This window comes from Podarcis erhardii (genome assembly GCF_964252035.2).
Source record: "Podarcis erhardii genome assembly, chromosome: 17".
Lineage (NCBI taxonomy): Eukaryota > Metazoa > Chordata > Lepidosauria > Squamata > Lacertidae > Podarcis > Podarcis erhardii.
Window position 1 is genome coordinate 9,352,458 of NC_138515.1, and position 60,948 is coordinate 9,413,405.

Sequence of the window (60,948 nt, forward strand, 5' to 3'; positions counted from 1 at the left end):
GTTGCTTTGCGGGCTGCTAAGTGGGAGAAAAGTTGTGTCTAAAATAATGCTGTGGTTACGATGATACAATCTGAGAACTGTTTTATTAGCTCGTAATATATAAGAAAGCCACTTGCCAGGTTTCTCGTATACCCTGAGGCCACCCCAGAATAGACTCCGGGTGGGAATATGTTCCAGGTCACAGATATAATGAAATCGTGAGTCTCCAACAACATTTTCACTTACTGAAACTTCTTTCGGCTTCTGCCAGTTATTGGCGTTGCCCAAAAAACCCATAACACACGTTGCTGATTTTTGTTAATAAGAACACAAATGAACCTTTTGGGAGGAAAATTCCGAGAAAGCTCATCAGAAACAGCTGTGAACTGCATTTACAGCACGCCATGGCAGCGTGGGTGTGAAGTAGACCTCTAACATATATTTTGGGCCTGTAAAGCGGCAGTCCTGTCTTCTACTGTGCCCCTGGGATCAGTTTCACCAGCCTTTCACTGACGGTTCCTCCATGCAGCCTATTATGCACAAGGAACTCGGGGGTTGGTTGTTCTTGAGAAAGCATGTCTCATAGGCAAGCACAAATCTCTCTGTATCTCAAGCTTCAGGTCCTCATTTAACTGCACAATCTCTCTCTGTTCTGCAGAACAGCACATCTCACGAGAGCTGGACAGGAGGCACCTACATACATCTATATGAGCTACAATTTAGCATCACTTTCCTTCCTCATGGTAATGGGTTTGCAGTCTGGGCTGGGAATCCTTGCATCTTGAGGCTCCAGAAAAGTGCACTCTTTCTCTTCTGACAGATGCTTGTGTTATAAGCAATTCCCCATCCTTGGAAGATGCCACACTGCCCAAATTGACCTGGGAAAGGTTGCCCCAACCTGTGCAGCACTGAGAGAAGCCAACAAAAGCTTACAGATAAAAATAAGAACAGCTGAAAACATTGGGGGGGGGGGGGGAGAACCACAATGATTAAAAGACAATCCAACACTGATTATTGTTGATCCTCTTAATTGAAGAATCATGTTTTAGGCCCTAGCAAGGGCCATCCATGCCAGCAAAATTCTAAAAGAAGGAATTATAAAATAATAATAACATAATATAATAATAATTTATTATTTATACCCCACCGATCTGACTGGGTTTCCCCAGCCACTCTGGGCAACTCTCAACAGAATATTAAAAACACAATAAAACATCAGACATTAAAAACTTCCCTAAACAGGGAAATACACAGTAAAAATGTCAGAATCCTCAGTTCAGCAAAACCTTTATATGGGACAAACCCAAATACTACCCAAGTGGCAAGTGTTTAAGTTCTCCAGGCAAGATTTCAAATAAGGTATTTGGGGTGGGGGGTGGAGAAGAAGGAAAATAATAAATACAAAAATTACAGCAACCAGCTACAAGAATTTCTAAATAGGCCAATGTAATTTTGCTACTACAGAACAAACAGAGCCACCTTTTTGAATATCCTTTTCCTGTTGGCAAGTGAAAATGCAAGGTTTTTGGTGTTGTTGATTGGATCGGTAACCTGGTGCAAGCAAAATGTAAGCCAGGTATTTGGGACTCCTCCAGTCCCATTTTTACTGTGGAGGGAGAGATGGACCAGCATCTTGGCCCCCATAGCTAGGAGGATGTGGATCAGGGGTCAGCAAACTTTTTCAGCAGGGGGCCAGTCCACGTCCCTCAGACCGTGTGGAGGGCCGGACTATATTTTGAAAAAAAGAGAAAAAGAACAACTTCTATTGCCCCACAAATAACCCAGAGATGCATTTGAAATAAAAGGACACATTCTACTCAAGTAAAAACACGCTGATTCCCGGACCGTCCGCGGGCCAGATTTAGAAGGCAGTTGGGCCGGATCCGGCCCCTGAGCCTTAGTTTGCCTACCCATGATGTGGATGATGACAAGGGGAAGGCATTCTGAGTTAAGCAAATCCTTGCTATTAGAAAAAGAAGCTTAGAGATACTTTTATGATAATATCTGAATGCCTGCACCAGTAGCATACTGGATACAAAATAAAGCAGTCTGATTGGTCCTAGAACAATGCAGCAGTATGATTGGTCTGCAGGAGCCACCCAATCCAGCTCCAGATGGAAGTGAATCCACAACCTGATTGGCCTACAGGAGAATTCCGGAATTAGCCAATCACGTGCAGCCCATTGTGTAAATAATGTAGATAAAGCAGATACGTTGAGGAAACTTTCATTCCTCCTCACCACTATGAGCTGAATAAAGAGCATGAAATCCACTCTCGACTCGGAATATATTTCAGTGTTTGATCAGTACTTTTGAGAATTAAGATGAGCTGACAGACATTTTATTCAGCCGTGTAAAAATGTGGGCCAACCTGGTTTTTCTGGACCTGGGCATCCTGGGGAGATAAGCCCTTAAGCCCAGTCATCAACTCATCAGGGAAGTCATCAATTGACATAGAGAAGTGGTTTCTCCAGTTTATGCGTGTTAGTGGGCAGGGAAAGAAAAGGTTGAAGGTTCCGGCTTGGATGATGTAGGCTGATGCAGAATTGTTTTCTTCAAGCTGTTTTCGAAGAGACACAGAGAGGACTGTTTGGCTGCCGCTGAATCCAGTTCTGCGCTTCTGTAGCAAGCAAGCAAGCCTCTACTGAGATGTGAATGCTGGGAATCCCTCCAATGTAGACTCAAGTTGCATATATACGTAAATAAATAATTGTCCAAAAGGGAGCACAGACCCTGTGTGAAGCATGCCAAGATCCCTGGACTCAGAGATTGGGGTGGCCTGTTATTTTTCTCTGAACAATAGAATCTTACAGTTTGCAGGAAGGGATTTTTGTGTTTTTTAAAAAATAAAGACAAACTGGAATACTTAGTACAACTGTGAAACAGGAGAATTCCATGTTGTGGATCATTATTAGGAAAGGGGATGAAAACTAAAATGCGAATATCATAATATTGTTATACGAATTTCTGTTGCAACAACCACTTGGAATACTGCATACAGTACTGGTTGCCTCACCTTACAGAATCATAGAGTTGGAAGGGACCCCAAAGGTCATCTAGTCCAACCCCCTGCAATGCAGGACTCTCAGTATAAAGCATACTGCAGAGCTGGGGGGTGGGGAGGGAGTCAGAAATGGACAACCCAAATGAGCAAGGAATTGGAGCGACTTCTCTATGAGAAAAGGTTACAACACTGGGGGCTTTTTACTTCAGTGCAGATGGGAGGTTGCAGAACCCCTTGGTGGCATCTTTCCTGGAACAAATTTTTGTCCAGATCCCTTCCAGCGCTTCATTCTGCAATCACATCCACCCCAAGCGTGATAATCAGACGCCAAAAATTTGTGGAGGATACTAGGCATGGGGCTATGTATTGCCCACAACAAGCCTTTAAACCAGCAAGCCTCTACAACACCCATCAACCCTAGCTAGCAGGACCAGCGGCCAGGGATTCATGGGAGTTGTAGTCCAAAAACAGCTGGATACCCAAGTTTGGGAAACACTGATCTAAAACATTACAATTTTGGTGAGGAGCACTCATGTCAAGCATGTGGGGTGATCTAACCTTAGTTAAATCAGATTGTCCTAATGCTTCCTTGGTTGCTAAGTAACTTATCCTCTATTATTCCAGCTTGATGCCATAGAGTTTTCCACAGGACAAACAAAAGTTCTCTCACCTTGGCAATGCTGGGCTACGACAAACAGGAGCAGTCTAATATGTGAGGGCAGGAAGGAGAATGGAGGCGACATTTGGATCTCATATTAGGGTGACCAAGGGGGTGGGGATGCCAACTTGAATAAAATATTGGGGGTGGGGAGCGAGGTAAGCCTATCCCTTTGATACACAATAGATAATGGAGCTCATGAGACAGAACAGACAATCATTGGGCTGGTCCAATTTATTTGTTGCAGAGTCTCCATGTCTAAATCTGTGTGCGACAATACCATCTCCGCTCAATATTATATTGAGAGATAGCAACACAGTCAAGATAAATAAATAAAACCTATAAATATATATAGGTTTGTTTGATGGTGTTGTTTGTTTAGTCGTTTAGTCGTGTCTGACTCTTTGTGACCCCATGGACCAGAGCACGCCAGCCACTCCTGTCTTCCACTGCCTCCCACAGTTTGGTCAGACTCATGTTAGTAGCTTTGAGAACACTGTCCAACCATCTCATCCTCTGTCGTCCCCTTCTCCTTGTGCCCTCCATCTTTCCCAGCATCAGGGTCTTTTCCAGGGAGTCTTCTCTTCTCATGAGGTGGCCAAAGTATTGGAGCCTCAGCTTCAGGATCTGTCCTTCCAGTGAGCACTCAGGGCTGATTTCCTTCAGAATGGATAGCTTATGAAGTAAAGTTCCACATTATTCTAGCCGGAAGTTGGTAGGCTTGAATTTGTGATATCTGGGTTTGTGGACCAAATAAAATATTGTTTTATAAGTGGAATAGTTGGGGGTTACCTTGGAGCGCATGTTTTGAATATTTTATATATATATATATACCTTTGAATTGTGCTCGGAAACGTACTGGGAGTGGAGAACCTGTGGCCCTCCAGGTGTTGAATAATTGCATGTGTGACTGTTGACTCTGCAACCTCCTCCCCCAAATCTAAAGCAATGGCTTACATCAGAGAAACCTCTTCTTAGGATCAACAAAATTCACAAATAGGGTGGCCTGTGGCGGTAACGGCTAGGGTGGAAAATAGGTGGGAGCACGTTTACTTCTCTTCCATGACTGCCAATGTTTCTTTTCCTCAAGGAGCTTTCAAGTCTGTCACAATGTGTGAGAAGCTTCGTGCAACATCTTCAGCTGCAAATAATGATGCTAAACAGGGAATCCAGAAAATGTTTCCATCTTCCTCTGTTTAGGTTGCTGAGTTGCAGCACTTCAAACAAAAGTGGAGTGACAGATATGCTTGTGGATGTCCACATGGGTATTTCAGGGAGAAGCTATGCCACAGCCATCTTTGGGACGTTGCAGGAACAAGTGAGGCAGGCACCTTCTCTGGGATAGAGACAACAGAAGGCATTTTCCTGGCTGATGGTTCCTATCAAGTCTAGAAAAGGAACGTGCGTTGCGCTGTGGTCTAAACCACTGAGCCTCTTGGGCTTGCCAGTCAGAAGGTTGGCAGTTTGAATGCACATGAAGGGGTGAGCTCCTGTTGCTTTGTTCTACTGAAGAGGCTCCTCATGAGGCCGGAGGAACATCGCCCGGCTGTGAGGCATGAAGCCCGTTCCCTACAAGGTCCTTTCCACCTGACCTAGGGGGCAGGGCCCATACTCACCAGCCATACTAAAGAGGCTAATAATAATAATAGTTGTTATTATTATTATTATTATTATTATTATTATTATTATTATTATTTCTACACCGCCCATCTGGCTGGGTTTCTCTAGCCACTCTAAGCGGCTTCCAACAGAAGGTTAAAAATACAGTGGTACCTCGGGTTACATACGCTTCAGGTTACAGACTCCGCTAACCCAGAAATATTACCTCGGGTTAAGAACTTTGCTTCAGGATGAGAACAGAAATTGTGCTCCAGCGGCGCGGCAGCAGCAGGAGGCCCCATTGGCTAAAGTGGTGCTTCAGGTTAAGAACAGTTTCAGGTTAAGTACAAACCTCCAGAACGAATTAAGTACTTAACCTGAGGTCCCACTGTATATTAAAACATCCGTCATTAAAGAGTTCCCTAAAGAGGGCTGCCTTCATGTAGCCGGAGGAAAATTGCCCAGCTGTGAGGCGTGAAGGCCGCTCCCTGCAAGGCCCTCTCCACCTGGCCTAGGGGGTGAGGCCCACACTCACCAGCCCCACTGAAGAGGCTCTTCATGAGGCCGGAGGAACATCGCCCAGCTGTTGTTTTATTGATTTAATATGCTGTAAACCACTTTGAGATTTTTATTAAATCAATAAGGTTATCCACTATTATTTATTCTTTCCATTGAACCCTTAACAGCACCAATAAAACACAATGTAAACTTTTGGAGTGTTGATATAAAAGGTTAAAGTCCAGATGATCACTTTGTTCTCACATGAAATTGTGCTTTTATTGTCTAACCCAGAGGAAATGATGCCTGAAGTTTGGGGAGAATTAGACTAATGAAGCAAAATCTGATTTGCAACTTAGCTAGCTTCAACCTTTCCCTTTGATAACTAAAGTATTTGGGAACATGCAGAGCAAACAGAAAATGAAAAGTAGGGGGAACCTACTTTTCAATTCTTGCAAGGTTTCTTCCTTTTTATTCCAAGTTTTACCAATTGTGATTGCTCCTCAGTGACAGGGTCCAATTCAGAAGTACCCTCAAGCTGTAGACCTGCTCCTTCCAGCAGTTTATAAAAAGTATGCATAGCATAGAGAAAGCGTGGGTCTCCAGCTGTTTTTGGACTCCCATGAATCCCTGGCCACTGGTCCTGCTAGCTAGGGATGATGGGTGTTGTAGAGGCATGCTGGTTTAGAGGCTTGTTTTGGGTCCTAGTAAATTAATCTTCCTGGACCTCATCTGTTTTGCTTTGGCCTCCCCTCTGGCTGTGGGTCAGAAGCTCTAAACTCGCACCCCAGTCCTGAAACAATCTCTGCAGCCACATCAAGAAACAATACCAGGATCAAATCTGCTTTCTCACTAGCACACCCTCCAAGATTTCTCCATTGAAAATAGAGACGTGACATCCTATTCCATAATACAGTGGTACCTCTAGATACGAACGGGATCCGTTCCGGAGCCCCGTTCGTATCTAGAGGTAAATGTAACTAGCGACAGCATGTCTGTGCACGTGCGCGTTGCTTTTCGCCGCTTCTACGCATGCATGTGACGTCATTTTGAGCGTCTGCGCATGCGCAAGCGGCGAAGCCCGGAAGTAACACGCTCCGTTACTTCCGGGTTGCCGAGGAGCGCAACTCAAATGCGCTCAACTTGAAGCATATTTAACCTGAGGTATGACTGTAATCATTTTATTATTTATACCCTGCCCATCTGACTGGGTTGTCCCAGCCACTCTGGGCAGCTTCCAGCATATATAAAAACATAATAAAACAAACATTTAAAAACTTCCCCATACTGGGCTGCCTTCAAATGCCTTCTAAAGGTTGTACTGTATACAGCGGTACCTCAGGTTAAGTACTAAATTCATTCCCGAGGTCCGTACTTAACCTGAAACTGTTCTTAACCTGAAGCACCACTTTAGCTAATGGGGCCTTGCGCCGCTGCTGCGTGATTTCTGTTCTCATCCTGAAGCAAAGTTCTTAACCCGAGGTACTATTTCTGGGTAAGCAGAGTCTGTAACCTGAAGCGCATGTAACCTGAAGCGTATGTAACCCGAGGTACTACTGTAGTTATTTATCTCCTTGGCTCGGGGGTCGCATAACTCCATACCCTCCAATATTTCTTCGATGAAGATAGGGATGTCCTAAGGAAAAGCACGACATTCCAGGATCAAATAAAAAACCGGGACGGCTTCTGTAAATCTGGGACTGTCCCTGGAAAATAAGGACACTTGGAGGGGCTGCTGGGGGTCCTCTCCATCTTTCTACATCCTGGCCCAGTCCATTCACAGCCCCAAACCACAGATCAGAGTCCTGCCCCCAGTCCCTGTCAGGGGCATCTTCTTCCAAGTCCATTGGCCCAGACCCCCCCTTCTCTCTCTTTCTCTCTCTGCTTAATCCCAATTTATCTGAAGCACTTCATGGGACCCAACCAAGGCAGGTAACCCTCCCACGGACCAATTCAAGGACATTTGAAGTTCATTTTTTATAAATACCATATTAGATTAATGTCTGGTTAACTACAACATCAATTTCTCCCTTTTTTCTAATATACACAATATCTTCTTGTTGTTGATCTCTTTTGCTTTCGACATGGGTATTATTTCTTGTTTCTTCTCTTTTGTGTGTCTCCTCTTACTCTGTGCACTTGTAATTAAAAACAAAAACAGTTTTCCTTCAGTCTATGTCACCCAAGCCGAAACCCTAAACCTTTTCTTTCCCTGCCAACTAACACACATACCCCTCCATGTTTCACACAGGCTTAGTCCTATTGATGACTTCTCTGATGAGTTGATCACTGGATTTAACAGCTTACCTCCCAGGAAATTTTGTAAACAAAATCTGCTTTGTAGGTTCTCCATCGGTAGGAGAAAAGAACAGAGGCCACCAGAGAAGCAAATTAGCTAATAAGCCTGATCTTTATTGAACTAGTTACAGATAGGTAGCCGTGTTGGTCTGCCATAGTCAAAACAAAAAATTCCTTCCAGTAGCACCTTAAAGACCAACTAAGTTAGTTCCAGGTATGAGCTTTCGTGTGCATGCATTCAGGATGTCTACCTGTGTATCTGAAGAAGTGTGCATGCACACGAAAGCTCATACCTAGAACTAACTTAGTTGGTCTTTAAGGTGCTACTGGAAGGAATTTTTTGTCTTTATTGAACTGTTGCAACAGGTGCTCCCCTCACATGCAGGAAAAGAGGAGGACCCAAAATCAAGGTGTGCCCGCCCTTATATAGACATTTTAAATTCCCTGCCCTGGAGCTCAAGACCACCCCTCCATACATCATACATGCATCACAGAAGGGGTGCAACCCAAGACCACCCCCACAAACATCATACCTACATCACAGAAAAGGTGGTCTACAACAGAAATTTGAATGCTGTTGTTTTTCCTGTCTGTCAGGTTATCTGATAATGCCTTATCTGATTGCCTCTCCCAGTAGTCTGGCCATTCCTTTGAGATGGTGATTACCCAATTCCTGAGACAATGGGAAGGTTCCCTCACCCCCTCCCTCCTTGCAGAGAAAACATTTGGTCAGTTTGGGAGTCAAAATGGTTTCAGGATGTCTTCCTGTGCTGCTCCAGACATGAGGTCCACATATCTGTGTACATGCTTGGTTGTTACATTTATGAACATTTATTATATATATAAGACCTTAATATTTTTATTTCAGAATGCTAAAATGGTGCTTCAGGTTAAGAACAGTTTTAGGTAAAGCATTATCAGGTACCCCGGCAGGCAGGAGAGAAGCAACACTTTCAAATTTCTTTGGAGACCGCCTCCTTCTGTGATGTATATATAATGTTTTGGGGGGTGGTCTTGGGCTACAGGGTGGGCAATTTCAAAGTTTTTAGAGGGACTTGCACACCATATTTCAGAGTTCTCCTCCCTCCTGCGTGTGGTGAGTGGGGACCCTGTTACAACAGTTTATTTTCTTTAATAAAGACTAGGCTTACTAGCCGCTTTGCTTCTCAATATACTCTGGTTGGCCTGTGTTATTTTCTCCTACCAATAGGGAACCCGCTCAAGGACTCTATACAGGCTCTGGAATACCCCATAAGGGAAAGGGAGCAGTTTTTTTTGCCTATAACACAAGCATCTGTCAGAAGAGAAAGAGTGCACTTTTCTGGAGCCTCAAGGTGCAAGGATTCCCAGCCCAGACTGCAAACCCATTACCATGAGGAGGGAAAGTGATGCTAAATTGTAGCTCATAGATGTATGTTGGTGCCTACTGTCCAGCTCTCGTGAGATGTGCTGTTCTGCAGAACAGAGAGAGATTGTGCAGTTAAATGAGGACCTGAAGCTTGAGATACAGAGAGATTTGTGTTTGCCTATGAGACTTGCTTTCTCAAGAACAACCAGCCCCCGAGTTCCTTGTGCATAATAGGCTGCATGGAGGAACCGTCGGTGAAAGGCTGGTGAAACTGATCCCAGGGGCACAGTAGAAGACAGGACCGCCGCTTTTCGGGCCCAAAATATATGTTAGAGGTCTACTTCACACCCACGCGGCCATGGCGTGCTGTAAATGCAGTTCACAGCTGTTTCTGATGAGCTTTCTCAGAATTTTCCTCCCAAAAGGTTCATTTGGGTTCTTATTAACAAAAATCAGCAACGTGTGTTACTGTTTTTTTGGGCAACACCACAGTCCTTAAGCGGGTTCCCTATTGGTAGGAGAAAATAACACAGGGCAACCAGAGTATATTTGGGCAGAAGCCGAAAGCAGTTTCAGTAAGTGAAAGTTTCAGGAAGAAGTTTCAGTAAGTTGTTGGAGACTGACAATTTCATTATATCCATGACCTGGAACATATTCCCACCCGGAGTCTATTCTGGGGTGGCCTCAGGGTACACGAGAAACCTGGCAAGTTCTTATATATTAAGAGCTAATAAAACACTTCTCAGATTGTATCATTGTAACCACAGCATTATTTTAGACACTACTTTTCTCCCACTTAGCGGCCTGCAAAGCAACTTACACTAAAGAAACACAAACAATACTAAAAAAAAAAATACAGATATATAAATAAATCAGTTTAATAAAATCATAATAAAACAAAAGACATAGTTTATATGAATTAAATAGGGAACAAAGGGTTTTTTCTTACATAGGCATTTAAGTCTCCGGCCAAAATTATAAGACAAGTGAAAAAGAGTGAAAAATACGGTGCTTTTTCTGAATGCTCTTCCCTGGTTAGGATTCACCTTTTCAACCTTATCTCATCCTTCAAAGAGAACAGGGAATGGCTGCATTAACATCTTTATGGTGATTCATGTATAAATAATGCTGCGTTGTGTGTTGGGAGAAGCTCTTTGAAAACAGAGTGTGCATATATATTTATATATATGAAAAAGCAACAGAAGATGACAAATACATCTTTTGCACAACTGGCAACAACCCAAAGAGGAAGGTCCTTGCAAGTCTGGTTCTGGTCCCGAAAGCCAGGCCAAATCTGCAGCAGCTCCTCTGGCCCGTAGTGATGCACCACCACCACCTTGGAGAACTGGCACTTCTCATACTTGACTTTGTACACATTGAAGAGACCCCAGGGGCTTTCTGTCACACTGATGCCCAGCTCATGCAGGCAGATTCCCATGAAGGCATCTTCCATGTTAATGACCCTGATGGTCTTTGCTACCTGGTAGATCTTCTTGGCCAGATCCCCAGAGAACACATACCCTGGGCCTGCGCAGTAGGGCGGGTAGGTCTCATTGGGGAACACCGCCCGTGGCACATACCACTTGTAGGCCTTGTCACGCACAGGCTTTGCATTCCTATAGATGCGACCTGTCATGTAGTTCTTTTTGGGTGGCAGGTGAGGCTGCAGCAGCTGGGACACCATGTAGTTCACATTGAGAAAGATGTCACTGTCTGCCTTCACCACGTAGGTGGCATTGGGGCAGAACTTGCTTATCCATTCCATGCCCATCAGAGTCTTCAGGGTAAGGTTGTTGTAGGTATCCAGGAAGTCCTGCTGAATAATATCTTTGTGGATGGAACTCTCTTCTTCCAAAAGGTCCTGGAGCGGGTATCCAAATTTTGGGTGGACACCCGTCAGAAAAAGACGAAGAATGGAAACCCCAGGCACTGAGCTCGTGGCAAAATCCTGGGGCTCAGTTATCACCAGCAGGATCAAGAAAGGGCTCCTCTCGCAGCATTTCTTTGGCTCGTTGAGAAGGAACTTATAATCAGTGGAATAGACAACCTCCAAGGGATGCCGCTTGGCCACTGGTGGTGGTGGGGTCTCCTTTGTCCTGTCCAGTGCAGATTCCCATTTATTCTTTGCAACAAGTAGGAAAAGGAAAATAGAGCAGAAGAGGACCACAGTGGGCAAATGCTGCAGCTTGGTCATGAGAATCTTCCTGGCACCTTCCATACTTTTGGTGGGCAGGAGGAGGGCACTTGCAGACTGTATGTGAGCTGGGAGAGATCCTGGCCAGCTCTGTCCTGTTTCCAATGACAACCTGCAAAAGAGAAGGCCAGTGGGAGGGAGGTGAATTCTGTTCTCTCTCTCTCTCTCTCTCTCTCTCTCTCTCTCTCTGTGTGTGTGTGTGTGTGTACGCACACAAGGGGAGCTTTGGGGATCAGGCTGGGCGCACATAGAATCAGTCTGCCGACACGCTCAGGACCTGCTCATAACACCTTCCTTCTTGCCCTTGCTATCTGTTTCTGGAAGGAAAATATAGACTGTCATGGATTGGCATTATTCACTCAACCCATCTATTTACAGATCCATTGGAATCCGAATAAAGTGTTATATGAATTTGTGGGTGCCAGACTCCTGAACTCCTGGATCCAGTAAGTGTTAAAATATAAGCCAGACCAGCTTCCTGATGAGGTAATCACCTGGGTGATGAGCCATTAAAGGAAAAGAAAGGGAAGGGGCTTTGTCTGAGACAGCAAATGGGTGGGGCCCCTCCCCCAGCCTCCCCCAGCTAGAAAGACAAAGTTAAAGTGTGGGGGACTGTGGTGTGAACTAGAGGAAAAGCTGCAGGCTGGAAAGGCACAGAGGCAGAGCATGATGTTTGATTTCTGCTCGGATCCACAGCTGGGACTACGGGAGAAACAATAACTTATTGAGGTGATTATGCTGGGACCCTCTCCATCATAGGCTCAGGTTGTATATATGTATGTGTCAATTAACCAAATAAAGACCACACAGTCTCCACTGTGCCTCACTTCCAAAAGGAAACACAAACTCTGGGTAAAGTGCCCAGCTGGGTGTGTGCCAGGTGTCTGGTAAGCTGAAAAGCTTGCACTGATGGAACAATTGCCATAATGCTATATGGAATTCCTCCAAATTAGGTCATAAAATTTGGACTGCACTGAAAAAACAGCAGCATACACAAAAATTCAGCAGGTGCAGGAGGCAAATTGAGCAATAAAGGTAAAGGTACCCCTGCCCGTGCGGGCCAGTCGTGTCCGACTCTAGGGTTGTGCGCCCATCTCACTTAAGAGGCCGGGGGCCAGCGCTGTCCAGAGACACTTCCGGGTCACGTGGCCAGTGTGACGAAGCTGCTCTGGCGAGCCAGCACCAGCGCAGCACACGGAAATGCCGTTTACCTTCCAGCTATAAAGCGGTACCTATTTATCTACTTGCACTTAAGAGTGCTTTCGAACTGCTAGGTGGGCAGGAGCTGGGACCGAACAACGGGAGCTCACCCCACCGCGGGGATTCGAACCGCCGACCATACGATCGGCAAGTCCTAGGCGCTGAGGTTTTACCCACAGCAATACAGGTAGTCTAAATCTCAACATGTTTAGAGCGCTACGTTATTCATCTGAAACAGGAATAGCTTACACGTTGTACATGTGATGCTAAAATGGCAGACTTTATACATGTTGGGTGGAATTATTTAATTACTGATAAATTATCTGTCTCCTGAGAAATCTCTGTGTGGGAGAAGAAGCTACAGCTAGAACTGGATATGGAACAACTGATGGGTTCCAAATTGGGAAAGGAGTACAACAAGGCTGTATATTGTCTCCCTGCTTATTTAATTTATACGCAGATTTCATCATGTGAAAGGCTAGACTGGATGAATCCCAAATAGGAATTAAGATTGCTGGAAGAAATGTCAACAACCTCCTGTACTTGTTCTCATTGGCAGGCTACATAGGCTATATTTGGCCTCAGAATACCCTTAATGAAAAACGAAGCAATTACGAACTTCCGGGTTGGCGCCATCGCCGAATGGCGGACTCCCTCCGAGCTCCGGAGGGAGCCTGCTCGGCAGGGGCTGGGTTCTACCGCGTCGGCGTCGCGGGGACCCTCAAAAACCATGGGCGCTGAAACCCATGGGCATGGTGACTCGGCGGGCACCGTTTGCGCCCCCGACCCACGAAGGAGCCTTTTTAAAGGCTACAGAGCGGGTGCCGGGGGGGTGTGGTGCTATGAGTCCTCCGCTTCCCCTGCCGAGCGAAGCCGCATGCCATTTGGCGGAGAGCGCTGACTTCTTCCATTGAAAATTCAGATTAAAAAGAACAACCCGTGAGTAATTGGAAACTGGACTTAAAAAGAGAAAAAATTTTAAATTCGGAGCGAGCGGGGGAGGTGCAAAAAGGAAGTCCATCTCCCCCCTGTCGTAGAGGAGTTAAAGCAAAGGATTTAACAACTAAGATCGAGTGCTACCTTATTTTGATAAAGTCACTAATTTCACGATGGAAAATTATAAGACTGGGCTGGAGGAGAAAAGTAGAACGTGAGCTAAAATGTAACCCCCCCCCCCCGGGAACCGGGAGCGATCCGCGAGAGCGCCGGGAGAGGAGAAACAGAGGCTTTGACAGCTGTCAAAGGAGCTGTCAAAGCTGAAGAATAAAAAGAGAACTTTGTTATGAGGACTTTGCCGGTTACATTTGTTACAAATTAGATATAAATTGTTTAAAACAAAGAATAACAAGTTACTTTGACTGTTGGATGCGATCTGGAAGGAAACTGAGTTATTATAATCCCTCTAGAGGGGCAATGGGACACTACAAGTATTGCTGGCATGGAATTTGAATTGGACTTTTTATCTCCTGGGAAACTGCAGAAATGGAACACTATTTTGTCTACAGAGGTCTCTACACTAAAGGAGACAATAGATTTATCTATTGAAGAATGGAAGGGACTTGACGTAAAGTTTTGTTCCTGAATAACAAAGCCTCTGTAGGGGATTTAGAAGCTTTTGGAATTGGAACATTTTTGCAGGAGAGCAGGAAAAGAAACTAGAGGAAAGTGAGGAGAGAGAATAATAAGAACAACATGAACAACAAGAATTGGACAAAGCTGGAAGTGGGAACATTTGGGACATCCAGATTTGAAAGGTCTAAAGAAACAAAATTGGAGTTTTTACTCTTAAATACAGAGATCTGGATGGAAAAAATGGACCTTTTTGAGATAGAGCTTTTCCAAGATTGGACGCTTGAAACTAAAGATGATTAAAAAGACGGCAAAGACTATTAAAAAGATGGCAAAGTGGACTTGTGAAGGATTTCGGCCTAGATGTGGGATCTCCAGGATGACAGCAGGCATTGATGGACATTGGGGAACGCAACCGGGAAAGGGGGGAGGGAAATTTGGAATCCAAAGGGTGTTAAATTATACTTTATTCTTTGTTCTATTTTTTTTTATTTTAATCTGTTCTGCATACTAAAGAGGGGAACTTGTGGAAGGGAGCGGGGTCGATTTTAGGGGATGGAAAAACATTCTTAACATTGGGTTAACTATAATAAGTTTAAAATTTGGGGTAAGAACTTGCTGAATTTATTTGAAGGAATTGGAATACAAGAGGGGGTGGGGAAGTCCTGGCAAGATGCTAATGAAAATAAGGTTATAAAATGGATGTTTTATTTCTTTTCTTTTTTCTGTTATATCTGAAAATGTTCAATAAATATTATTTTTAAAAAAAGAAAAAAAAGAAAAACGAAGCAATTACGAGTCCTGCCTCATAATGGGGTGAGAGTTCCATAGTTTGAAGTGAAGAAGTACTTTCCTTTATCTATCCTAAATCTTCCAACATTCAGCTTCATTGAACGTCCACAAGTTCAAATGTTATTAGAGAGGCATAAAAGGCTTTGTCAATCTGCTTTCTCTATGCTATGCATAAGTTTTATAAACTGCTGGAAGAAGCAGGTCTACAGCTTGAGGGTACTTCTGAATTGGACCCTGTCACTGAGGAGCAATCACAATTGGTAAAACTTGGAATAAAAAGGAAGAAACCTTGCAAGAATTGACATCTTCACTGTGGTTGATGCATCCAAGGCATGAGAGATTTAGATTCCCCCTAGTTGCCAATCAGTTTTTGCTTCATTAGTCTAATTCTCCCCAAACTTCAGGCATCATTTCCTCTGGGTTAGACAATAGAAGCGCAATTTCATGTGGGAACAAAGTGATCGTGTGGACTTTAACCTTTTACATCAACACTCCAAAACTTTACATTGTGTTTTATTGATGCTGTGCGGTGATAAGAGCAAATAATAGTGGATAAACAATAAAACAATAGCCTCATGAGGATCCCCTTCAGTAGGGCTGGTGAGTCTCAGCCTCACCCCCTAGGCCAGATGGACAGGGCCTTGCAGGGAGCAACCTTCACACCTCACAGCCGGGCGATGTTATTCTGGCCTCATGAAGGCAGCCCTGTTTAGGAAAGTTTTTAATGACAGATATTTTAATATATTTTTAACCTTCTGTTGGAAGCCGCTCAGAGTGGCTGGGGAAACCCAGCCAGAAGGGCGGGGTAGAAATAAATTATTATTATTGCCCTTCTCCAGACTTCAGTCTTGGCTCCAGTACAGATTGAGCTGACTTGCCTTTTCTGCTTCTGCACCAGAAGAAGCAACAGCTTTCTGCTGAATACGGAGAAATGGACCAGGCACACCTGCGCTTGTTTCTGGTGGTTCCACGTCTTTTTTCTTTCTTTTTTGCAATTTTGCCAAAAAGCTCAACAAACAACTTCCCCTCAACAAAAACTCAGCAACTGCCCCCGCCCCCCAAAATTCAACAACTGCCGCCCCCCAAAGCCACTTCAGCAACTTTTGTGTCCTGATTTTCACTGTTTGAAATATGGCAACCTTAGACTAGGTCTCCTCCAGAGACAGTATAAAAACACAAGGGGCTGCCATATGAGAGACAGAGTGATCAGCCCCCAGCTCACTCACCCGCATACATCTCCTTGTCACCTTTGGTGACCAAGCAAATGGTTAAATAAATACAAGCCTGCTCTGCTTTGCCATCATCAATTTCAAAGGAAATCTCATTCAGTGCTCCAGGTATTTGTTCTCTCCCTCGTTGAGGGCCTTTCTACCCCTCCCCCATTCTCTTCTGAGGTGCTTTTTGCTGCATCTCAGGTGAGCACTTACCTGCCCGAGGTGCTGTTCACTCAAGGTTGCCACCTGCCTTTGTCAGCTGCAATTTACCTTTCCCTGGGAGGGTGTGGCACAAGGGGAAGAGACAACGCCTACGTCATCCAGCTAATGCCTACGTCATCCAGAGGGGAGGGAGCAGGGACTCTGCTTCCAGGAGAGTCTTTTTTCCAGGACCATTGAAGCACCTAACTCTAGCAGTTCGAAAGCACGTCAAAGTACAAGTAGATAAATAGGTACCGCTCTGGAGGGAAGGTAAACGGCGTTCCCATGCTCTGCTCTGGTTTGCCAGAAGCAGCTTCGTCATGCTGGCCACATGACCTGGAAGCTGTACACTCCCTTGGCCAATAAAGCGAGATGAGCGTCGCAACCCCAGAGTCGGCCATGACTGGACCTAATGGTCAGGGGTCCCTTTACCTTTAAACATTAAAAAGCTTCCCACTTCCAGGTCTCTGCAACTTGTCAGGCAGACCACAAATCTGACAGCTATGTCAGATTCGGCTTTGTGGAGTGAAGGAGAAGAGTGCGAGGGTGATACGCCTACCCCAAAACCCCAAGAGGAGCATTGGGGTGTCCCGGGATCCTGCGGCTCACTGATGGCGCTGCAGCAAAAGGAACGGAGTGGGGGGGTGGGGGGAGCCAAAGGTTCCTGAAGCTACCAACATTGACCAAGTTGCGGGAGGCAGTGGAAGACAGGAGTGGCTGGCGTGCTCTGGTCCAGGGGGTCACGAAGAGTCGGACACGACTAAACAACAAATTACTTCATAAGAGGTTTGTTGTGAACCAAATCCCTCCCCCCTCATTTAGTTTTTTTTTTTTTTTAAATAATATTTATTGAACTTTCCAATAAAAACATACAAATACAAAACAACTACAATAAAGACAAACACAAACAAAAAACAACAAGTATAATTCCAAAACTTATTTTCTCAACCTAATTTAGGACTTATTCCCCTCATTTAGGGCTTATTCTGGCTTGAAATGCAGTGGGGCTCATCCGTCACACACCCCAGGCCTATTCTGCATACCTTTCTCAATTATTTTTTGAATCCGTACTTGTCTGCAAAACACTGCAGCATTCTTAGAGTCCTTTAGAGGGTATTCCTCTAAGTGCTCTGGCACTGCAGAGGTCACTTGGTAAAAATGGGTTGGATGAGGATTCAGCTGGAACCAACCCTACCTTGAAGCACACTGAAAATAAATTAACCACCACTTTCCGGAACAAAGAGCTGAAGGTTTTTTGTGGGGTATAAATAGTAAAATTATGTTGGAGGGTATTGTTTCTGCCAGTTTTCAACCTCTAGTCACCCCCACAAGAGTTAGGGTACACTTTCTCTGTGGCTTGGCTGAAAGAATAGACACTATTGTGAGATGAAGTAAGATGTGATTAATTTAAACATATAATTCTTCCAGACCAGAACACATTGGTTTACCAATGTGAGGTTTATTATGCAGACACCACATCCAAGGCAATAAAAATATAAAACATTTGTTCTTGCTTCCTGAATATATAATGGTAGATAAACAATAGCCGGGTGATGTTCCTCCGGCCTCATGAGGAGCCTCTTCAGTGGGGCTGGGTGAGTCTGGGCCCTGCCCCCTAGGTCAAGTGTAGTATCCAAACAAACCCCTGTCATGCATGACTGGATGAATCCCAAACTGGAATTAAGATTGCTGGAAGAAATGTCAACAACCTCCTGTACTTGTTCTCATTGTCAGGCTACATAGGCTATATTTGGCCTCGGAATACCCTTAATGAAAAACAAAGCTATTACGAGTCCTGCCTCATAATGGGGTGAGAGTTCCATAGTTTGAAGTGAAGAAGTACTTTCTTTTATCTGTCCTAAATCTTCCAACATTCAGCTTCATTGAATGTCCACAAGTTCAAGAGTTATTAGAGGGAGAAAAGGCTTTCTGAATCTGCTTTCTCTATGCTATGCATAATTTTTATAAACTGCTGGAAGGAGCAGGTCTACAGCTTGAGGGTTCTTCTGAATTCGACCCTGTCACTCAGGAGCAATCACAATTGGTAAAACTTGGAATAAAAAGGAAGAAACCTTGCAAGAATTGACATCTTCACTGTGGTGATGCATCCAAGGCATGAGAGATTTAGATTCCCCCTAGTTTTCATTTTCTGTTTGCCCTGCCAGAGCAAGAGAACAAAATTTATTTTCCTTACAGTTGCATGTTCCCAAATACTTTAGTTATCAAAGGGAAATGTTGAAGCTAGCTAAGTTGCAAATCAGATTTTGCTTCATTAGTCTAATTCTCCCCAAACTTCTGGCATCATTTCCTCTGGGTTAGACAATAAAAGCGCAATTTCATGTGGGAAGAAAGTGATCGTGTGGACTTTAACCTTGTATATCAACACTCTAAAACTTTACATTGTGTTTTATTGATTAATTTATGAGCAGAGGGCGATGTTTAGGTTACAAATTTACTGTAATGTATGATGGTGGTCTTTGTTTTTGGTTTTGCTTTGGCTCCTGTTTGTCTTTTGTAAGTTTTAGCGATTTTAAATTTGGAGGTTTAAGTATATTATGTTGGTATGAAACTGTCGTGTGACGGGCCAATGGCCGTAATAAAGATCAATCCAATTGATGCTGTTAAGGGTTCGATGGAAAGAGCAAACAATAAAACAATAGCCGGGCGATGTTCCTCCGGCCTCATGAGGAGCCTCTTCAGTCGGGCTGGATGAGTCTGAGCCCTGCCCCCTAGGCCAAGTGTAGTATCCAAACAAACCCCTGTCATGCAAAAGAGAACGTCAACAATGTTTAGGCAACACGATGACCACATGCATACTTCATAGACAATCTTTATAGAATTCCTTCAGACAATAACAACTTTAAAATGCAATCTCAGTCTCCAAGTCTCTGAAAATCTTTAAATGAAGCGAGGTACCAAACTTTGTATTATGAAAGATAAGCTGTGAAGTTTTGTGTATTCAGCAAATATAATGTCCAACACTGAACAGAGATTCCGGATACTGACTGCTGTTTCGTAAATCTTTGTCAGCGCGGTGGGAGATTATAGAATTGTTTCATAAACTGAAAATAAAATTTTGCAGACTATGACCTGCATGACATATCACTTTACAAAAATTATAAAATGTAATACAAACAGTAATGAAAAAGAGTACATACCCCATCTTAATTCTAATGAATATACGTGAGTGAAAATATCAAACGCTGCGGAGCAGTGCTCATGTAATAATGTAGTCACTGTAACTAACAATATTTTTTGAGAAACATCTAAAGCCAACTACAGGTGATGCTAACAACAATGAGTTTGAGTTTAAAGGTACAGTGCAAAGTAACAATACAAATACAAGGAGATTGAGATTAAAGAACAGTACAAAGAAAATACAAATAATCAAATGAAACAATTAAGAAACAACTCAAGAGTTAAGAGACATTATATTATGTGTGTATCTTATGGAGCGGATGCAGGCTGTGCAGCTATCCCAGAAGCTGTGCTGGTCCCGTGGGCTAACTGAGAGGCGAGGTCCAAGTCCAGTCCGAGGTTGAAGGTGCAGTATGGAGGCAGTCTGTCAAAGCTGATGCTGGGTCCAAGGCAGGGAGTCAGGTGAGGTCAGGAGCTCCGGTAGAGAGGCAGGACAGGGTGCAGTCAGGAACAGGCTACTAACAACGTTGCTCCCGCAACTTGGGACTGGGGCTAGCTGGCTTTTATCTGTCCCGATGCGCAGGGTGGCCCCGATCCTCTGGTGACTCGCCTCTCCTGGCCTGGAGGCGAGCACTCCTCCTGCGGAAACTTAGTTCCCTCCGCCACTCTGCCCTGAGCCTCAGCAGCTCAGGAGAGGCTGGAGGGTTACCGGACCCAGAGGCAACCTCAGCTTCCCCTGACGGGGCTGAGAGTGGAGCACCTGCAGGCAATGGGTCCTCCATCACCTCAGGAGCCAGAGCAGACTCAGCTGGTACCTGCACCTGAGGATCCAGCACAGGTGAGGACCCTTCGGGCTCAAGCCCCAGCCCCGGCTCAGCTGGTTCTGGAGGCGGGGAATCCTGTGCAGGCTGGGATTCCTCAGGTTCAGCATCCGAATCCCAGGCCATCACAGAAACCAGAACAGCAAGGACTTTGTAGGACTTTGATTTTAGAACAGTGCCTTGTTTTATTTGGCCATACTTGGCCACGTTTGTTGGTGCAGAGGGGGCAAAGGCTAAAAAATGTAGGCATCCAAGACAAACTGAAGTGAGTTGATGGAGGGAATTTTCCTAAAGGGGGAAAGAGGTGAGAAGAGCAGTCCAGCTTCTGACGCCATAGCAACACCTAGTGCCAAAATCAGGCATTTTGAGTACCTTGACACTTTTGCCTTTTCTTTTACTGGAAAAAGGGAAGGGGTAATACTAACTAGAGCTGGTGCAAATGCAAGCTAAGAGATTTAGTTAAAGTTAAACAAAACAAAAAAAGCTGCTTTTTGGCAGTATGCTCTTCAAAATGGCTGAAAATATAATAAATATAGTTTTGATTTTAAAAAATACATTGAACACAGCTCAACAGCAATATTCCATCGTGTGAGAAGCTTCGTGCAACATCTTCAGCGGCAAATAATGATGCTAAACAGGGAATCCAGAAAATGTTTCCATCTTCCTCTGTTTAGGTTGCTGAGTTGCAGCACTTCAAACAAAAGTGGAGTGACAGATATGCTTGTGGATGTCCACATGGGTATTTCAGGGAGAAGCTATGCCACAGCCATCTTTGGGACGTTGCAGGAACAAGTGAGGCAGGCACCTTCTCTGGGATAGAGACAACAGAAGGCATTTTCCTGGCTGATGGTTCCTATCAAGTCTAGAAAAGGAACGTGCGTTGCACTGTGGTCTAAACCACTGAGCCTCTTGGGCTTGCCAGTCAGAAGGTTGGCAGTTTGAATGCACATGAAGGGGTGAGCTCCTGTTGCTCTGTTCTACTGAACAGGCTCCTCATGAGGCCGGAGGAACATCGCCCGGCTGTGAGGCATGAAGCCCGCTCCCTACAAGGTCCTTTCCACCTGGCCTAGGGGGTGAGGCTCATACTCACCAGCCCTACTGAAGAGGTGAATTATTATTATTAATTTATTATTATTGTTATATCTACCCTGCCTATCTGGTTGGGTTACCCCAGCCACTCTGAGTGGCTTCCAACAGAAGGTTAAAAATACATTAAAACATCAGTCATTAATAACTTTTCTAAACAGGGCTGCCTTCATGATGCCGGAGGAATATTGCCCGGCCATAAGTATGAAGGCCGCTCCCTGCAAGGCCCTGTCCACCTGGTCCAGGGGGTGAGGCCCAGACTCACCCAGCCCCACTGAAGAGGCTCCTCATGAAGCCGGAGGAACATTGCCCGGCTGTGAGGCGTGAGGGCCTCTCCCTGCAAGGCCCTCACCAGCCCTCCTGAAGAGGTGAATTATTATTATTATTATTATTATTATTATTATTATTATTATTATTTTAAACCCCGCCCATCTGGCTGGGTTTCCCCAGCCACTCTAAGCGGCTTCCAACAGAAGGTTAAAAATACATTAAAACATCCGTCATTAAAGAGTTCCCTAAAGAGGGCTGCCTTCATGAGGCTGGAGGAACATTGCCCAGCTGTGAGGCATGAAGGTCGCTCCCTGCAAGGTCCTCTCCACCTGGCCTAGGGGGTGAGGCCCAGCAGCCATACTGAAGAGGTGAAGAATTATTATTATTATTATTATTATTATTATTATTATTATTATTATTATTAATTTTAAGATATTTATTAAAGTTTTTTAAAAAATACAAAAAGAAGAATCAAGAAAAACATCCTTTTAAACAAGAAAAGATAAAATACCAAAAAAAGAAAAATCAAAAGGAAAAAAACAAAGAATTGAAATCCATTAGGCGAAAAGAAGAATAAAAAAAAAGATACAGCAAATCTTTCCATTACTTTCCTTTCATTGGCTTCTTTCTCTGACCTCTTCACACCTCCCTTTTTTGTATTCTAAGTCAATTATCCATTTCAGCAAATCCTTTCCCTCTTTTCCAGAATTATTATTATTATTATTATTATTATTATATGGACACAGTGATCCATGCGACGGTCACCTCCAGGCTTGACTACTGTAATTCGCCCTACGTGGGGCTGCCCTTGAAGCTGTCCCAGAAACTCCAGCGGGTGCAGAATGCTGCAGCGAGGCTCCTCCCGGGGTCTCTGCCATGGGAGCATATTCACCCAGTGCTTTTCCCGCTGCGCTGGCTCCCGGTGGAGTACAGGGTCAGATTTAAGGTGCTGCTTTTGACCTTTAAAGCCCTTCACGGCCTAGGACCCCCGTTCCTACGGGACCGCCTCTCCCGGTATGCCCCACGGAGAGCCTCAAGGTCCATAAATAGCAACACCCTAGTGGTCCCGGGCCCTACGGAAGTTAGATTGGCTTCAACCAGAGCCAGGGCCTTTTCAACTCTGGCCCCGGCCTGGTGGAACGCTCTGCCTCCTGAGACCAGGGCCCTGCAGGATCTGATTTTTTCCGCAGGGCCTGCAAGACAGAGTTGTTCCGCCTGGCCTTTGGCTTGGAGCCAGTTTGATTCCCTCCCCCTCTTTCTTTTTTCTTTCTCCTCCCATGAAAAGATTGCTCCCTAATTGTTTTAATGTTGTATCTTAATCTTTTAAATTGTATTTTAATCAACTTGTTTTTACTATTGGTTGTTAGCAGCCCTGAGCCCAGTCTTGGCTGGGGAGGGCGGGGTATAAATAAATTATTGTTGTTGTTTTTGTTGTTGTTATTTATTATATCTACCCCACCCATCTGGTTGGGTTTTTCCAGCCACTCTGAGTGGCTTCCAACAGAAGGTTAAAAATACATTGAAATATCAGTCATTAAAAACTTTCCTAAACAGGGCTGCCTTCATGAGGCCAGAATAACATTGCCCAGCTGTGAGGCATGAAGGCCGCTCCCTACAAGGCCCTGTCCATCTGGCCTAGGGGGTGAGGCCCAGACTCACCAGCCCTACAAAAGAGGCTCCTCATGAGGCCGGAGGAACATCGTCCGGCTGTGGTTTTATTGATTTATTGATTTAATATGCTGTAAACCACTTTGAGATTTTTATTAAAAATATAAAGCGGTATAGAAAATAAATAAATAAATAAATAAATAAATAAATAAATAAATAAATAAGGGTATCCACTATTATTTGCTCTTTCCATTGAACCCTTAACAGCACCAAAAAAACAACAAAAGGTAAAGTATTGGAGTGCTGATATAAAAGGTTAAAGTCCAGATGATCACTTTGTTCTCACATGAAACTGTGCTTTTATTGTCTAACCCAGAGGAAATGATGCCTGAAGTTTGGGGAGAATTAGACTAATGAAGCAAAATCTGATTTGCAACTTTGCTAGCTTCAACGTTTCCCTTTGATAACTAAAGTATTTGGCAACATGTAAGGCAGTGAGAGATTTTACTTTCTTGGGCTCCATGATCACTGCAGATATGTAATCACCTGAAAGAATCAATTAGGCCTAGGATTAAATTGGGATTAAATATATAAATAAGAAAATGTAGGAAAAGTTAGGAAATATGATTATGCCTGTGATATGGTTTATGAAATAATGATATTGGAAACTGCTATATATAATTACTAAGAAATTCAGATGGAAGAGATTTGAAGAAGTCAAATAATATGTTTATGAAGATGGATCTTAATTAATTAATTAATTAAGTTTTAGTCAAGTGATGATTTGTTGTATTGTATGTTTTATATTCTTTTTTCCTTGTTTTTTTTCCCTTTTTTTGGTTTCACTCATTTTTTTCTTTTTTGTTATGTTCATATATGGAAAATAATAAATATTATTGTGAAAAAAAGAAAAGAAGTTATTTTTTCTCCCGTGGCCACAGCAGTGGATCCCAGCAGAAATCAAACATCATGCTCTGCCTCTGTGCCTTTCTAGCCTGCAACTTTCCCTCTAGTTCAAACCACAGTCCCCCAAACTTTAACTTTGTCTTTCTAGCTGGGGGAGGCTGGGGGAGGAGCCCCACCCATTTGCTGTCCCAGACAGAGCCCCTTCTCTTTGTTTTCCTTTAATGGCTCATCACCCAGGTGATCACCTCATCAGGAAGCTGGTCTGGCTTATAGTTTAACACTTAATGGATCTAGGAATTCAGGAGTCTGACACCACAAACTCATATAACACTTTATTTGGATTCCAATGGATCTGTAAATAGATGGGTTGAGTGAATAATACCAATCCCCGAGAGTGCATATCTTCCTTCCAGAAACAGATTGCGCGCACAGACACAGAGAGAGAGAGAGAGAGAGAGAGTGAGAGAGAGAACAGAATTCACCTCCCTTTCACTGGGCTTCTCTTTTGCAGGTTGTCATTGGAAACAGGACAGAGCTGGCCAGGATCTACCCCAACTCACATACAGTCTGCAAGTGAAGGTGCCAGGAAGATGCTCATGACCAAGCTGCAGAATTTGCCCACTGTGGTCCTCTTCTGCTCTATTTTACTTTTCCTAATTGTTGCAAAGAACAAATGGGAATCTGCACTGGAGAGGACAAAGGAGACCAAGCCCTCTGGTCTGATTTCCCCACCACCACCAGTGGCCAAGCGGCATCCCTTGGAGGTTGTCTATTCCACTGATTATAAGTTCCTTCTCAACGAGCCAAAGAAATGCCTGGAGAGGAGCCCTTTCTTGATCCTGCTGGTGATAACTGAGCCCCAGGATTTTGCCACAAGGCAGGCCATCCGGCAGACATGGGGCAACGAGAGATCAGTGCCTGGGGTTTCCATTCTTCGTCTTTTTCTGACGGGTGTCCACCCAAAATTTGGGTACCTGCTCCAGGACCTTTTGGAAGAAGAGAGTTCCATCCACAGAGACATTATTCAGCAGGACTTCCTGGATACCTACAACAACCTTACCCTGAAGACTCTGACGGGCATGGAGTGGATAAGCAAGTTCTGCCCCAATGCCACCTACGTGGTGAAGGCAGACAGTGACATCTTTCTCAATGTGAACTACATGGTGTCCCACCTGCTGCAGCCTCACCTGCCACCCAAAAAGAACTACATGACAGGTCGCATCTATAGGAATGCAAAGCCTGTGCGTGACAAGGCCTACAAGTGGTATGTGCCACGGGCGGTGTACCCCAATGAGACCTACCCGCCCTACTGCGCAGGCCCAGGGTATGTGTTCTCTGGGGATCTGGCCAAGAAGATCTACCAGTTAGCAAAGACCATCAGGGTCATTAACATAGAAGATGCCTTCATGGGAATCTGCCTGCATGAGCTGGGCATCAGTGTGACAGAAAGCCCCTGGGGTCTCTTCAACGTGTACAAAGTCAAGTATGAGAAGTGCCAGTTCTCCAAGGTGGTGGTGGTGCATCACTACGGGCCAGAGGAGCTGCTGCAGATTTGGCCTGGCTTTCGGGACCAGAACCAGACTTGCAAGAGTTAAAAGGGAGGGAGGTGAACAGACACACAGCCTCCTGTGGAGAAGTTGGCATAGAGGACTGGCAACATACGGGCATGTTCCTGTACAATGGACCAAAGGACAAATCCATGCCAACAAATTGAGATGAGGAAGGAGAGGATGGCTCAGAGAAGAAGGGAGATTCTGTGCTTGTCAAAATCGGTATTTATGCCCTCAAAAGCGAGCTGGCCCCACATAACATGCTCATCGTGCCGTGTGGTTCGTTGCCATTCACACTGCTCTCCTCCCCGTAGAATCTCTGCAGCTGCCCATAGCAGCTCGTTTGGTTTGCTCTGAACTGACCACTGTGCTACTAATGTGCCAAATTGACAACCTCAGGGTTTTGAGATCATCACAGCCACCACCTCACCTACTGGAAGAGAGCAACCCTCAGGCCATGCAGGTGTGGCATTACATAGCCATGCGTAGGATTGGCACTACATAGGATAGCCATATGTCCAGGAATTCCTCTTTTGGCGGTCCTAAATGCCCATCTGGGGGAATTTTACATTTTAAAGCAATTGTTCGGGATTTTGGGTTTTTTAATATATGTACATTTTTTGTGTGCAAGCAGTTCTGTATGTTTACCTCTTGAAATATGGCAACTAAAACAATTTTTGTGTCTGCAAACCCTACACTAGGGCAATGCAGAATTTACCTGTTCCAACATGTTGAAATGCAGCCTGGTCATCTTTAGAGTAATTTAAAGCAGATCAGTAGAAGTTTCTTTCACAGTAGGAAGCCATACTCCACATAGGACCTGCCTCTTTGGGTTGTTGCCAGTTGTGCAAAAGACTTATTTGTCATCTTCTGTTGTTTTTTCATATATATAAATATATATATATGCACACACACATACACTGTCTGTTTTCAAAGAGCTTCTCCCAAGACACAACGCAGCATTATTTATACATGAATCACCATAAAGATGTTAACCCAGCCATTCCCTGTTCTCTTTGAAGGATGAGATAAGGTTGAAAAGGAGGGAAAAGGTGAATCCTCAACCAGGGAAGAGCATCTAGAAAAAGTACCGTATTTTTCGCTCTATAAGACGCACCAGACCATAAGACGCACACATATTTCCCCTTACTTTTCAGGAGGGAAAAAGTGCATCTTATAGAGCGAAAAATGCGGTATTTTCTAGTGCAGTACAGTGGTGCCTTGGGTTAAGTATTTAATTCGTTCTGGAGGTCCATTCTTAACCTGAAACTGCTCTTAACCTGAAGCACCACTTTAGCTAATGGGGCCTCCTGCTGCTGCCGCGTCGCCGGAGCACGATTTCTGTTCTCATCCTGAAGCAAAGTTCTTAACCCGAGGTACTATTTCTGGGTTAGCGGAGTCTTTAATCTGAAGCGTATGTAACCTGAAGCGTCTGTAACCTGAGGTACCACTGTACATTGTTTATTGCTTTCATTTTATGGATTCATGGTCTTGTTAGATGGCAAAATTCATGGTAAATTACTGTTTTAGGGGTTGTTTTTAAAAGTCTGGAATGGATCAATCCATTTTGCATTACTTTCTATGGAAAAGCTTGCCTTTGTTTTGGAACACTTTGGTTTTTGAACAGACTTCCCGAACGGATTAAGTTTGAGAACCAAGGTACCACTGTAATTGGGAAGCTTGAATTATTCATAAACAAAAGCAGAAGCTTTCAGTAGCCTCCCCTCACTCTCAGGAGGAAGAAGAGGCAAAAGGCACATGCAAGTCCAAGCTTTGTGCTCATAACTTAAACTGAGGATCCAATCCATGCCAGTGCATACCAGGTCAATCACTGGCCAATACGGTAAAACTAACTGCAGTGCCGGATTTAGGGCAGCATGAGCAGTATCCCTGCACTGAGCTGAGGCGGTGCAAAATCCCCACCACCACCACCATCAAACAAACCTATATTTATAGGTTTTATTTATTTATCTTGACAGTGTTGCTATCTCTCAATACAGTATTGAATGGAAATGGTATTGTTGCACACAGATTTAGACTCCTCTGCAACAAATATATTGGAACAGTCCAATGTCTGTTCTGTCTCATGAGCTCCATTATCCATTGTATATCAAAGGGATAGGCTTACCTCGCTCCACACCCCCAATATTTTATTCAAGTTGGCATCCCCGTCCCCTTGGTCACAATAATATGAGATCCAAGTGTCGCCTCCCCTCTCCTTCCTGCCATTATACATTAGACTGGTCCTGTTTGTCGGTAGCCCAGCGTTGCCAAGGTGAGAGAACTTTTGTTTGTCCCGTGGAAGACTCTATGGCATCAAGCTGGAATAATAGAGGATAAATTACTTAGCAACTAAGGAAGCATTAGGACAATCTGATTTAACTAAGGTTAGATCACCCCACATGCTTGACATGAGTGCTCCTCACCAAAATTGTAATGTTTTAGACCAGTGTTTCCCAAACTTGGGTATCCAGCTGTTTTTGGACTACAACTCCCATCAATCCCTGGCCACTGGTCCTGCTAGCTAGGGATGATGGGTGTTGTAGAGGCTTGCTGGTTTAGAGGCTTGTTGTGGGCAATACATAGCCCCATGCCTAGTATCCTCCACAAATTTGTGGCGTCTGATTATCACGCTTGGGGTGGATGTGATTGCAGAATGAAGCGCTGGAGGTGATCTGGACAAACATTTGTTCCAGGAAAGATGCCACCAAGGGGTTCTGCAACCTCCCATCTGCACTGAAGTAAAAAGCCCCCAGTGTTGTAACCTTTTCTCATAGAGAAGTTACTCCAATTCCTTGCTCATTTGGGTTGTCCATTTCTGTTTCCCTCCCCACCCCCCAGCTCTGCAGTACAGTGGTACCTCGGGTTAAGTACTTAATTCGTTCCGGAGGTCTGTTCTTAACCTGAAACTGTTCTTAACCTGAAGCACCACTTTAGCTAATGGGGTCTCCTGCTGCTGCCGCACCGCCTGATCCCAATTTCTGTTCTTATCCTGAAACAAAATTCTTAACCTGAAGCACTATTTCTGGGTTAGTGGAGTGTGTAACCTGAAGCGTATGTAACCTGAAGCATATGTAACCCAAGGTACCACTGTATGCTTTATACTGAGAGTCCTGCATTGCAGGGGGTTGGACTAGATGACTCTTGGGGTCCCTTCCAACTCTATGATTCTATAAGGTGAGGCAACCAGTACTGTATGCAGTATTCCAAGTGGTTGTTGCAACAGAAATTCGTATAACAATATTATGATATTCGCATTTTAGTTTTCATCTCCTTTCCTAATAATGATCCACAACATTGAATTCTCCTGTTTCACAGTTGCATCTAAGTATTCCAAAATGTCTTAATTTTTTTAAAAAGCACAAAAATCCCTTACTGTAAATCGTAAGATTTTATTGTTCAGAGAAAAATAACAGGGATCTTGGCATGCTGTACACAGGGTCTGTGCTCCCTTTTGGACAATTAAGATGAGCTGACAGATATTTTATTCAGCCGTGTAAAAATGTGGGCCAACCTGGTTTTTCTGGACCTGGGCATCCTGGGGAGATAAGCCCTTAAGCCCAGTCATCAACTCATCAGGGAAGTCATCAATTGACAGAGAGGAGTGGTTTCTCCACCTTATGCGTGTTAGTGGGCAGGGAAAGAAAAGGTTGAGGGTTCCAGCTTGGATGATGTAGGCTGAGGCAGAATTGTTTTCTTCAAGCTGTTTTCGAAGAGACACAGAGAGGATTGTTTGGCTGCCGCTGAATCCAGTGCTGCGCTTCTGTAGCAAGCAAGCAAGCCCCTCCTGAGATGTGAATGCTGGGAATCCCTCCAATGTAGACTCAAGTTGCATATATACGTAAATAAATAATTCTCAAAAGTACTGATCAAACAGGGTACCCACAAGCCCATACCATCAACCTCTTCCCAAGGCACACATTTGACCCAGATGTGCCGACAAAAAGGAAAAGTACACAACTTTCCTGTAAAATGAAATAACAGAAAATGTAAGGAGAGGCTTTTAGAACAAATCAAAGCAGATCATAATACAATACTTTTAGACCAACCCGGCAATTTCCAGTTCCGCAGGAATTCTCCAGGCTTCCTCCTCCCTCCTTCTTTGTGCATAGTTCAGTCAGAGCTGCACCTCTAAGGTAGCTTTCAAACACACCCACAGTTACCAGAGATATTCTTTTTTAAAAAATCACATTAAATAGTAAAAAATCATAAACACACAAAAAAGCACTGTGCTACAAAATCCATTGCTAAGGCCAGCAGGAAAAGTAGAGTCTCAGATAACAGACTCAAACCTCTGCCCTGCTCCCCCGGTGGGCAGCTGCTTGCATGGTCTTTTGTCCTGGGGCCCCCACAGAGTTCCTTGTCTTGGTATCGTCACAAATTTCTCGGTCCAAGTAAATTAATCTTCCTGGATCTCATCTGTTTTGCTTTGGCCTCCCCTCTGGTTGTGGGTCAGAAGCTCTAAACCCGCACGACAGGACCGAAACAATCTCTGCAGCCACATCAAGACACAATTCCAGGATCAAATCTGCTTTCTCACTAGCAAACCCTCCAGCATTACTCTATTGAAAATAGAGACGTGACGTCGTATTCCATAATAATCATTTAATTATTTATACCCTGCCCATCTGACTGGGTTGACCCAGCCACTCTGGGCAGCTTCCAGCATATATAAAAACATAATAAAACAAACATTCATAAACTTCCACATACTGGGCTGCCTTCAAATGTCTCCTAAAGGTTGTATGGTATAGTTACTTATTTCCTTGGCTCGGGTGTCGCATAACTCCATACCCTCCAATATTTCTTCGATGAAGATAGGGACGTCCTAAGGAAAAGCATGACATTCCAGGATCAAATAAAAAACCGGGACGGCTTCTGTAAATCTGGGACTGTCCCTGGAAAATAAGGACACTTGGAGGGGCTGCTAGGGATCCTCTCCATCTTTCTACATCCTGGCCCAGTTCATCCACAGCCCCAAACCACAGATCAGAGTCCTGTCCCCAGTCCCTGTCAGGGGGCATCTTCTTCCGAGTCAATTGGCCCAGACCCCCCTTCTCTCTCTCCCTCCCTCTCTCTCTCTCCTTAATCCCAATTTATCTGAAGCACTTCATGGGACCCAACCAAGGCAGATAACACTCCCACAGACCAATTCAAGGACATTTGAAGTTCATTTTTTATAAATACTGTTATGTACTGAAGTTCTCACCCTGGGCCAGTAGGATCTTGGATGTGGTCGAGTGAAGGCTGGAGGTGTTGATAAGATAGCCCAGGATCTCCACCCGACCACATCCAAGATCTGCGCTATCTACAGTATCCCCCTGCTGGCCCAGGGTGAAAACTTCAGTACATAACAAATACCATATTAGATTAATGTATGGATAACTACTACAACAATCCTCCCCTTTTTTAATATACACAATATCTTCTTGTTGTTGGTCTCTTTTGCTTTCGACATGGGTATTATTTCTTGTTTCTTCTTTTTTGTGTGTCTCCTCTTACTCTGTGCACTTGTAATTAAAAACAAAAACAGTTTTCCTCCAGTCTATGTCACCCAAGCTGAAACCCTAAACCTTTTCTTTCCCTGCCAACTAACACACATACCGGTATATTAAGGAGGAGCCTCACCCCTCCCTGTTTCACACAGGCTTAGTCCTATTGATGACTTCCCTGATGAGTTGATCACTGGATTTAACAGCTTACCTCCCAGGAATTGTTGTAAACAAAATCTCCCCTTATGCCCTTATGGGAAGCACAAGAGCCCTTATAGAGTTCTTTATAGGTTCTCCATCAGTAGGAGAAAATAACGGAGGCCAACCAGAGAATATTGAGAAGCAAAGCAGCTAGTAAGCCTGATCTTTATTGAACTGTTGCAACAGGGTGCTCTCCTCACATGCAGGAAAAGAGGAGGACCCAGAATCAAGGTGTGCCCGCCCTTATATAGACATTTTAAATTCCCTGCCCTGGAGCTCAAGACCACCCCTCCATACATCATACCTACATCACAGAAGGGGTGTAACCTAAGACCACCCCCCACAAACATTATACCTGCATCACAGAAAAGGTGGTCTACAACAGAAATTTGAATGTTGTTGTTTTTCGTGTCTGTCAGGTTATCTGATTGCCTCTCCCAGTAGTCTGGCCATTCCTTTGAGATGTTGATTACCCAATTCCTGAGACAATGGGAAGGTTCCCTCACCCCCTCCCTCCTTGCAGAGAAAACATTTGGTCAGTTTGGGAGTCAAAATAGTTTCAGGATGTCTTCCTGTGCTGCGCCAGACATGTGGTCCATATATCTATGTACGTGCTTCGTTGTTACATTTATGAACATTTAATATATATATAAGACCTTAATTTTTTTATTTCAGAATGCTCTGACACTACGTGAGGAATGAGGAAGAACAAGAAGCCAAAATGTTTAAGAAAGGAAATCTTACCGTAAGATTAGCTCCAAATACTTTCCAAATCTACTCCGGTATGCTACTGGTGCTGGCATTCAGATATTATCATAAAAGTATCTCTAAGCTTCTTTTTCTAATAGCAAGGATTTACTTAACTCAAAATCCCTTCCCCTTGATATCATCCACATCATGGGTAGGCAAACTAAGGCCCGGGGGCCGGATCCGGCCCAATTGCCTTCTAAATCTGGCCCACGTACGGTCCGGGAATCAGCATGTTTTTACATGAGTAGAACGTGTCCTTTTATTTAAAATGCATCTCTGGGTTATTTGTGGGGCATAGGAAGTTGTTCTTTTTCTTTTTTAAAAAAATATAGTCCAGCCCCCCACAAGGTCTGAGGGACAGTGGACCGGCCCCCTGCTAAAAAAGTTTGCTGACCCCTGATCCACATCCGCCCTAGCTATGGGGGCCAAGATGCTGGTCCATTTCTCCCTCCACATTTTGCTTGCACCAGGCTACCGATCCAATCAACAACACCAAAAACCTTGCATCTTCACTTGCCAACAGAAAAAGGATATTCAAAAAGGTGGCTCTGATTGTTCTGTAGCAGCAGATTTACATTGGCCTATTTAGAAATTCTTGTAGCTGGTTGCTGTAATTTTTGTATTTATTATTTTCCTTGTTCTCCACCCCCCGCCCCAAATACCTTATTTGAAATCTTGCCTGGAGAACTTAAACACTTGCCACTTGGGTAGTATTTGGGTTTGTCCCAAACAAAAGTTTTGCTGAACTGAGAATTCTGACATTTTTACTGTGTATTTCCCTGTTTAGGGAAGTTCTTAATGTCTGATGTTTTATTGTGTTTTTAATATTCCTTTGAGAGCCGCCCAGAGTGGCTGGGGAAACCCAGTCAGATGGGCGGGGTATAAATAATAAATTATTATTATATAATGTTATTATTATTTTATAATCGTTTCTTTTATGATTTTGTTGGCATGGATGGCCCTTGCTAAGGCCTAAAACATGATGCTTCAATTAAGAGGATCAACAACAATGTTTTAATTCTATCAGTGTTGGAATGTCTTTTAATCATTGTGGTTCTCTCCCCATGTTTTCAGCTGTCCTTATGTTTATCTGTAAGCTTTTGTTGGCGTCTCTCAGTGCTGCACAGGCTGGGGCAACCTTTCCCAGGCCAATTTGGGCAGTGTGGCATCTTCAAAGGATGGGGAGACCTTCCAGAAGGCAACTCCAGGCAGTGCAGCAGAACAGAGAGAGATTGTGCAGTTAAATGAGGACCTGAAGCTTGAGATACAGAGAGATTTGTGCTTGCCTATGAGACATGCTTTCTCAAGAACCCCCGAGTTCCTTGTGCATAATAGACTGCATGGAGGAACCGTCGGTGAAAGGCTGGTGAAACTGATCCCAGGGGCACAGTAGAAGACAGGGCTTCCACTTTACAGGCCCAAAATATAGAGGTCTACTTGACACCCACGCTGCCATGGCGTGCTGTAAATGCAGTTCACAGCTGTTTCTGATGAGCTTTCTCATCATTTTCCTCCCAAAAGGTTCATTTGTGTTCTTACTAACAAAAATCAGCAACGTGTGTTATGGGTTTTTTGGGCAACGCCAATAACTGGCAGAAGCCGAAAGAAGTTTCAGTACGTGAAGATGTTGTTGGAGACTCACGATTTCATTATATCCGTGACCTGGAACATATTCCCACCCGGAGTCTATTCTGGGGTGGCCTCAGGGTATACGAGAAACCTGGCAAGTGGCTTTCTTATATATTACGAGCTAATAAAACACTTCTCAGATTGTATCATCGTAACCACAGCATTATTTTAGACACAACTTTTCTCCCACTTAGCAGCCCGCAAAGCAACTTACAATTAAGAAACACAATTAAGAAAAAAACAAGATACAGATATATAAATAAATCAGTTTAATAAAATCATAATAAAACAAAAGACATAGATTATATGAATTAAATAGGGAACAATGAGGTTTTTCTTACACAGGCATTTAAATCTCCAGCCAAAATTATAAGACAAGTGAAAAAGGCGTTCAGTAAAGAATAATCAAGTCTGTTCTTGGGATCCCCACCGTAGCTCCAAGGGCACTACAAGGCCCATCAAGACCCCCCAGCCCCTACCAATTTTTAATGATGAACTAGGCTCTTTTGGCTTAGGGGAGGGTTGGCTGATATGTGCTGCTTGCTTTCTAATGCTTTTTATTAGTTCTGCGGGGTGTAGGTGTTTTAGGGGTGGGGGGGTTCTGGGCATTCCCAGTTCTTCTGAGAAGTGGGTTCAGTGAATCCCACTTTGCTGGAGCATGACAAAATTGAGGACTTCTATGATGATACTTTCGTTACTTTTTCTGAATGCTCTTCCCTAGTTGAGGATTCACCTTTTCCCTCCTTTTCAACAGTATCTCATCCTTCAAAGAGAACAGGGAATGGCTGGGTTAACGTCTTTATGGTGATTCATGTATAAATAATGCTGCGTTGTGTGTTGGGAGAAGCTCTTTGAAAACAGACAGTGTCTGTGTGTGTGCATATATATTTATATATATGAAAAAGCAGCAGAAGATGATAAATAAGTCTTTTGTACAACTGGCAACAACCCAAAGAGGCAGGTCCTATGTGGAGTATGGCTTCCTACTGTGAAGGAAACTTCTACTGATCTACTTTAAATTACTCTAAAGATGACCAGGTTGCATTTCAACATGTTGGAACAGGTGAACTCTGCATTGCCCTAGTTTGCATTGCATTGCCCTAGTTTGCAGACACAAAAATTGTTTTAGTTGCCATATTTCAAGAGGTAACATACAGAACTGCTTGCACACAATTTTTTAAAATATATTTTAAAACCCAAAATCCCGAACAATTACTTTAAAATGTAAAATTCCCCCTGGATGGGCATGTAGGACCCCAAAAAGAGGATATTTCCGGGAATTCCTGGATGTATGGCAAACCTATGCCTAGTGCCACACCTGCATGGCCGGAGGGCTGCTCTCTTCCAGTAGGTGAGGTGGTGGCTGTGATGATCTCAAAACCCTGAGGTTGTCAATTTGGCACATTAGTAGCACAATGGTCAGTTCAGAGCAGACCAAACGAGCTGCTATGGGCAGCTGCAGAGATTCTATGGGGAGGAGAGCAGTGTGAATGGCAACGAACCACACGGCACGATGAGCATGTTATGTGGGGCCAGCTCGCTTCTGAGGGCATAAATACCGATTTTGACAAGCACAGAATCTCCCTTCTTCTCTGAGCCATCCTTCCCTTTCCTCATCTCAATTTGTTGGCATGGATTTGTCCATTGTACAGGAACATGCCCGCATGTTGCCAGTCCTCTATGCCAACTTCTCCACAAGAGGCTGTGTGTCTGTTCACCTCCCTCCCTTTTAACTCTTGCAAGTCTGGTTCTGGTCCCGAAAGCCAGGCCAAATCTGCAGCAGCTCCTCTGGCCCGTAGTGATGCACCACCACCACCTTGGAGAACTGGCACTTCTCATACTTGACTTTGTACACGTTGAAGAGACCCCAGGGGCTTTCTGTCACACTGATGCCCAGCTCATGCAGGCAGATTCCCATGAAGGCATCTTCCATGTTAATGACCCTGATGGTCTTTGCTAACTGGTAGATCTTCTTGGCCAGATCCCCAGAGAACACATACCCTGGGCCTGCGCAGTAGGGCGGGTAGGTCTCATTGGGGTACACCGCCCGTGGCACATACCACTTGTAGGCCTTGTCACGCAGTGGCTTCGTTTTCCAGTAGATGTACCCTGTCATGTAGTTCTTCTTGGGTGGCAGGTGAGGCTGCAGCAGGTGGGACACCATGTAGTTCACATTGAGAAAGATGTCACTGTCTGCCTTCACCACGTAGGTGGCATTGGGGCAGAACTTGCTTATCCACTCCATGCCCATCAGAGTCTTCAGGGTAAGGTTGTTGTAGGTATCCAGGAAGTCCTGCTGAATAATGTCTTTGTGGATGGAACTCTCCTCTTCCAAAAGAGCCTGGAGCGGGTATCCAAATTTTGGGTGGACACCCGTCAGAAAAAGACGAAGAATGGAAATGCCAGGCACTGAGCTCTCATTGCCCCACGTCTGCCGGATGGCCTGCCTCGTGGCAAAATCCTGGGGCTCAGTTATCACCAGCAGGATCAAGAAAGGGCTCCTCTCCAGGCATTTCTTTGGCTCGTTGAGAAGGAACTTATAATCAGTGGAATAGACAACCTCCAAGGGATGCCGCTTGGCCACTGGTGGTGGTGGGGAAATCAGACCAGAGGGCTTGGTCTCCTTTGTCCTCTCCAGTGCAGATTTCCATTCAAATACCATGGCACTTTTACGATTGTCTGCTGAATCTGGGCTGCCCTTGAGCTTGATGTCGTGTGGCGAGGAAAGCGTCTCAAGGGACTCCCATTCATTCTTCGCAACAAGTAGGAAAAGGAAAGCAGAGCAGGAAATGAAGAGGACCACAGTGGGCAAATTCTGCAGCTGGGTCATGAACATCTTCCTGGCACCTTCCATACTTTTGGTGGGCTGGAGGAGGGCACTTGCAGACTGTATGTGGGTGGGGGAGAGATCCTGGCCACCTCTATGCTGTTTCCAAAGACAACCTGCAAAAGAGAAGCCCAGTGAAAGGGAGATGAATTCTGTTCTCTCTCTCTGTCTCTCTGTCTCTCTGTCTCTCTGTCTCTCTGTCTCTCTCTCTCTCTGTGTGTGTGTGCACACGCACATGCACACACAAGGGGAGCTTTTGACATAAGCCTGGTCACACGGAGAATCAGTCTGCCAACTGCCAACACACTCAAACCCTGCTCATAACACCTGCCTTCTTGCCCTTGCAATCTGTTTCTGGAAGGAAAATATACACTCTCAGGGATTGGCATTATTCACTCAACCCATCTATTTACAGATCCATTGGAATCCGAATAAAGTGTTATATGAGTTTGTGGGTGCCAGACTCCTGAACTCCTGGATCCTGGATCCAGTAAGTGTTAGAATATACGCCAGACCAGCTTCCTGATGAGGTAATCACCTGGGTGATGAGCCATTAAAGGAAAAGAAAGGGAAGGGGCTCTGTCTGAGCCTCCCCCAGCTAGAAAGACAAAGTTAAAGTTTGGGGGACTGTGGTGTGAACTAGAGGAAAAGCTGCAGGCTTGAAAGGCACAGAGGCAGAGCATGATGTTTGATTTCTGCTGGGATCCACAGCTGTGGCTACGGGAGAAACAATAACTTATTGAGGTGATTATGCTGGGACCCTCTCCATCATAGGCTCAGGTTGTATATATGTATGTGTCAATTAACCAAATAAAGACCACACAGTCTCCACTGTGCCTCACTTCCAAAAGGAAACACAAACTCTGGGTAAAGTGCCCAGCTGGGTGTGTGCCAGGTGTCTGGTAAGGTGAAAAGCTTGCACTGACGGAACAATTGCCATTGTGCTACATGGAATTCCTCCCTGTATTTCCAAATTAGCCCATTAAAAAGTTAGAATGCACTGAAAGAGCAGCAGCATACAGAAAAATTCAGCAGGTTCAGGAGGCAAATTGAGCGATACAGGTAGTCTCAACACGTTTAGAGCGCTAAGTTATTCTTCTGAAACAGGAATAGCTTACATGGTGTACATGTGATGCTAAAATGGCAGACTTTATACAATGGTGGAATTGTTTAATGATTGCTAAATTCTATCTCAGAATCTTATGACAGCTTTTGTGCCTCTCTGAGGATGGGTTGGATCCAACCTTAGTAATACTCAGTGTCGACTCATTTTAATTAATGGACGTGACTATCTTAGGCCCATTCATTTCAGTGGGTATACTCTATGTTGAACTTTGTTGAACACAACCCTAATGTTGTTGAAATTTATAGGGAGAAGGAGCTCTGTTTTGGGTATGTTGTTGTTGGTTAAGCTATAAACCGCAGTTGTACAAGAGAGTATGGCATATTGCCCTTATGGAAAATTTGACTCAGGCTGGAAAGAACAAAGAACAAAGATACCTTTGTGGGAGACTGGTGGTGCTTCATTTCATTTAAGAGTTTTCCAGACAATCAAAGATCAATTCCAAAGGTTTATATTAACTTAATAATATCACTTAATAATAATAATAATGTGTTTTACAGATGTGTATAAGTCAAATGTATGGGTTGTTTGGGCAGGGGTAGTGCCACGTCATGCTCCTTCTAGAATAGTTTGTCCACCATTGGTCCCCACCCTGCATTCAGGGTGGGTTCCTAGAAGCTATCAGCATGCGACAGCAGCCACAACCCAGGAAAATACCGTATTTTTCGCCCTATAGGACGCACTTTTTCCCCTCCAAAAATGAAGGGGAAATCTGGGTGCGTCCTATGGGGCGAATGCAGGCTTTCGCTGAAGCTTGGAGAGCGAGAGGGGTTGGTGCGTACCGACCCCTCTCGCTCTCCAGGCTTCAGGAAGACATCCGCAGCCTAGGCAGCAATGAGGGAGTTCCCGCAGGGCTGTCTAGGCTGCGGATAGCAGCCTGCTTCCCGGAGCGTCGGGCGCCCTGAAAGCAGAGCTCCCGGCGCTTCGGGAACACATCCGCAGCCTAGGCAGCCCTGAGGGAGGTCGCGCAGGGATGTCTAGGCTGCGGATAGCAGCCTGCTTCCCGGAGCGTCGGGCGCCCTGAAAGAGGAGCGCCCGGCGCTTTGGGAACACATCTGCAGCCTAGGCAGCCCTGCGGGAGGCCCTGCAGGGCTGTCTAGGCTGCGGATAGCAGCCTGCTTCCTGGAGCGTCGGGCGCCCTGAAAGCAGAACACCCGGCGCTTCGGGAACACCTCCGCAGCCTAGACAGCCCTGAAGCAGAGCGCCCCGCCCGCCGGACAGACATCCACAGTGTGGGGAGCCCTGCAGGAGTTCCCCACAGGGCTCCCCACGCTGTGGATAGCAGCCTGCGGCCCGGCGCGCGGGGCGCCCTGAAGCAGAGCACCCCGCCCGCCGGACAGACATCCACAGTGTGGGGAGCCCTGCAGGAGTTCCCCGCAGGGCTCCCCACGCTGCGGATAGCAGCCTGCTGCCCGGCGCGCAAAGCACCCTGAAGCAGAGCACCCCACGCGCCGGACAGACATCCGCAGCATGGGGAGCCCTGCAGGAGTTCCCCGCAGGGCTCCCCACGCTGTGGATAGCAGTCTGCCGCCCGGCGGGCGGGGTGCCCTGAAGCAGAGCGCCCCTCGCACTGGGCAGACATCGGCCAGCCCCACAAGCTTGGGGGACAGCAGGGAGGCACAGCACCGCCATCCCGCTGTTCCTCGATCTGGTTCGGTTTCCCCGACCTGCTTTTGGGGGGGAAATAAAGGGAATTTTTTTCCCCTTTATTTCCCCCCCAAAAAACTAGGTGCGTCCTATGGGACGAAAAATACGGTACTTTGATTGCTGGCTAAACCAGGTGAGAGTTGTTGATGGGTCTCAAACCCTCGGTGACTTAAGTACTTTCCTTGCATGTGAAGACAGGCAGCCAATCTAGGAGAAGGAAAACTCTGATCCTAAACCTCCACTGCATTGTGGGATATCTTTAGGAGAAGAAAAGGCTAAAGAGTAAACCCTATACAAATCCCAAGTGGAGACCCTAAGGTGGTTGAATGGTGCCTTGTATGTCTCCTTCCGGCAACTGTGGTGTATGTATGGGAATACAGGTTTCCATAATGTATTTTGGGGAGTCTCTGGGGAAATTTTTAAAAAGCAGAGGGGAAATATTAACTACAAAGCCCTGATAACAAAAGAATATGCCCTTTTACCCTTCAGTGGCTAATTAAAACATAGAGTACAGTGGTACCTCGGGTTACATACGCTTCAGGTTACAGACTCCGCTAACCCAGAAATAGTACCTCGGGTTAAGAACTTTGCTTCAGGATGAGAACAGAAATTGTGCTCCGGCAGCGCGGCGGCAGCAGGAGGCCCCATTAGCTAAAGTGGTGCTTGAGGTTAAGAACAGTTTCAGGTTAAGAACGGAACTCCGGAACGAATTAAGTACTTAACCCGAGGTACCACTGTATTTGCAAGCATAAGTAAATTAATTTACATGACAACTAGTACAAATCTCAAATTTAACCTGGGCCTAGGTGACCCTGGAATGCAAAAAGGAGTGTGTGTGTGCGCGCATACTAATATTAATATTTGTTCTCTTATCATGTCCAGTAGCTTTATCTCAGTAGTATAAGATAAATATAAAAGCTCTGTTGCACTGCTGCCATCACCTTTTCACTAAACAGTAAGTGCAATGTTCATAGTGCAACGACTGACTCAGCAACCACAGGATCCTGGAGTTCTGAGCCAGGATCCTGGAACACCAGAGATAACTAAGGAAGCTGAAGCAGCTGCAGATTCTTTGACCTCTCCTGCCCTGCAGTTACAGGAAACCAAGATTCCAGCAGAAGGTCAGGTGGGGACAGATCCTTTTCTTCTTTTTCCCGTCACTTACTCAGTGTCCATTAATAAGCACTTTGACTGCCAATGGCAAGCTGCAATCACAATAGCAGCTTGGTATTTTCTCAAGGAAAATGAATGACCCTGGAGGAAAGTGACCAGCCCAAGATAACATCGTCATAGATATTTACCCAAGGAAGAGAAAGACACCTATAGGGTAAAGGTCTGGAATTTGGTGATGAAGAATTTAAGAATGAATGAAAACCACAAATCAGTCATGGTTACGCAGAAATTGTGTACAGTGGATCACTGCCAATGTCACTTACAGGAGCCACATAATAGGTCTACGCATGGCAGGGCAAGAGGAAAGGAAGCCCAGAGGGGACTTTAAGCAAACTAGAACCGGTGCCTATCCGGTTCTGTCCCTCTGCACAAACATGGAATGCCCCCCTCTGAGCACATTTCAAAGTGTTGGTGCTGACCTTTAAAGCCCTAAACGGCCTCGGTCCAGTATACCTGAAGTAGCGTCTCCACCCCCATCGTTCAGCCCAGACACTGAGGTCCAGCTCCGAGGGCCTTCTGGCGGTTCACTCACTGCAAGAAGTGAAGCTATGGGGAACCAGGCAGAGGGCCTTCTTGGTAATGGCACCCGCCCTGTGGAACACCCTCCCATCAGATGTCAAGGAAATAAACAACTATCTGACTTATGTAGAAAACATTTGAAGGCAGCCCTGTTTAGGGAAGTTTTTAATGTTTGATGTTTTATCATGTTTTTAATATGTGTGGGGTATAAATAATAAATTATTATTATTATTATTATTATAGATGCCCCTGCTGGATGAAAGAGCCATCTCCAGATGGAGGGACATAACCCAATATCTCTTCTTGTACATACACCTTCTCTGTTCTCTTGACATACACCTTCTGAGTGGGAATAGGACCATTCTTAATTCCACTTGGGCCGGCAGAGCCTGAAAATGTATTAGCGCAGTGGTTCTACCATCGTTGTGCTGGTGGAGCCCCTATGTTGGTGGCTCAAAGGGGTGGAGGTGGAGACATGGTGGAGTTGGAGCAGAGTATGTCCACGGAGTTATGCTTCCTCAGAATGTGCTCCCTCCCCCTACCTTGTTGGCATAAAGCTACAAAAGGTCTGGTACCCATTGGAACATTCCCTTTGAAATCAATGGGCTGCTCTCCTCTCTATCTCCATTGGAGGACAAGAGTCTAACACAAGCACCAATCACGGCACAGCCCCAGGGACGTAGAAGACCAACCAGGGGACACAGGAATTGATGACCTCAGGAGAGGGGAGGCTATGCCACTTTGCCTCAGAGCCCATGGCACAAACCACCCTGTCTCACCCTGCCTGCTGCTGGGGGTCTCTGGGCTCCTAATTCCAGGATGGTCTCACTGTCACATCCCTGGCCCCCTCGCTGAATGGCCCTTTCCCTTTTCTTTTTGGTTAACGTCCACCCTGAACAAGAATTCTGATGAACTTGGAAGCTTGCTCATTACTTTCAATCCATCTTAATTAAGGAGTTTTGCTGCTGTCACTTTTTGGATTTTATCTCGTGGGCCACCATGGACCAATAGGTGTGCCTGTATTGCTCTCAGATTCACAGTGATTCATACGTTCCCCTTCTCTAGTTCTGTTCTTCATGTTATTTGCTTAAAAGGATCTCTTCTTGCTTTAGAAATTTGTTCACCCTATTGTTAAATATAGTTTTTGATAAATGATTTCCTTATAGGTCTTAATTACTTGAGAGCATTTTGCTGAGATTTTTTGCTGCCTTTGCCCTTTCCCACACTTCAATCCTGGCTCCAGTACAACTTGAGCTAGCTGGCTTGCCTTTACTGCAGAAGAAGCAACAGCTGGACAACAAATCTAAGCCGACAACCACCTGCCCCATCAGGCCTCATCGTATTTCCCTTCTGTTGCTGCAGCTTTCTGCTGAATGTGAAGAAATGGTCCAGACACACCTATTGTGCTTGTTTTGGGTGGTCCCACTTTGCACTGAAGCAGAATGGTGAAAAATCTGATTTTAGCCAAGTAACGGAGTAGGAGCAGGGAGCCCCGGAATGAAATCTCTGCACGTATTTCAGAAAGTGAAAATCCGGACACAAAAGTTGTTGAGTTGTTGAGCCACTTCTGATAGGGGTTGGCATAGGCCCAGATTTCCCTGGACATTTCAGGGATTTCAGCCAGGACGCTGTCCCCGACAGCTGAATTCCCGATATGCGCAGAAACCCTCCCTAGCACAAGCCTCACACCCTCTGAGATAGGCAACAATGTGGAATCACTCGCTTTCCCCCCTTTCCTTCCCTGTTTTGTGTCCCTGCAAGGGCAAACTTATATTATAATTATTAAATACAGCTGCCTTGTGGAAGGTCTCTTCTGCACAAGTGAGCTGTTTTAAAAATTATTTTTTAATTTCCAGGAACCTGCATCCTTTTCTATTGGCTAGCAGAAGCAAAATGGAAAGGGTGTGTGTGTGTGTAGGGATAGATGGGATCATAGAAATGGCACCAAAACCCACCCCCACAATGCGATTTTTGTATTGGATTTACTTCCCATTTTTGGATTTTCCTTGTTGAAAATCCATTGGCTGCCAGTTGGATGGGGGAAATGTCATGTTCACGGCACCCAAAATACCAATCATAAATTGAAAAAACCAGTTTAACGGGATGAGGAAAGGATTAGCAGAAAGAAACTGAATACTAGGAGTTCAAAGCTAGGATGGTCACAGGAAGAAAGGTTCAGTGACAAATAGACTCATAAACTACTCAACAAAGGAAAAGGCAGGTTTTTTTTTAACAATGAAGATACAGGAGCAAGTGTTTTGAAAAGAGGCTCTATTGTTCTTCCAAAGTGGACTTTAGCTGCAGTGGTGTAGCAGCGTTTGCTGGTGCCCGGGGCCACGGAGGATGAACGGAGCCTGTTGTGCCAGCCCACCGCTCACCAGCAGCACCAAGTGGGACTGTGCTGCACTGCCTGCCTCCCTGCCTGTGCAGGGGGGAGCCCAGCTGGTCGATGCAGCCCTTGATGGGCAAATTCCCCTGATGCCCGTGGAGAGGAGTGCCAGACCAGGCCACTCTGGGGTCACCCCTTGCCCACCTCCCTTTGTCTATGCTTGTGCCAGCTCACTGTCCAAGCAAGGAGTGGGTGAGCACTGGCCAGGCAGCCATTCAGCGAGGGGGCCAAGGATGTGACAGTGAGACCATCCTGGAATTAGGAGCCCAGAGACCCCCAGCAGCAGGCAGGGCGAGACAGGGATCCCTGAATGGGGGATGCCTGGTTTGTGCCCCCTCAAAATTGTGCTGCCAGGGCCATGCCCCCCTGCCTCCCCCCACACTACACCTCTGTTTAGCTGACCAGGCTCTTAAAATGTATCAGCACTGCCAGTTGCTATTGATATTTCTTTGCCCGAATTCTACACACCACCTGACCCTTCTTGCTGCTTCCATCGTGTGGCATCACCGCACCATAAGACCCCTTCCTTCTGGGTCCTTCTGACCCCTTCCTTCTGGGTCCTTCTGACCCCTTCCTTCTGGGTCCTGCAGTTTGCACTGTTGTGTTTTGCACATGAGAGGGAGAAGGAAGACACAACAGGGGAGCGGGACAAATGAAGCATTTCATTCCATCTGTACCAAACCTGAGTAAAAATGTGGTTAGCAATCAGAACAGGGTTGCCATATGTCCGAAATTTCCCAGACATACTCGGAATACTGCAGTTGGAAGCAGTGTCCAGGCAGAAATGTAAAATTCAGACGTATGACAACCCATGTTGGCAGTGTCATTTTTGTCGATTTTGCTTTAAAAAAGCTCAAAAACATCGGGTTTTTTACACTTTTGCCAAAAAACTCAACAAACAACTTTCCCCTCCAAAAACTCAACAACTTTGCCCTCCCCAAAAAATTCAACAACTGCCCCCCCAAAAAAACCCCACTTCAGCAACTTTTGTGTCCTGACTTTCACTGTTTGAAATATGGCAACCTTAGACTAGGTCTCCTCCACAGTCAGTATAAAAACACAAGGGGCTGCCATATGAGAGACAGAGTGTTCAGCCCCCAGCAGTCATTTGTGTTTTTCATTTGGTTTTCTAATAACTTTACTTACTTTCTGTATGGTATAGGTGTAAAGAGTGTCTTTTTCCTTTTTCCTTTGTTTGTTCTCTCTCTTTCTGTAATAATTCAATAAAAAAACCAAGAAAAAAAGCACAAGGGCCTGCCACATGAGGGGCAGAGTGCTCAGTCCCCAGCAGCCCCCAGCAGCCCCCAGCCCACTCACCTGCATACATCTCCTGGTCACCTTTGGTGACCAAGCAGATGGTTAAATAAATACATGCCTGCTCTATGAAACACCTTTGCCATCATCAATTTCAAAGGCAATCTCATTCAGTGCTCCTGGTATTTTTTCTCTCCCTCCTTGAGTGCCTTTCTATCCCTCTCCCATTCTCTTCTCTGAGGTACCTTTTGCGGCATCTCAGGTGAGCACTTACCTGCCCAAGGTGCTGTTCATTCAAGGTTGCCGCCTGCCTTTGACAGAATACTCCGGCTGCATGTCAGCTGCAATTTACCTTTCCCCGGGGAGGGTGTGGCACAAGGGGAAGGGACAATACCTACGTCATCCAGCTAACACAGAGGGGAGGGAGCAGGGACTCTGCTTCCAGGAGAGTCTTTTTTCCAGGACCATTGAGGCACCTGGAAGGACTCAACACCTGCATGCCAATCCCATGCTGAATCTCTCACACACACCAAAAAAGAAGAACATGCCCCTCAGAACCCAAAGCCAAACACAAGAACAAGATGAAAGGGATACATTTATTTTATATAAATGTATTTTATATAAAGGGATGCGGGTGGCGCTGTGGTTTAAACCACAGAGCCTAGGGCTTGCCGATCAGAAGGTCAGCGGTTCGAATCCCCGTGACGGAGTGAGCTCCCGTTGTTCTGTCCCAGCTCCTGCCAACCTAGCAGTTTGAAAGCACGTCAAAGTGCAAGTAGATAAATAGGTACCACTCCAGCGGGAAGGTAAATGGCATTTCCGTGCGCTGCTCTGGTTTCGCCAGAAGTGGCTTAGTCATGCTAGCCACATGACCCAGAAGCTATCTGCGGATAAACACTGGCTCCCTTGGCTTATAGAGCGAGATGAGCGCACAACCCCAGAGTTGTCCGCAACTGGACCTAACGGTCTCCTTGGCTCAGGGGTCGCATAACTCCATAACCCTCCAACATTTCTCTGATGAAAATAGGGATGTCTTAAGGAAAAGCGGGACATTCGAAGATCAAATCAGAAACCAGGATGGCTTCTGTAAATCTGGGACTGTCCCTGGAAAATATGGACATAGCTGAGGGTCTGCATAATGCTGTATCCCAAAGCAATCACAATATGAAATATATATTCCAAACAAGTTGTGCTTGAAAAGACCAGGATAGGTAACAGAACTGGAGGTGCCCATTACTCAGCAGCAAAACAAATATGACGTTATCCAAGCAATGAAAATTTCCCATGAAAATCAAGGGGCTTTTCTGCCTGAAGCAAAGGGCAAGAAGATGCCTTCTTTCACTTCATGTATAAAAGCTCAGCAGACCACCGAACCTGATTTACACATCCTCTGTTGCACCTTGAGGTCAGTGGCCTAGTTTAGTGGGTGCAGGACAGGCTGTCCAGCCTACAAACACAGAGAACTTTCTCCACTGACAGACCCTCCATATTTGACGCCTGAGGCAGCTGCCTCACTCTTTCCTCATGCCAGGGCCGGCCTTGATTGCTCTTGAGTCAGATGTGCAAAATACAACAAAGGGGTAAATAAGCCCACCCATTTATTCCCTCCCCCCAGTAGATTTTATTAAAGCTTAAACGAACATATACAAATGTTAATATCAACTGCAAAATAACTTTTTACAATGCAAAAAAGCATGAAAAACCCTAATCTAAATAAAAACAAAAAGAAAGGAAAAGAAAGAAAGAAAAAAGAGAGAGAGAAAAGGGGATTCTGATTCTTCATCTGTCAGGTATATATATATATATATATATATATGCAGGTTTTGGTGTCCTCGGGTGTCTTCCCGTGTAAAAGTTGGGGTGTCTAGGCGACGTTTCGACGAGGTCTCACTCGTCATCTTCAGGCTGGTGCTTTCGGCTTCTTGTTACTGGAACAGAGCAGGATCTCAGTGTTTGAGTTCCTATAAATACTGTAGAGGGGGTGTGGTGTATAGCCTCCAATGTTCTGGGCAGAGAGGAAGTTCCCAGGCTAGTGTGCCTTTTCTTCTTTTGTTCCTTAATTACTTGAGAGATATCTTGAGTGATTTCTTGAGTGATATCCTGAGTACCACTTAGGTGGGTCATATATATATATATATAATATTCAAAACATGCACTCCAAGGTAACATCCAACTACAGTGGTACCTCAGGTTACATACACTTCAGGTTACATACGCTTCAGGTTACAGACTCAGCTAACCCAGAAATAGTGCTTCAGGTTAAGAACTACCACTGTATTCCACTTATAAAACAATATTTTATTTGGTCCACAAACCCAGATATCACAAATTCAAGCCCACCCACTTCCTGCTAGAATAAGTTCTTTATAATGGGGAACTTTACTTCATAAGAAGTTCGTTGTGAACCAAATCCCTCCCCCCTCATTTAGGGCTTATTCTGGCTTGAAATACATTGGGGCTCATCCATCACACATCCCAGGCCTATTTTGCACACCTTTCTCAATTATTTTTTGAATCCATCCTTGTCTGCAAAACACTGCAGCATTCTTAGAGTCCTTTGGAGGGTATTCCTCTAAGTGCTCTGGCACCTCAGAGGTCACTTGGTAAAAATGGGTTGGATGAGGGTTCAACTGGAACCAACCCTACCTTGAAGCACACTAAAAATCAATTAAGCACAACTTTCTGGAACAAAGAGCTGCCCAGCTTTTAAATATTGAGGATGAGAGTCTGTATCAAGTGGAGAAACTGGAGCATCACCTGAGTTTCTCAGATCCTCCAAGTATCCCTGTTTTCCAGGGACATCCCCGATTTAGAGAAGCCATCCCAGTTTCTGATTTCATCCCAGAATGTCCCACTTTTCCTTAGGATGTACCTAGTTGGAGGGTATGGAGTTATCTGACCCCCAAGCCATCTGAAGGCAATCCTGTATAGGGAAGGTTTTTTAAAAAATGTTTAATGTAATACTTTGGCCACCTCATGAGAAGAGAAGACTCCCTGGAAAAGACCCTGATGTTGGGAAAGATTGAGGGCACAAGGAGAAGGGGACAACAGAGGACAAGATGGTTGGACAGTGTTCTCGAAGCTACCAGCATGAGTTTGATCAAACTGCAGGAGGCAGTGGAAGACAGGAGTGCCTGTCGTGCTCTGGTCCATGGGGTCACGAAGAGTCGGACATGACTAAACAACAACAACATTTTTTTGGCCCTGAACAAAAACTGGGGGGGGGGGGAATTGCACAAAGTTGTTGAGCTTGTTTTTTTTTGGGGGGGGGAGATTGCCCAGAGTTGTTGAGCTTCTTTTGGGCGGGAGTCTCCAACGCAAAAGGAAGCAATTACGAGTCCTGCCTCATAATGGGGTGAGTGTTCCATAGTTTGAAGTGAAGAAGTACTTTCTTTTATCTGTCCTAAATCTTCCAACCTTCAGCTTCACTGAACATCCACCAGTTCAAGTGTTATTAGAGAGGGAGAAAGGCTTTCTGAATCTGCTTTCTCTATGCTATGCATAATTTTTATAAACTGCTGGAAGGAGCAGGTCTGCAGCTTGAGGGTACTTCTGAATTGGACCCTGTCACTCAGGAGCAATCACAATTGGTAAAACTTGGAATAAAAAGGAAGAAACCTTGCAAGAATTGACATCTTCACTGTGGTGATACATCCAAGGCAGGAGAGATTTAGATTCCCCCTAGTTTTCATTTTCTTTTTGCTCTGCCAGAGCAAGAGAGCAAAATTTATTTTCTTTACAGATACACGTGCCCAAATATTTTAGTTTTCAAAGGGAAACGTTGAAGCTAGCTAAGTTGCAAATCAGATTTTGCTTCATTCGTCTTCAGACCAGCCACATTTCCATATCCCTCTCATTCTCCCCAAAATTCAGGCATCATTTCCTTTGGGTTAGACAATAGAAGCACAATTTCATGTGAGAACAAAGTGATCGTGTGGACTTTAACCTTGTATACAGTATTAACACTCCAAAACTTTACATTGTGCTTTATTTATGCTGTTAAGGGTTCAATGGAAAGAGCAAATCACAGTGGATAACCTTGCTTCATTCCTAGTCACCCTTTTCATTTATACTTTAGCAAAAACAAAAGTTCATACTGATGAAAAACTGTGTCAATAAACCACCTACCATTATTGTGTTTTACTACCAAAGCCTTTACACATTCAGCTCTGCCCTGTTACAGCATAAGTCTCTATAGGACTGCTGCTCTTGCTGTATTCTTAAAGGGCAACATCCCTGAGTGGCTTCTTTCCAGAGCATTCAAACTGTTGTGAGCTTGGGGTGGGGAAGTCGGCTCCATGGCAAGGCCCTCCTAACTCCTGGATCCAGCAAGTGTTAAAATCTAAGCCAGGCTCGCTTTCTGTGTTGAGGTTGATGAACCATTAAGGGAAACAAAGGAAAGTTGATCTGTGTGAGACAGGAAATGAGTGGGGACCTTCTCTCAGCTGGCTTGTGGGACTGGGTGGTAGTTAGAAAAAGACAAAGGCGACCAGAGATGAATGGCTGATGGAGGACTTCCGGGTTGGCGCCTCCGGAGAATGGCGGAATTCCTCTGATCGGGAGGAATTCGCTCCGTGGAAATTAGGGTCTGGCCGCCACGGCGAAGGCGGAGACCCACTAAAATCACAGGCGGGAGAAGCCTGTGAACGTGGGATTCGGCTGGCACCTTTTGTGCCTCCCCTACTCGCGGGGAGACCCGGTTTCGGGGATCCGGAGCGACGTGGGGTGAGCGGCGCGGTGCTTCGAATTGATTGTTTTTTTCACAGAGTGAAGCCGCATTGCTGTTGCCAGAGAGCGCTGACTTTTTCCTGTGGACAATTTGATTCTAAACAACTACCCGTGAGTAGAACGGAAAATTGGATTTTTAAACGTCTTAATTTGGCATCGAAACGGGGAGGCTCTAAACAGGAAGTCCGCCTACCCCCTTTGTAAATAGATTGAAGCAAAGAGCTTGTAAGCTAAAGTCTTGGAAAATCCTCTGTAAAGGATTAAACTTCCATCGGCTAAAATTATTAAACCCCCCTTGGAAGCAGGAGAAGAGGGGGGAAATTTTGAATCGCGTAAGCCTGCAGGAGAGAGGGAAGAAAGTTAAATTACCACCGCTCTGAACCTGGAAACGGGCTGCTAGCAAGACTGACGTTTTGGGAAAGTTCATTGTTGTTGACAGCTAGTTAAATAAGAGAAATACATTGTTTCCATTGTCTCCTTCTGCATTTAAAAAGGAGTAAAAGTAACTGAAAATTGAAACTAATTTTATTGCTTGAACTGGCACTTCCGGAGGCGGCGCGAAGGGTAATGGCTGCCCTTTCCTGACGGGGAAGGGAAGCTCCGCACGAGAAGGGTCGTCCGCTACGGCGCAGCGGAGACCCAAAACGGAAAACCGCAGGCAGCAGAAGCCTGCGGTCCTGGGACCCGGCGGGCGCCTGTAGCGGCCACCGAAACGTTGAAGGAACCCCGTAAGGGGCTCCGGATCGCGGAGGAGGCTGCGGCGCTGTGGGTCGTTCCGCAATCGGCGGAGTGAAGCCGCGTAGCTGTTGCCAGTGAGCGCTGACCTTTCTTCCTGAAATTTATGCCTTGAAAACAACAACCCGTGAGTAAACATCTGACTCTATGCAATTTGGGACTTTAAAATATTGAATTTGGTTGAAAGCGGAGTGACGAAAAACAGGAAGTCCGTCTTCCGCTCCCATTGAACTTGAACGCAAAGAGCTGGAGGAGTGGAGGCAAAGAGAGATCTTTTAAACTATTTGATCTGAGCACCCATTGAACTTTATTTTAAGTGGAACAATTACTCTATGTGTTGGACTCTTATGAATTTTAATTACACGGGGATATCTTTCTCCCTTTGGAGCTACATTCTAACTAAAAACCCCAGGCGCTGGAGCTGCCTGAGAAACTGAGCTGTCAGCTTGCAGTTTGCAGTTTGGATACTTTGAATCTGAACTTTGAAACAATCTGAGAGAGTTTGAACTTGTTACTTTAAGGCATTTGGATTACCAGCTTGCACCATTAGAAACACTGTTGCTGTACTGAACCTCAACTCTGCTGAAAAATCTTTTTATTGAAGGTTCCTGGACTTAAAAATCTGACTTTATTTTAATTGAAATTGACTTCTTTCCTGAAATATTTTAAACTCCCCCTAGAGGATTTGGGACTTATAACAATGACTTTTATTTTACTTTCCTTTTCCCGGCCCTCTGTTGACTGTTACCATCTGGGCCGTGGCTTTCTCATGGGAACAACTCAGCTTGACCTTGACTTTTAGATAACTTTGGAATGAGTGGTACAAGAAGGAGAGGAAGAACTAAACAAACAACTTTGACAACTTTAACCGCAGCCTCACAGGCACGTAGATCATCTGTGCCTACTTTGCCTTCTGAGGTGGAAGCTGTTTCTCTGCCTCGGGCAGGGGAGGGAGAAACTGAGGAATTACAACTGGAAGATATGGCCTCAGGGGCAAGCACTGCTATCTTAGAGAAAATTTTCGAAAAATTAGAATCTTTGGATAAGAAAGTAGAATCTTTGGACAAGAAAGCCGATGAGCAAACATATAAAATTGAGCAGAACATAGAATGTTTAAATAAATTATCTGGACAAGTTGCACAGAATACTCAAGCAATCGGAGAATTGAAGGAGGCTGCAGGGGAAAATCGGAAATTGGCTGAAGATACCAGCCAAAAACTTGAAAACTTAGAACAAGAGGTAAGACCACTCTGTAAACAAGTAGGTGAACATCAGACCTATTTGTCCATGCTTGAACTGCGGAACAGGGAGAGCAATTTAAGGATAAGAGCAATACCAGAAGTGGAAGAAGGCAACCTAGCTGAGTTTTTGACTAAAGAATTTTCCAAATTTTGGAGTTTAGAGGAAAAGGACTTTAAAATCGTCTCGGCTTTTAGGCTCGGAAGACTTCTAAAGAAAGAGAAGCCCAGAGACTGTTTGATAATACTGAGGTCAAAGGAGGAAAGGGATAAGATTTTGGGCCTACACTACGGAAAGTCACTGGATATTTTGGACAAAAGAATTGAGATCTACAAGGATATTCCTAAACAACTGCTAGATCTTAGATCTAACTATTTGGAGTTGACAAGACTACTAAGGAAGAATTCAATCATCTTTAGGTGGGAATTTCCTCAAGGACTATCTTTTACTTTTAGAGGGAAGAAGATCAAAATCAGAACATCGGAAGATAGAGATAAATTTCTGAACGTATACGGAGAGGACCTTCACAAAGGAATTGACCAACTTCCAGGGCCTGAAACACCAGAGGAACCTGCACCCTTGGACCCTGAAGATCTTCTGAATAAGATACCACCCCTTGAAAAATAACCAGATTTATTCAGGATGTCTCTGCAACTTATGAGTTGGAACATTAATGGCTGCAACATCCCGGAAAAAAGGAGGAAAATTTTTCATATATTAAAAAAAGAACAATTGGATATTATCTGCTTACAAGAAACACATGTGACTAGGCTCCATAGAAAGGTGTTAATAAACAAAAGACTTGGTCAAGAATTTATATCTTCGGACAGAGTAAAGAAGCGAGGAGTGGTGATATATGCAAAAGAGAGCCTGTCACCTAAATTCTTATTCAAAGACGAACATGGAAGAATATTAGGAATTGAGATACAACATCAAGGAGAAAAGATTCTGATATTAGGAATTTATGCACCAAATGACGGGAAATCGGAATTTTACAAGAAGTTGCATGAGATCATGCTGGACTATCTGGACTACAACAACATCATTATGATGGGAGATATGAATGGGGTCGTATCGACAAACATGGATAAGTCACAAAATCAAAATGTCACAAAAGATGGCAGACTGCCAAAGACCTTTTTTGAAATGGCTGACAATATGGACTGGATTGACATTTGGAGAACTAAGAACCCCCTGGGAAGAGAGGGAACATTCTTCTCTGAAGCCCAACTGACTTGGACAAGAATCGACCAAATATGGATATCTAGAGGTCTGGCACCCAAGGTCAGAAAAGTGGAAATCTGCCCAAAGACCTGCTCCGACCATAATGCGCTGAAGATGGATATGACACTTTTGCCAACCGGCTCCTTTAGATGGAAGATGAATGATAGCTTGTTTGGAGATCAGGAGATCGTTAAGAAGGCCCAAAAAACTCTGAAGGTCTATTTTGAAATAAATATGAACACTACGGTGGAAAAAAGAACTATCTGGGACGCAAGCAAAGCTGTGATGAGGGGGTTCTTGATACAACAGAACACTGTAAAGAAAAGAACACAAAATGAAAGGAAAGATAAGATTTTGCAGAAAATCAAAGAATTGGAGAAGAAATTAAGATCAAATCCGAAGTCACAGCCGATTCTGAGAGAAATTAAACTATATCAAGCTCAATATTCCAAATTGATAAACCAAGAAATAGAATGGAAGATTAAATTAATGAAACAAAAAACTTTTGAATCGGCAAATAAATGTGGGAAACTGCTAGCCTGGCAGTTGAAGAAGAGACAGAAACTAAATACAGTTATAAACCTAGAAATTGAAGGAAGAAATATCCAGAACCCCATGGAAATTAGAAAGTGCTTCCAGAGATACTTTAAAAAATTATACACTCAAGGGCCGCAAGATGAGGTTGAGATTAAACAATTTTTGGAAAGAAATGGACTAACAAAGTTGTCACAAAAAAACAGATTAATCCTGAATAACAAAATAACACAGCAAGAGATTGAACAAGCTATCCAGAACATGCAATTGGGCAAATCTCCAGGGCCAGACGGCCTGACCTCCAAGTATTATAAGACATTAAAAGACTATCTGATCCAACCATTGATGGAGGTCTGTAATGAAATTATGGAAGGGAAGAAGGCGCCGGAATCGTGGAAGGAAGCTTTTATCACATTGATACCAAAATCTGAAGCTGAAAAGACACAACTTAAAAATTATCGTCCCATCTCCCTTCTGAATGTGGATTACAAAATATTTGCAGACATTTTGGCAAGTAGATTTAAAAGAGTTCTTAATGAAGTAATTCATAAAGACCAGGCAGGCTTTCTCCCAGGCAGACATATGTTTGCAAATACTAGGAACATTATTGACGTTTTGGAACTTTTGCAAACAGATATAAATACAAAAGCAGTGTTAATTTTTATAGACGCGGAGAAGGCCTTTGACAATATTTCTTGGAAATTTATGAAGGGAAATTTGAATGAAATGGGAGTGGGACGGGGGTTTGAGAATGGGATTGACGCAATATATTCAGAACAAAAGGCTAAACTAATAGTTAACAATGTGGTTACAGAAGAGTTCAAAATTGAAAAAGGAACACGACAAGGCTGCCCGATTTCCCCTTTGTTATTTATTTCGGTTCTGGAGGTGCTCTTGAACTTAATCAGAGGGGACCGGTTGGTGGAAGGGATTCAGGTCGGAGCGAAACAATACAAATTGAAAGCTTTCGCAGATGACTTAGTTTTGACTCTGCAGGAGCCAGAATCTAGTACGAAAAGAGTATTACAACTGATACAGGATTTTGGTCGGGTGGCAGGATTTAAATTAAATAAACAGAAAACTAAAGTGTTGGGAAAAAATTTGACAGATATAGAGTCGGAACGGTTTCAGAGAGAAACAGAACTAACTATGGTTAAAAAAGTAAAATACCTAGGGGTAAACATAACAGCAAAAAACCTGAGTCTATTTAAGGATAATTATGAAAAATGTTGGTCTGAAATTAAGAGAGACTTGGATAGTTGGACAAAATTGAAGCTTTCTTTGTTAGGCCGAATTGCTGCTATCAAGATGAATGTATTGCCAAAAATGTTGTTTTTGTTCCAAACATTACAGATTGTGGACAAAACGGAGTGCTTCCGGAAGTGGCAGAAAGATATATCCAGATTTGTCTGGCAGGGCAAAAAGCCCAGAATTAAGTTTAAGATATTAACAGATGCGAAAGAAAGAGGGGGCTTTGCCCTGCCAGACTTAAAGTTGTACTATGAAGCCGCAGCTTTTTGCTGGCTAAAAGACTGGCTACTTCTCGAAGACACTGACGTGTTGGACTTGGAAGGTTTTAACAATGCTTTTGGTTGGCATGCATACTTATGGTATGATAAAGTTAAGATCAATAAGGCCTTTAAGAACCATATTGTCAGGAAAGCAGTGTTTAATGTCTGGACAAAATACAAAGACTTACTGGAAAATAAAACTCCAAGGTGGCTTTCACCTCTGGAGGCTAAAGCCCTAAAAAGACCCAATATGGAGGCCAAATGGCCAAAATATTGGGAAATATTAGAAAAAGATGGAGACAATTGGAAATTGCAGAGTTTAGAGAAAATGAAGGATAAGGTGCGAGACTGGTTACATTATGCTCAGATTAAAGAAGTTTTTAAAAATGATAAAAAGTTAGGGTTCCAGGTGGAGAAATCGAAGTTAGAAACTGAATTGTTAGAACCAAAGACTAAGGTATTATCTAGAATGTATAACTTGCTGTTAAAATGGAATACACAAGACGAAATGGTTAAATCGGCTATGATAAAATGGGCACAGGACATTGGGCATAACATCATGTTTGAGGACTGGGAAAGGTTGTGGACCACTGGGCTGAACTTCACCGCATGTAATGCTCTGAAGGAAAATGTAATGAAAATGATATATAGATGGTACATGACCCCAGTTAAACTTGCCAAAATATACCATTCGTCTGATAATAAATGTTGGAAATGTAAAGAAAACGAAGGAACATTCTTTCACCTCTGGTGGACATGCCCTAAGGTGAAGGTATTCTGGGAAATGATATATAATGAGCTGAAAAAGGTATTTAAGTATACCTTCACTAAGAAACCAGAGGCCTTCCTTCTGGGTATTGTCGGCCAGAAGGTGTTAAAGAAGGACCGAACATTCTTTATGTATGCAACAACGGCAGCAAGGATACTCATCGCAAAAAAATGGAAAACTCAAGATCTACCCACGCTGGAAGAGTGGCAGATGCAACTGATGGACTATATGCAACTGGCCGAGATGACTGGCAGAATCCGTGACCTGGGAGAAGAGAAGATGGAGGAAGACTGGGAGAAATTCAAGAAGTATCTACAAAAACATTGTAATTTGGTTGAATGTTAAGAAGGATGCTAGATTATAAAAAATTGGCCACCACTAAATTAGATTTGAAATTTGATGATAAGTGAGACTAAAGAAAATATAAAACTTTTTGGAAGAAGTGCTAGATTATATTTGAATGTGTGGACATGAGATTGTAAACAAGTTGATAATTTGTTTGGAAAAAACTTTTAACGATGTAAATGGGAGCGGGAGACGCGAGGGAGTCAAAAGAAGTTATGAAATTATGTCTGTGATAGAAGTAAGATTGTTTATTATTTGTGCATTTATATTTAAAAACTTTAATAAATATTTATAAAAAAAAAAAAAAATTTTATTGCTTGAACTGTGCCTAAAAGGACTGATACAAATAGAAATTGTTTCCCTCTAGAGGGAGCCTTTGAAGCTGTTACAGGAGTTGAGCTGGGGGGATCTCCAGCTGCAAGATAAAAAATCGTGAGAACCAGAGATTGACCTTGGATTGGTTAAGAATGTCGACAGAAGAAGCCTTAGTGACTGCATTTTGTAAGATAAGTGATTCATTGGAACAGCTCCACAAGAAGATGGACGTGATGACTATTAAAATTGATAATTTGGGTCAAAAAGTGACTAATTTTGGACAAAAAGTGAATATCTATACAGAAACTATTCAGGAATCGACACAGGAATCTATTTTGATATGGCAAACTGTGGAGAACGCGAGGGAGAAAGTTGTTGTTGTTGAACCTAAAGTAATACAAGTGGAGAGGGAGAGAGCCCCAGTCTTACAGAGGCAATTTGATGACTATAAGTTGTTGCCTTCTATGAGTGAATTCAGAGAAAGTCAGATTTTGAGGATTGGAGCCCTGCTTGGACTGGAGAAGGAAAGTTGGATAGATCTCCTCATGCAGGGATTTACTGACTTTTGGGACCTGGACCAGGAGGAGATTGGAGTTGTGGGGACCTTCAGATTTGGAGGAATTTTGAAACACGTCCTGAAACATCTTTTGGATTTTAGTTTTAACTACGGAGATTTGGCTGACCTTTCGAGAAGAAATAAAAACATTGCTAGGTCGGAGCTTCCCCGAGATCTACTCTTCAGCATCAAAGGAAGGAAATTAAGAATAAGATCAGCAGAAGACAAAGTAAAGTGCATGTATAAATATGAAGAAGACATGCAGAAGGGACTTGGAAAAGAGTTAAGAGCCTCCGACAGAAGATCACCAGGTTGATGGACTTTATGGAATTGACAGAAATGACTGGCAGAATCCGAGACCAGGGAGAAGAGACGGTGGAAGAATATTGGAAAAAGTTTAAAGTTTATTTATAGAAATATTGTAAAATTAATGAGTGTTAGAAAAATGTTGGAATGAAATTATATGGCTTTAGTAGAAATGTTATAAGAAGTTAAGCATAAATAAGTATTATAGTATTAATGGAAAATAAGGTTAAAATAAGTTAAGATAATTATAAGACAGAAAATAGAGAAAGATGGAAAGGAATTGCTGAAACAATTAATAGAATTGGAATACGAAAAGGGAGGTGAGAGGAGGTCGAGGAAACAAGGGAATGAAGGATAAGACATTGAAATGGTATGATGTATGTTTTTAAATTGTTTTTGTTCTGTTTTGTTTAGTTTAATGTGTTAATGTTGCGTTGTGTACATTGTAATGTATTGTTTTTTCTTTCTTTTGCTTTTTTTTCTTTTTCTTCTTTTTTGTAAGGTTTAAAAGTCATAAATATTATTTTTTAAAAAAACAGAGATGAATGGCTGATGAAGATGATGGACTATGCCGAAATGGCAAAAATGACCAGGAAAATCAGAAACCAGGAAGAGAAGAACTTTAAGAAATAATGGGGGGAAAATTAAATGTATTTAAGAGAACACTGTAAACAACTAAAAACTTTGGCAGGATTTGAATAATGCTTGTGATGTATGAAAAACTATGGTAAAAATGGCTTCCCGGGCCCAGAGACAAGCCTTGACTGGCTGGCCGTTGCTCCGTCCCTTGGGATGGCCGCCGAGGCTACAGGGCTCCCGGCCGGCCCTGGTTTGAATCAGCCAATCAGCGGCAGCCTAGGGGCGGAGCCAGAGGCCAGGTAAGGATGCTCCTGCCGACAAAGCCCTTGCAGTCGTTTTTGGAGCATCACCCACCCAACCCTTGCTCTAATTGTTTATGGTTGTTGCAGGTTAATCTTTTGCTTTTCAGGTCTGCGGGCGTTGCTGCGGTCGCACGATGGTTGCTGTTTCCTAGAGCCGGGAAGAAATTCCCTTGCTCTGCAGGTTTTGCCTTCCCCATAGCAGTTGGCACAGCTTTGGCAGTTTTAGGCCTGGGGCTGTATTCTTTAGTCCATCAGCAGAATGGAGGAGTAGCGTGGTTACGAACCCATCACGCGGCCATGTTAGCAGGGCCCCGTTAGAGAGGTTTTGCTGTGAGACACTGGCCATGAGTGTTTGGTGTATGGTCAAACTGAGGCACTGGGGAGATCTGGGGGGTCTGTAGGAGCCTCTTTGAATGAGACACTGGGGTTCTGTTATAACCCTTGGCTCACAAAGGCTCCCTTTTGTTCATAAAAGACACAAACACCCAAGTTGCTGCTTTGTTGCTGGAGACACTGAAGAAAAGATTGTACGGCAGTTGGGAAGGACTACGGAAGGACTGTGTCCAATGGGCGTTCGCCAACAACCCTCTGCAGATGTTTTGGAGCTTCCAATTGGACTGCGTGTGTATTCTTTGTTTTGTATACCCTATAAAAAGTCTTAGTGGACAACACCTGGGGTTCAGTGTCAGGGACGAACCAGAGGTTTCAAGTCCCCTGGGCAAGAAGTGGATGAGCTGCCCGAGGGGGAGAGAGAGAGAGAGAGAGAGAGAGAGAGAGAGAGAGAGAGAGAGTAAGGAGAGAGCAGTTGGAATAAGCCAAGAGCAGGAGGCAGAAAGGGCTGGTGAGCCGGGATTTGTCATTTTATCAGTTGTTGGAAGGGCAAACGCAGGCCTCAGCAGAGATCTGAACTAACTGACTCTGATGGATGATACAATGTGCTTATGACCCGCTGTAAAAACTGTAAGCAGACTATAAAAATGTCGAGAGGCTCCCGTGGTGATTGTGGTGAAGAGAGAAGCCCTCAACTCTGACATTCAGCTTTTATGAAATATCCCGCTAAATCAGTTAGTTTGCACAAACTAATAAATGATGGACTCTCCTCTCAGTCTCCTGTGTCTCATTGGCAAGATCCAGAAAGAGCAGGTTTTTACCTGCAACAAAACTCCCAGAACTGAAGGAGGGGGGGGGCAGCTGTGTAAACATCCATTTTGCAGTGTCCCCCATATTGCCTACCTGCCCCTGCTCAGCCTCAGTACCCAGCTGGGGGCTGGGAGGAATACATGCCCAATGCCTAAGGCAAGGTTTCCTACCTCTGAACTTTAAAAAAGTTGTGGCCTACTTTTAATTCCATAACTACTGTGTTGTGTCTTGTTTTATATGGGCCTGACTCGCGAGGGCGAGGGGTCCATAGCTGTCAACCTTACCTTTTTTGCGGGAAATTCCCTTATTCCAGCGCTGTTTCCCGCTACTATCCCAGATTGTTAGACTGTCCCCAGCACAGGTGAGGCTGCTGATCCCTTATTTTCGAGGCTGCTGATCCCTTATTTTCAAATTTGAAAGTTGACAGCTATGGAGGGGTCTGCAACTGGGCATGGAAAGTGGCAAGCTAGAGAGAGAGGGTGAGAGCAATGTTTGATTTCTGTTTGAATGCAAGGCTGTTGCCATGGGAGAAACAAGACCTTTTGGGGGTATTAATACTGTGAACATCGCAGGCTCAGGTTGTATATATGTGTAAATAAATAATATATCCCAAAGAAACCACAGTCTCCTCTTTTCCACAAGGAAAGGCGAACCTTAGGTAAGCATGCCTGGAATCCCTGGACTCTCACACTGCTCAGAGACTGGGGTGGCATGCAACAATATAGAATTGTAAAGTTGAAAGGGACCCCAACGGTCTTCTCGTCTAACCCCCTGCAATGCTGGAATCTCAACTGATCTCAACAGATGGATAGCCAACCTCTGCTTGAAAACTTCCAACGAAAGAGAGTCTACAACCTTCCCACTGTCAAACAGCTCTCACTGTCAGAAAGCTATTTTTGATGTTCCGGCGTAATCTCCTTTCTTGTAACTTGGAGCCATGGGTTTGGGTCCTGCCCTCCAGAGCAGGAGAAAACAAGCTTGCTCCACCCTCCATGTGACTGCCTTTTAGATATTTGAAGGTGCCTATAATCTATCCTCTCAGTCTCCTGTTTTTCAGACTAAACATACCCAGCTCCTTCAACCATTCCTCATAAGGCTTGGTTTCTAGACCCTCCTCTGCGCACGTTCCAGCTTGTCATCATCCTTCTTAAGCTGTAGTGCTCAGAATTGAGCACAATATTCCAGGCATGGTTTGAACAAGGCAGAATAGAGTGCTATTATTACTTTATTTGATTGGGACCCTATGCATCTTTGATGCAGCTTCAGCTTTATTTCTTTATTTCTTTATTGCTGCTGCATCACACTGTGGACTCATGTTAAGCTTGTAGTCCACTAAGACCCCTAGATACTTACTGCTAGTAAGCCAGGTGTCCCCCATCTTATATTTGTGCATCTGTTTCTTCCTGCCTAAGCGCTGAACTTTACTTGAACTGTAGGAATTGAAGTGCCGCTGAACAAAAGTATTTTATATGAGTACTGCAGCATTCCAAATATTTGCCCAGTAGTAGCAGTGCTACGTCATCTGCTAACATCATTTTGTAGACTTTACCCGTATCTCAAAACCACTGATATTCTTCAATGATATTAATAAGGAAACAACACAGGCTGTAAGAGTTGGGAAAGTGAGTGACGTTCCTGAACTCCGTGTTTGATTTAAAATAAACCTGAACCTATGCCAGGTTATTTCAGAGACAAAGCCAGGCCAAAATGATTGTTTAACCAAGGAAG

General features: G+C 44.3%; 3 pseudogenes across 3 annotated transcripts; 1 reads left to right on the top strand and 2 right to left on the bottom strand.

Annotated features, from left to right (window-relative positions):
• Positions 1-10,383: 10,383 nt before the first annotated feature.
• On the bottom strand, positions 10,384-45,512 carry LOC309332271 (beta-1,3-galactosyltransferase 1 pseudogene; annotated as a pseudogene). Its single transcript, XR_014161630.1, has 3 exons — positions 45,332-45,512; positions 16,567-16,664; positions 10,384-11,690 (listed from the first exon to the last, which is right to left on the bottom strand). The product of XR_014161630.1 is annotated as a beta-1,3-galactosyltransferase 1 pseudogene (transcript).
• On the top strand, positions 24,939-26,916 carry LOC309332340 (beta-1,3-galactosyltransferase 2 pseudogene; annotated as a pseudogene). Its single transcript has one exon. The product of its transcript is annotated as a beta-1,3-galactosyltransferase 2 pseudogene (transcript).
• Positions 35,136-45,232, bottom strand: LOC309332310 (beta-1,3-galactosyltransferase 1 pseudogene; annotated as a pseudogene). The gene is made up of 2 exons (XR_014161631.1): positions 45,212-45,232; positions 35,136-36,948 (listed from the first exon to the last, which is right to left on the bottom strand). The product of XR_014161631.1 is annotated as a beta-1,3-galactosyltransferase 1 pseudogene (transcript).
• Positions 45,513-60,948: the final 15,436 nt, after the last annotated feature.